The sequence below is a fragment of the Capra hircus genome, chromosome 3, assembly GCF_001704415.2.
Source record: "Capra hircus breed San Clemente chromosome 3, ASM170441v1, whole genome shotgun sequence".
Classification (NCBI taxonomy): Eukaryota; Metazoa; Chordata; class Mammalia; order Artiodactyla; family Bovidae; genus Capra; species Capra hircus.
Window position 1 is genome coordinate 42,684,455 of NC_030810.1, and position 55,664 is coordinate 42,740,118.

The following is a 55,664-nucleotide window of genomic DNA, read 5'->3' on the forward strand; positions in this document are numbered from 1 at the left end:
CCTCTGCGCTCCAAAGAATTAGCCTGAGAGAGAGAGACAGAGAAAGAAAGAAAGACGCAAGGACCCAAGCTCTGATGAAGTGAAGGTGTTTTATTCAACATAGTGTGGGTATATATACTGTCTTACAAGGTAGCTATTTTCAGCAGAGATAAAAATCAAAAGTCCAGACTTACAAATTATCATAAGGCAATCCATATCAAAGAGAGAGGGTTGTAAATAATGACTTTTACCATATGGTTCATAAAAAGGAAGAGGGTCATAAATAGTTACTTATCACTGTATGGAAAAACTAACGAAGGTAATGCATGTGTTCCTAAGCCCATGGGAGTAGCTTGCTGCTCCACTTAATTCCTGAATATTCAGGAATAAGGGACAGAGGATTCATGACAGATCCAAAACAGCATATAGGAAGCCTCCCGTTAAATGCTTCCTGACATAAGATCACGCCATCCAGTCCCATCACTTTATGCAAATAGATGGTGAAACGTGAAAACAGTGTCAGACTTCATTTTCTTGGGCTCCAAAATCACTGCAGATGGTGACTGCAGCCATGAAGGTAAAAGATGCTTGCTCCTTGGAAGAAATCTATGACCAACCTAGACAGCATATTAAAAAACGGAGACTTTATTTTGCCAGCAAAGGTCCATCTAGTCAAAACTTTGGTTTTTCCAGTAGTCATGTATGGATATGAGAGTTGGACCATAAGGAAAGCTGAGTGCCAAAGAATTAACGCTTTTGAACTGTGGTGTTGGAGAAGACTCTTGAGAATTCCTTGGACTGCAAGGAGATCCAACCAGTCCATCTTAAAGGAGATCAGTCCTGGGTGTTCACTGGAAGGACTGATGTTAAAGCTGAAACTCCAATACTTAGGCCACCTGATGTGAAGAACTGACTCATTTGAAAAGACCCTGATGCTGGGAAAGATTGAAGGCAGGAGGAGAAGGGGACTACAGAGGATGAGGTAGCTGGATGGCATCACCAACTTGTTGGACATGAGTTTGAGCAAGCTCCAGGAGTTCATAATGAACAGGGAGGCCTGGTGTGCTGCATTCCATAGGGTCACAAAGAGTCGGACATGACTGAGTGACGGAACTAAATCTCTATGGTTGTTTCTTTTCTCCTTCATAATTATATTCCTTTTTTTGCTCCTTTCTCTTAAATCAGGTTTGAGAATAGCTTATCCATTTTAGTGCATTTTATTTTTTAAAACAGTAGAAATTATTTATTTATTTATATATCTTTCATTTATGGCTGTGCTGGCTTTTAGTTGCTGTGTGGGCTTTCCCCAGTTGTGGTGAGTGGGGGATACTCTCTAGTTGTGGTGCAGAGGCATTTCATTGCAGTGGCTTCTCTTGTGAAGTACAGGCTCTAGGGCACTCAGGCTCAGTAGTTGCCACTCCCAGGCTCTAGAGCATAGCCTCAGTAGTTGTGGTACATGGGCTCAGCTTCTCTATGGCAGGCATGATCCTCCTGGATCAAGGATGGAACCCATGTCTCCTGTATTGGCAGGCAGATTCTTCACCACGGAGTCACCAGAAAAGTCTCATTTTAGTGTATTTTAAAAACAAACACACAAAACAATAACTTTTACTCTTATTTACCCTTTTATATTTTATTTTTTAATGTGTTTTCTATTTTCCAAAATAAGAACCTTGGGATCCTTTTCATTGAAATCTTTTCATTAAGAAAAAGGATGTAAAAAGGAAGAAAGAAGAAAAATAATAAAAGGAAGAAGAAGAAAGGAGGAGATGAGAGAGGAAAGAAAAACAAGAAATGTAACTTTTATTTTAAGCTATTGTGCTATAAAGTTTGAAATGAAGTGGCTTCTTTTTCATTACTTTTTACTTTATAGTTTGAGTTTTGTTTTCTTCTTTATCCTTTATTTTTAAGCAGTTAATATATTTGGATTCTGTTTCATTTTGATTGTTTTTTATTGAGTTATTTTTTTAAAAGTTCTCTACATTTGTTAAAAAGAAAAAAAAAGTGTTTCTATGTAGCCCTGCACATAATTCATTTTCTATGGACAAGCTCAAAAATTTATTTTCTCTGTTTCAGAAAAACAAAGAAACCAGAATCTATATTCATTACATTAATTTTATTAATTGCATTATATAATTACTCTGTATCTATACTTTTTTTTGTTTTACCTGTTTAACTCTTAAAGAAGGGAATTTATGTCTTCCACAATAATTTTATTTTTATTACATTCTCCTGAGATTTCTAATAGCTTTTGTTTTCTATAACTAGCTGTTTTGTTGTTTGGTACATATATAGTGCACCAAAGATGCTGTTATATCTTTACAGATAGTGTGTTTCTATTATTACAGAAGGTATAAGGCCCTTCTTTGTCACATTTATTGTTTCTAATCTTAAATTTTAACATGTGGTATTAATAATTCCACTGCAGCTCCTCTTTATTTCATTATTCTGGTATCTCTGTCTCCATTCCTTTATTTTCAAGCTTCTTTTTATCGCTTTAACTATATTTCTTACAAACAGAATATATTCATCCCTTTGTATCAAGGGGATTGGTTTCAGGACCTCCCACGGATACCAAAACCTATGGATGCTCGACTTCCTTATATAAAACGGGGTAGTATTTGTGTAAAACCTATGTACATCCTCCCATACACATTAAATCATCTCTAGATTACTTACAATACTTAATACAATGTAAATGCTATGTAAATAGCTGCTGATGCTAGGCAAATTCAAGTTTTGATTTTTGGAACTTTTCAGAATTTTTTTTAAATAAGACTTTCTATTTGTGGTTGGTTGAATTCACAGATGTAAAACCTATGTATACATAGAGCTGATTGTAAAATTAAGTGTTTTTTTTTAAAACTCAGTCTGAGAGTCTCTGTTTTTTAAAGGGAAAATTCAGGCATTTCCCTGGTGGCACAGTGGATAAGAATCTCTCCGGCAGTGCAGGGGACATGGGTTCGATCCCTGGTCTGGGAAGATTCCACATGCTTCAGAGCAACTAAGCCCATGTGCCACAACTGCTGAGCCCACACAGCAACTACAGAAACCTGAGTGCCTAGAGTCAGGGCTCCGCAACAAGAGAAGCCCACTGCAATGAAGCCTTCACACCTCGACGAAGAGTAGCCCCTGCGTGCTCCAACTAGTGTGGCCAAAAATAAATGAGTAAATTTTAAAAGAATAAAGGGAAAATTCAAGCAATTCAAATGTAGTATGACAGATATTTGATACCAATATTTTATGATTTTATATCATGTTCTTTTTCATTTTTCATATATTTTATAAATTGCATTTCCCCTTATTTTGGAAGTTTTCTTATATTTTCTACTCAGTTAATAGTTACCTATTCTATCAATTCAGATTGTGATTGAGAGTCATACATACAACCAGTATTTTGTGTGTGTGTGATATACTTGAATCTACTTTAGTGCTTTTTATTATTATTTTTTAAATCAAATTAACCCTGTCTCCTCCAGAATCTTAATCTGTTCTACTTATTTTATAACTGATTGCTAAATGAGCTGGACTTGGCAGGATGAGCAAACAGGAAAAAAACTGCTTTTTTTCAAATTTTTTCTCACTGCTAATCCTACAAAATTACTATGTTTGTTTATTCCTCCCCATCCCTAGGTGAAACCTCTGTCAGTTCTCAGGCCCTTTTCCCTGTTATGTCCTGTCTGGATGGCCACCATCTGCTTGCTGTGACCCTTTAGATGGGTTGCTATTTTTCTTACATGGCTCAGAGAAGCTTAGGTCTGTTTATGGCAGTATTTAGTGATCACAGCTGTGTAAATGGTAGAAGGTAAAGTCCTTCTCATTATGGGCTGGTACTATAAAAGCAAGCAGAATATAACCCTCTGCTGAGGCATCTGAAGGAAAAATTCTCTGAATTCTAGGTTTTTTCATAGGTTTAGTGTTTTCTTCTTAGTCTCCTGGGCACCAACGAGACCAGGAACACTTACAGAGAACCAGAGACAATCTTTCCCTGGGGTAATCTACAGATTCCAACTGCCATCCAGTCCCTAGACACAGCACAATTTCCATTATTGCCTTCTAACTCGGAGACTGGTCTCCAGAGCCATATTCAGATCTCAGCATTAGAACAGAAACCTTGTCTAAACTTGCACCCCACTTCTTGCAGATCCCAGCATCTGTTTGGCTAAGGAGATAATAGATTAAAGCTGAGAGTGGAAGAGAAAGGTGGTGAGCTTATGTCACCATCTTCCCACAACCCACTGCTCCCAGCTGTCCACCTATTTCAATGGCCAATCCTCAGTGAGATGGAATTTTTAAATTAAGTTAGTGCCCTTCTTAAGAATAAAACTCACATGCTGCAGCAGACACTTCCAGAAATAACATACAAAATCCTCAGTTCTAATTTAAGTCTGCTGCTGCCGCTGCTGCTAAGTCGCTTCAGTCGTGTCCGACTCTATGCAACCCCACAGATGGCAGCCCACCAGGCACCCCGTCCCTGGGATTCTCCAGGCAAGAACTCTGGAGTGGGTTGCCATTTCCTTCTCCAATGCATGAAAGTGAAAAGTGAAAGTGAAGTCGCTCAGTCGTGTCCGACTCTTCGCAACCCCATGGACATAGCCTACCAGGCTTCTCCATCCATGGGATTTTCCAGGCAAGAGTACTGGAGTGGGGTGCCATCGCCTTCTCCTAATTTAAGTCTATTTTGGGCTAAAGTCTGAAGACTGACTGTAGTTAGGTTTAGACTCTAATTTAGAAAAGGTTGTAGTAAGAGACCTTTGGGAACATCTTTTAAGAAGTTATACTTACAATAAGAGCAGAGGAAAGGATGGGCTTTTCTGGTGGCTCAGATGGTAAAGAATCTGCCTGCAATGCAGGAGACCAGGGTTCGATCCTTGGGTTGGGAAGATCCGCTGGAGAAGGGAATGGCAATGCACTCCAGTATTCTTGCCTGGAAAATTCTAAGGACAGAGGAGCCTGGCGGGCTATGGTCCACCGGGTCACAAAGATTCGGGCACAACTGAGCAACTAACACACTTACATTAAAAACAGGAGAAAGGATGGGAGTAAAAGGGGAATTTTAAATAAATGCTTACCATACTCAAGAGATTCCATACTGTTTATTTAATCTTTAAAGTGAAAGTAAAAGTCGTTTTTTCGTATCCGACTTTTTGTGATCCTGTGGACTATACAGTTCATGGAATTGTCCAGGCCAAAATGCTGGAGTGGATAGCCTTTCTCTTCTCCAGGGATCTTCCCAACCCAGTGATCAAACCCAGGTCTCCTGCGTTGTAGGCAGATTCTTTACCAGCTGAGCCACATAGGAAGCCCAATCTTTAAAATAATCATACTGTAAAACAAGGTATTGTTGTCCTCATCTTAAGGCAGGAATATAGAAAAGTGAGACTCAGATAGTTGACATTATTTGCCCAAGTTGACTCATAACTGCCCAGATTCAGGGTCTATACCTGTTTGTCTTGTACTGAATATCAGGAAACCCTACCATCATTACTTGTGCTATTACTAGGTATATTTTCTATTTCTTGTCATTTTTACTGTTAGTGGCTAAGAGTCTGTATTTTCTCTTCTGAGACTGCAAGGTAATTAGGGAAACTATTCTGCTTTGCAGTAAGCCGTCGGGATTACTGCAGTGAATATGGTGGTGGGGTGGAGATACAGGGAGAATGGATAAAGCAAGCAAAGAGAGCAAGGTCAATCCCTGTTTTCTGAAAAGAAAGATGACTTCATGACTTTGAGCTGCAGCTGTTCCTGCTTCTCCTCTCCACCAGTAACCAAAAGAAAGGTAATTAGCCAGGAAAATTTTGTGTGTTCCTGCTCCATTACTTCCTACATAACTGAACCCACCACCTTATCTTGAATCCTGATACTCTTGTTCTTCTCTCATTTACAGAGCCTCCAGTTCACATTCTCTTTCCTCCATCTTCATTTTCTCTCCTGTCATCCTATTTGAGAGCCAAAATTTGCTTCTACTCGTGAAGAGATGCCCAAGATTACCAATGATGACACACAAGAAGGAAAACCTCCAGTCAGTGGAAACAGAGACACCGAACAAGTTCACTTCCTCACTCTTGAAAGTTTCCGAAAGACCTCCAAAGCCTTCCTTTAACTGAAATGCTTCTAATTAACCTACTTCTCAAGTGCTAACAGTTAAGACTTTAAAAAAGAAAAGTCCTTTAAACAAGCAGATAACCAGTGAACTCCTGAAATGCGACTTCTTTCTGAGTTCTGCTTTTTGACTGTTTGAGTTAATGAGAAGTTAGTGAATGAATAGAATAGCAACTGATTTAAAAGTTTCAATCTTTTATAGGATTTACTACCAAAATTATTTACTTACTAAGGATCAGTTGTGCTTTTAAATTGTTTAACAATTCAGAAAAAAGTCAAAGTCACACTTGATAAAGGCATTATATAGTAAAGAAGTTTCAACCTTTACTAACAAAAAGATTTTTGAAATTTTGCAAAGCCTTTTAATTTCATGAATTGCTAATGTAATATTGTAATAGTGTCCATCAATTATCCAAAATGCTTTTATACAATTAATTCCACATCTATCAAGTTAATGGTATATTGTTTTATTTGATATCCAGTTATGGAACAAAGTTTTTGATGTTATTTGGCTTCCAATAGCAAATATCCAGAGTCAGTCTATACCATCCTTGGTCCTGAATCATACTTAACTGTAGGAATGCTGATGACTGAGGAATCTAATTGAGATAAGAGAAATTCCTGTACTAGTTCCTCTTGGTGATCATTATTTCCTAATTTTATCCTCTTATTTACTAAAAATATTATACCACTGTTGGTTTGTAATTTCAGCTTCTATGTTTTGTTCTCTTCTACCATCCACTAGAATATTACCATTTTTCAAGAATTTCTTCTATGATCTTCTAACTTCGGTATTTGCTTCTTGTTACCCTCAGAATGCTGAATAAACAATACTTTATGAGGTGCTTATTTTTTGCCTGACAAGTTTAACAAATCATCCAATGGTGTTACATTATTTATTTTATGGACTTTGAGTATATTTCGTGAAGGCTTTGAGTAATATTTGACAGGTGAGGCACTGAATTCACTCATTGGTTTTACTGTAGAAAACATTTTTTCAAATTTTCCAGTTTTAGCACTCATTTCTTGAATAACAGTTTTATCAAGGAAACCCACAAATTTTTTTGTTAAGCTGGAAAATGTCTGTGAAAAATTACAGAGTTTATCCCAAGGTATGTTTTCGAATGTCTGCTTCCTAGTTTTCTTCCTTAGTTTATCATCTACAACCCTATGGCTGACTTCTAAAGATATTGCTGGTATATCTTTCTTCTGTGTTGTAGGCAGAGTTCTTTGGGTTTTGGAAGGAGTGATAGATTGATCTTTAGCTACAGATTTAAGCATTTCACAATTTCTTTCTAAAACAACATTTGATCTTTCATATGGGGAACCATTTCCATTTTCCATAGAATGGGGAGGAAGCCTATTTTTTGTCAAAAGTAACATTTGTACATATCCAGCCTCATGGAAAATTATGGGATTTGTATCATTTTTCCCCTGTGGATTAAAGAAAAGAGTCTTTGTTATCTGTCTATTGAGGCAAGAAGGCTAAGTAGTTTTTAAAACATAAAATGGCAAAATATTGTAAAAGTAACTACATAGAAGTTTTTAATATAAGCAGTAACAATATTTAAACATAACAAAAAGATGTTCTTGTACGTTATATACTTCCTTCTCTTAGTACTCTGTTGCAATGTTAGGGGTAAAACCTGACCTTCTGGCCTCCTAAAATTCTTTTTGAAATAGCGTGAGATGTAAAGAAATGTTTGGTGCTGTCACTGGGAAATATGATATTTGGTAGCATGGAACGTTGTCTTGGCATTTCTTAGGTTTCCATGTCCAGAAATAAGCAGCATACCAAACAATAGATTGAGTCAAAGATCAAAAGAAACTGATTACATAACTGATTACAAGCCAAAATTACAAAGTCTGAATATCCCAATAAATTCAGAAAGTGTAAAATTTTCTTTAAAAGACTTACATTTGTTATTGTATCCCAACATATAGCACAATTTAGCACAATAAAAAGTGCTCAATATATTATATCTGTGAAATAAAAGAGCCAAAGTAGTAGATTGACTTAAAAATAGACTATTTTTATCACAGTAGTAGCAAAATCTGTATGTATGATCTACTCACTGAACTGTCTTACACATTTCCATTATAAGGTAAAAAAGATTAAATCTACAGATTACTCATCAAATATAAATATTACCAGTATTTTGTTTGTAAACTTTAAGTCAATGATTGCTATTTTTCTTTTAGAAATATAATTAACAAAGTAAGAAATTGATGATCATCTAATTGTATATTAATGACCTTAGTGTGAAAGGCATATTAATGCTTATGATTACTGAAAAAAATGACAAAAGATCTAGTTTTTTAATCCACCAGTGATGCCAATGTTACCTATTTAGCCATAGTAGTAGAGGTTTGTCAAATTTTTGGTCTGTCCAGTACCTTAGGAAATGTACCTTTGCATGCAGGTTCAGTCCCTAAGTCTGTCTGACTCTTTGTGACCCCAAGGACTGCAATCCACCAGGTTCTTCTGTCCATGGGATTTCCGAGGGAAGAATATTGGAGTGGGTTGCCATTTCCTTCTCCAGGGGATCTTCCCGACCCAGGGATCAAACTCTCATCTCCTGTATTGAAGGCAGATTCTTTACCACTGAGCCACCAGGGAATCCCAATGTATTCTTGCTGCTGCTGCTGCTGCTGCTGAGTCGCTTCAGTCATGTCCGACTCTGTGCGACCCCATAGATGGCAGCCTACTAGGCTCCTCAGTCCCTGGGATTCTCCCAGCAAGAACACTGGAGTGGGCTGCCATTTCCTTCTCCAATGCATGAAAGTGAAAAGTGAAAGTGAAGTCGCTCAGCCGTGTCTGACTCTGCATGACACCATGGACTATAGCCTACCAGGCTCCTCCGTCCATGGGATTTTCCAGGCAAGAGTACTGGAGTGGGTTGCTATTGCCTTTAGGTAGAGGCAAAAACTCGCTTTATCAGCTTCCCTTAGGGTTAGGGCATAGTCATGTGCCCTAGGCTCTGCCACTTGGATACACTAAAGACAGTCTTCAGTTCAGAAAGAGCAAGCACTGTGAAAAGCAGGCATTGCAAAAACTATTCTAGTGAGGCTGGTGGTAGATATAGCTGGCAGCAGTGGGCAAAGATCTTGGAAGCAGTGTCTACTGCCCAGCATCAGAACTGTAAACTTCTTTTGTCTGTGACGAGAGCATGGGCCCCAGTAGAGCAAGCTGCGGCTGTAACAGGGTGAGTCCTGATTGGATAGCTTTCCAGCCATATTGTCTGTCCAGCATTTCTAGAGACTCTGAGCTACCAAATCAGCTTTAATAAATTGCTTCTTCTGGTTGAAATAGAATAGATTGATAGAAAAGTGAAATATAATCAAGTCATTTAAAAAAACACCATCTTTGTTTTATATTTCTTTTATAATCAAGAAAATTTGATAAATCCTTCATAAAAGAAAAACACAAAATTTTCAGCTGGTGCCAAGGAATCCCCTGGTTTGGAACGGGGGTTCTAAAAAGAATATTAAGAATCCATGTTGTTGTCACTTCAGAATATGAAGCCAAGAGGTAAGAAGAATTTATCAAAGATTCTGGTCACTAGGATACGATATGTCTACAAGAAGTAATGATACATAATTTTACTGAACAGTAGTATAAATAGATGTTTTTATTACCGTGTGAGAAGTTACTGTCTTTACCAGACTAACGTTGATTATCTTGGCATCTGGCTTTATCAGTTCATCCTCAAAGCACAATGGCAGCAGGCTTTTGTGTCTTACTGAGTACTCATTTAGTTGATCGTTTCTGATGGATTCATTTTCTTTTGTACTAAAATCATTGAAGTCAGAAGAAGATTTTATTCTGAAAATGAGTAAAAGTTCAGCATAAATGTTTATAGGACTGGTTTCAGCTGATCACTTCTTGTCTACCTATCCCATTCCTCAAAATAACTGCTGCTGACATCTCCCTCAGATCCCCCTGCCATGCTCTCAACCTGATAAGACCATCATTTGCTGCTTGTTTTGCATTGGAAAAAAGCAAAAGCAGGGGTGGAAGCAAGACAATAATACGTGTGCCTCTTTGGTTTCTGAGTGGGGAGGAAGTACATTATGTAGGTTGAGGAGACCAGCAAAGGAAGACAGGTATATTTGCTACATCTTTTGTTGAGATTCTGGGACAACAGTTCTTTTCCAGCAGCTTCCTGCCAACACAGGGTCACCTTAGCTTTATTATCAGGATAAAATGATGTGGTCAGGTAGAGAGAAGATATAGCTTTCATTCCAGATCTCCATGGGTCCACAAGTGACATGAACACTCAGATTAGGCTTGCCAACAAGCTTACTATCACAGTGGTAAGCCACAGCAAAGGCCTCCCTGGGGTGAGGTATAAATAGACAGTCTAAGAACAGATGAAGACACAACAGAAACTCACTGAGTTCTACTGTTCTAATGAGATCTGAGAGTGGACCCTAAGTTCAGAGAGAATAGGCTGTAAGTTCATGAACCGCAAGTGTCAGTAGCCACAGAACCTCTAGAAATGAGGCCAGCAGTCCAAAGGCCCTGACCAAGATCGACGGCCAAATATCTTTATCTCAGTGTCACAAAGTCCAGTGAGTCCCTCACTCAGATACCATCATAGAAAGAAACAGAGGAGCTGTTTTAAACCTAAAGTGGCTGTTGGCTGTGAATTTTTGCTCCAATAATTCTGAGTGACCAACCAGTTCAAGTGATTCCCTAGGTTTGTTTGTTTTTTTTTTTTTCCAGTTTTAGCTGAAATTTTAAAAGATTTTCATAAAAGGTAGATATGTATATGGTATTTACAAAACATTTTGTATAAAATATTTTACATTGAAAAATAACATGCAAAGTACTTGGTTTCATGCTTGATCTATAGTAGCTATTTAGTAAAAACAAATAAATAAAATAGAACTGGCTAAGACAGATCCAACATAAAACAGAGCTTGGAGATTTTTGTTGAAGAAAGGCATTCCTGAATTTGCAAATCTCTCTAATATGTAAACACATCATTAGTCAGTGACAGTGAAAGCTGCTCAGTCGTGTCCAACTCTTTGTGACCCCATGAACTATATAGTCCATGGAATTCTCCAGGCCAGAATACTGGAGTGGGTAGCCGTTCCTTTCCTCAGGGGATCTTCCCAATGCAGGGATTGAACCCAGGTCTCCCACTTTACAGGCTGATTCTTTACCAGCTGAGCCACCAGGGAAGCCCAGGAGGAAGCCTCAGATGGTTAAATACTTGGTACAGAGAGAGGTCATTTAGTGTAGCAGTCAGATCTTGCCACCTGGCATGAATAAAGTGTCCAAGATTGAACTCTTCCAAATATGACTGCTGGCCACTCTAGCATTTCTCTACTTTCTTAAATATGTTCCCAGACACACATGCTGTAAGCAGTAAATTCAGCTTTTTCTCTTGCTCTCACGTAGGTTGTATTCTATGCAATGTTTCCCTATCTTTTCCACATAGTGACGTTTTAGTTAATACTCTTTGTTCAGTACACCGGGATAAACACTTGAGGACACTCATAGCTTGGCTACCATAGAGCTACCTGAGCAATCTTTAAGTGCCTTAAGTATTTCAGCACACCTATAACTCTGAGCACAACAAATTGCCACGGTATATTAAAGTCAGTTCATTCAGTCTGTTCTGTTTTCTTCTTTGCACCAATTATCTCCATGTTGGATATCTTTTTTTCTTCTGTTAATATACTATCTTGTCTAATCCAATCATATTTTTATTCTTTCATATTGCATTGCATGCGATTTTCCTAAACTTGCTCTTTAGATCCATAGGTTGGCCTCCTCCATGTTTATTCTACTCCACTACTTTTAATATATCTGTCAGTTCTGCATCATCACTACCTATTTCCTTAAAAATATCGTTAACTGTGATAGCACCATTTCAAACTCAGCAATTATCTTTTGTATTTTCAAATCTTATTTCATAGGATCTTTATTTCTTTGATTTCTTGAGCACATGAAGCAATTATTGTCTAACTCTTCTCCCATTTCATGGGTTACAATTCTGTCAAAATGTAGCCATTAGCCATATTTTAAATGATTTCCTTTGTTTGTTGCAGAATTGTTGATAGGGGCCATGTTTTGTTTTTATTTTTTTTCATCTACTTTAATCTGGCCTTGTTATTATCCCCTGAATAATAGGGGTACATTTTCTTGGGATGTTCTCCCTGTTCACCTGAGTATTATTAAATTCTCTCCTTAAAAATTACCAGGTAAATCCAGATAGTTTTACTTCACATTATCAGTTTGGGCATTCAGCTGTCTGAATAAACTGGTGGAGGAGGCGGAGCCCTGAAAATTCATGAGGAAATTTTCCTGTGCACTGTATGTTTTGTGAAACCTCTTCAGTGACTCTGATATGGTAGTAGTGGTGGGTTCTCTGTCCATGCACAGGTGAGGTGCCACTGAGTTCCAGGTTTTTACCTCTCTCTTGGGGTACGCAACTCAGTCTGGTGAGGAATTCAATCAAAGGTTGGCTGCATGGCTCTTGGACTGTTGGATGGGGACTTTTTTTTTTTTTTTTTAGACAGTAGCTAAGTGGCTATTACTCACGCTTGCAAAGATGATTCCTAAAAAATTGTATCTGGTCTCTTCTGTTACCAATCCTCCTTTCAAGACCTTGTTCCTCCAAGTTAGGAGGTTTTCTCCCTAACTGAGAACATCTAAAGGTATCTTAAAAATACTGCTAACACAGACTTGGAGTGCTGTGATTAGCAGTGAGGAAAGGGATCCCAAAGGGGAAGATTTCCCATATTCATATGATTCATCATTGTTTATAAACCTTTTTCTTTGAGTGTGTGTGTGTGTGTGTGTGTGCGGTAGGAGTGGGAGCTGAGTAGGGGAATGGTGCTTAACAGAAGTATTTTCAGAGTATTTTCTACTGGCTCCTTCAATATTCCCCCCCTCCTTTTTTATAGAACAGGAATTGTGCATTGACTTCTGTAGTCTTTTCAGACTTTTATATATAATACATAGCAGATTTTCTATTTTTTTATTTTGAGATTTTTGATTTTTTTATTTTGAGACAAACTGTCCTAGTTTCAAGTAAATGAATTTTTCTTCTCTATTTTTCTACTTTTTGTTACTTACTTTAGCCAGGATAAACCTGTATGTAGGTTGCCAACTTTCCCAGAAGTCTTAATTTGGAACTTTGATAAAAGAATACAACACTTCTTCTGTGGAGAGACGCAAGAAATTTCATAAAGGGAAATTTGATTTGCTGAAAGAGTAGAACAGTCTGCCACTGCTGTTAGGAACACTTCAGAGAGAATGTGATATCTCAGTAGGATCTTAGAGGATAAGTGGTAAACAGAGGATTGCCTACTTAAGACTTCCCCCCTCACCACTTTTTTTTGTTTGTTTTGCTAACAGAACTCTGATACTATTCATTTTCTCCAAGCAACCCTACACTTCAAGGGAAGTTGGGCTCCTTCCTAAATCAATAGAATGAATCTTGAATACTCTAAGGCTGTGCTTTTCAAAATGTAACCTACAACCCATCAATTTAGATACTAAATCAATTTAGCATCTCCTGATCAACATATTAAAAAGTAGAAGAGAGTGTGTCACATAGATCCTTAGTAGTAACTATTCAAAGCACTAAAATACTGTAATCAATTTCAACTAGTAGAAAGACAAATAATTAGGGAATCTATGAATCTGAATCTTCTGCTCCATAGATAAAGACATCAATCTTTGTAATATAAAAAGTATTAATATTTCATACTGTGGATCATACTAAAAGCAGATAATGATTTATTGGGTTTTAATTTTTATTTTTAAAAACTTTTTATTTTGTATTGGGGGTATAGCCAATTAACTATGTTGTGATAGCTTCAGGTTAACAGTGAAGGGACTCAGCCACACGTATACATGTATCCATTCTCCCCAAACTCCCTGATTTATTGGTTTTTAGGTATGGGTGCATGAAGATTTTCTAGCCAAGGAGACACCAGAGGAGGTCTTCTGGAGGGCGTTGGAGAGCATTTTCCTCATACTTACAAAAGGGTCAAAGAGCTTATGTCTTTTTCATTGGGTGTTGTTTCCAGTTTTGTTGAATAAGTAGTCACCATCTTATACGGCAAGGCTGTAGGACATTTTATATTTATAAGTTATAGACATCTTATCTAGCAAGGCTAGAAGGACAAACTACTTGGTGAGACAATTGAGGGAGGATTGAGAAGCTGCATATGAGATGACATCACTAAATACCTGAGTTAACCTGGAGCTGCCTTACTGATGGACTTCTTGCTATCTGAGACAATTCAAGATAAACAGGACTCTATCAGGTGGAGAAGTATGTTCTAAGCATAGAGAATAGAATGGGTCAAATCACAGGGTTGGAACAGACTATTTCTTCACTGTGATTAGAATCAGTAAAGGACAGAATACATGGCTGGAAAGATATTATATGCCATACTCAGGAATCTAGACTTTACCATTTTTGTAATAGAGAGTCTTCAGATGTTATTAAGCAGAAAAATAATGTGTTATATGATTAGACAGTGCTATTTCTTGGTTAAAGGTTTCTTAATGTTTATATCTTAAAGTTAGATGCAGTCAAGTTTCAGTTATTTCAATATAAACACACAGTATCTATACCTGTAATTAGAGTCTTCTTCCTTCTTATATGCATTAGACTGATTGCTGGGTACAGAAGAAAAGACTGTAGAACACAATATTCTTCTACGCTGGTGTCTATGCTGTGAATATAATTCCTGGAAGGGCTTAGCATATTCTGTCTACACATGAAGAAAAGGAGAAACTATTTTAGAAATTATTTTTCCATGTCTATATTGATAAATAATTTTTACTTGATTATTCACATTTGATATATTTAACTATGATAACAAATAGCTGTATGTACTAAGTTGCTTCAGTCTGTCCAACTCTTTGTAACCCCATGGACTGTAGCCAGCCATGCTCCTCTGTCTATGGAGTTTTTCAGGCAAGAATACTGGAAAGGGTTGCCATTTCCTATTCCAGGGGATCTTCCTGACCCAGAGATCGAACTTGTGTCTCCTAAGTCTTCTGCATTAGCAGGCGGATTCTTTACCACTTAGCCAGCTGGGATATATATACATATTTGAATAGTGCTGGGCACTCTCAAGTACTATATAGATTTTTACTATTATTATTATTTGCCACAAGAAAAAAGAAAGGCAACTAGGAATTCCAGAAAAAGTACACAAGACAGTCAAGGTCTAAACATAAGGGAAACTAATGGCATTATTTTCAGTGACTGATGGAGAATAAGACAAGAGAGCCTATTGTGTTTACATTGTACTCAATGAGAAGAAACACAATCCTAGCACATTACTTTATTCTACAATAAACAATTTTAAAATTATAATAATAAGTGCTGATTATAGTATTTTCAGTTTTAGAATTAACCTACAGGCAAAATATAAAGGCTTAATCAGAGTTGAAAAATGAATATAATCATTAACCTCAAAATATAAGAATAAATATGCACTTGACCTAGGGAAGATGATGTGGAGGAAAGGCTAAAACTGCTAAGATCTTTCATGTGATGTGCAAGAGGAATCAGGAGTTATTGATTATAGTTAATAGGAAAGAAGAACATACTATTTCAAGGTACAAAAGTTAAAATAGAAGAAGCAGAAAAGTAACTATCATAGATCCAAAAGAGAAAAGAGGGAGAGAGGTGAGATGTAGAGCAGTATAAATAGGCTAATTCAAATTTCTGTCTTTAATTATGTAGTAAACACTGCTTAAAGTGAAGTTGCTCAGTCGTGTCTGACTCTTTGCGACCCCATGGACTATAGCCTACTAGGCTTCTCCATCCATGGGATTTTCCAGGCAAGGCTACTAGAGTGGATTGCCATTTCCTTCTCCAGGGGATCTTCCTGACCCAGGAATCGAACCCGGGTCTCCTGCATTGCAGGCAGACGCTTTACCCTCTGAGCCACCAGGGAAGCCCCAATACTGCTTAAAATTGGTAAATTAAAAAATAGCAGTAGAAGCTCATTCTTTAGAATTATAGTTAATCATAAGAGGAATTGAAAATGCCAAAGATTAAACTTGATTGCTTCTGCAAAGAGGAAATTAGAACAGGAAGAATGGGTGGAAGGACTTAGTGCTCTTGTTAGCCACATGTCAATAAGGATAAAACTAATAATGCAGACACTGTATTTTATCAATATTTTTTAAAATTATAAAAAGCACTAACTATCCAACAAAATGATAATTTGCTATTAATTATGGTGCAAAGTATGTATTTCTTCATGTTTCATTCTCCATATTTGCAATAAATTGTGTTAATAATAATTAACACCTAAGAGAATCTTAGGTGTTAATTGATGACTCTTTGATGATTCTCTGTATTAATTTCTCTTTCTAATAAAACCTGAATGATTTCCAGGCATGCTCAATGGCCACTTTACAGGATGCCTGTGTACCTCTGCTCAAGCAATCAGCGAGAGTCAATAGTGTTGTTACTACAGACCTAGAGGACACACTTGGGGCTGCCAAGAGGGAGAGGTGTGGGGGAGGGATGAATTGGGAGTTTGGGCTTAGCAGATGCAAACTATTATATGTAGAATAAGGGCTTCCTAGGTGGTTCAGTGGGTAAAGAATCTGTCTACAATACAGGAGAGGTGGGTTCCATCCCTGGGTCAGGAAGATCCCCTTGAAGAGGGAATGGCAACCCACTCCAGTATTCTTGCCTGGAGAATCCCAAGGACAGAGGAGCCTGGCAGGCTACAGTGCATAGGTTCACAAAGTGTCAGTCACAACTGAAGCAAATAAGCATGCAAGCACCCACATATGTAGACTGGATAACACCAAAGTCCTACTGTGTGGCACAGAGAACCATATTCAATATCTTGTGATAAACCATAATGCAAAAGAATATGAAAAAGAATGTATATATATGTATAACTGAATCACTTGGTTATACAGCAGCAATTAACACAACATTGAAAACAAACTATACTTCAGCAAAACAAGTTAAAAAAAAATTTCCCAATAGAATTGTTTCTAAACCTAACATAATTATCATTATTATAATTATATGAGCTAAATAACTATAACAAAAATGGTCTTGGCTACATATCAAAAGGTTAACAAATGGATATATATTTTCATATTCTAAATTAAAATAGTTAAGTTATATATGTATAGTTTTCTATGAGGCCCTGTCTTAACAGACTTTATGATAAATGCTAGTACTTCACACATTCAATAAATACTTTTTACTGTATTGCCTGTACAACAAATATATTATTTTCTTTATTATTTCCATATTTAAAGTTTTACATAATGTAAGAGGTGAAATCATTTAAAATTTTGTCCTTCTGAATCTTAAAATTCATTTGAATTTCAGATTTGTAGAAAAATGCATAAAACTATTAGAGATAATCTGTATTTCTATTAAATAACTATAAGTATACAAATTAAACCTACCTCAGGTATATCCTTAAGATAATGAAAAGATCTAATAGATCTTGATTTTAGATATTCTTCTGCTGGCTCTAAAGAAACAAATCCAAACATAAATGATATTTCTATATTATTAGATTACTTCTAATTTAACTCAACAAACCATTTTCTCTACTTGTAAATTTTTTTGGAAATGGAGTTTGTTAGAGCTAAATATATTCTAGAATAATTTGCGTTTAAAACAAATTTCTATTAGCAGAATATAACTTTAAGTTACTGTTACATAATAAAGCTCTATTTTCTTAGAAAAAACTGATTTCTAAATAAATGATCTCTTGGAAATGAACAGGGATCATTCTGTTGTTTTTGAGATTGCGTCCAAGTACTGCATTTCGGACTCTTTTGTTGACCATGATGGCTACTCCATTTCTTCTAAGGGATTCCTGCCCACAGTAGTAGATATGAGAGTCATCTGAGTTAAATTCACCATTCCAGTCCATTTTAGTTCACTGATTCCTAAAATGTCGACATTCACTCTTGCCGTCTCCTGTTTGACCACTTCCAATTTGCCTTGATCATGGACCTAACATTCTAGGTTCCTATGCAATATTGCTCTTTACAGCATCTGACCTTACTTCTATCACCAGTCGCATCCACAACTGGGTATTCTTTTTGCTTTTGCTCCATCCCTTCATTCTTTCTGGAGTTATTCCTCCACTGATCTCCTGTAGCGTATTGGGCACCTACTGACCTGGGGAGTTCCTCTTTCAGTATCCTATCATTTTGCCTTTTCATACTGTTCATGGGATTCTCAAGGCAAGAATACTGAAGTGGTTTGCCATTCCCTTCTCCAGTGGACCACATTCTGTCAGACCTCCACCATGATTCGTCCAACTTGGGTGGCCCCACATGGCATGGTTTTTAACTTTTATGCAGAGTACATCATGAGAAATGCTGGGCTGGAAGAAGCACAAGCTGGAATCAAGATTTCTGGGAGAAATATCAATAACCTCAAATATGCAGATGACATCACCCTTATGGCAGAAAGTGAAGAGGAACTAAAAAGCCTCTTGATGAAAGTGAAAGAGGAGAGTGAAAAAGTTGGCTTAAAGCTCAACATTCAGAAAACGAAAATCATGGCATCTGGTCCCATCAGTTCATGGGAAATAGATGGGGAAACAGTGTCAGACTTTATTTTGGGGGGCTCCAAAATCACTGCAGATGGTGACTGTAGCCATGAAATTAAAAGACGCTTATTCCTTGGAAGGAAAGTTATGACCATCCTAGATAGCATATTCAAAAGCAGAGACATTACTTTGCCAACAAAGGTCCGTCTAGTTAAGGCTATGGTTTTTCCAGTGGTCATAAATGGATATGAGAGTTGGACTGTGAAGAAAGCTGAGCATCGAAGAATTGATCCTTTTGAACTGTGGTACTGGAGAAGACTCTTGAGAGTCCCTTGGACTGCAAGGAGATCCAACCAGTCCATCCTAATGGAGATCAGTCCTGGGTGTTCATTGGAAGGACTGATGCTAAAGCTGAAACTCCAATACTTTGGCCACCTCATGCGAAGAGTTGACTCATTGGAAAAGACTTTGATGCTGGGAGGGATTGGGGGCAGGAGGAGAGGGGGATGACAGAGGATGACATGGCTGGATGGCATCACTGACTCGATGCACATGAATTTGGGTGAACTCTGGGAGTTGGTGATGGACAGGGAGGCCTGGCGTGCTGCGATTCATGGGGTTGCAAAGAGTCAGACACAACTGAGCGACTGAACTGAACTGAAGAGATAAGGGTAGAATACCCGTGATGAGATTAATGTTCTCTCTCCACCATGTGAGAATAAAGCAAGAAGGTGACTATCTGAAAACCAAAAAGGTTCTCACCAGACCGGACTCTACTGGCACCCTGATCTGAAACTTCCATCCTCCAGAACTGTGAGAAATAAACGTTTGTTGTTTTAAGTTTCTCAGTTTACAGTAGTCTGCTATAGTAGCCTGAATAAAGAGAGAATTGGGGACTGAGAGATACTGTAACAAATACCGAAAAATATAAAAGCACCTTTGGAACTGGCTAGCGGGGTAGAGGTTGAAACAGTTCTGAGGTGCATCCTTCCAGTTCAGTCGCTCAGTCGTGTCTGACTCTTTGTGACCCCATGAATTGCAGCACACCAGGCCTCCCTGTCCATCACCAACTCCCAGAGTTTACTCAGACTTACATCCATCAAGTCAGTGATGCCATCCAGCCATCTCATCCTTGGTCGTCCCCGTCTCCTCCTGCCCCCAATCCCTCCCAGCATCAGAGTCTTTTCCAATGAGTCAACTCTTCGCATGAGGTGGCCAAAGTATCGGAGTTTCAGCTTCAGCATCATTCCTTCCAAAGAAATCCCAGGGCTGATCTCCTTCAGAATGGACTGGTTGGATCTCCTTGCAGTCCAAGGGACTCTCAAGAGTCTTCTCCAACACCACAGCTCAAAAGCTTCAATTCTTCGGTGCTCAGCCTTCTTCACAGTCCAACTCTCACATCCATACTAGAAGAAGCCAATACATCCATGAAGAGATTTTAAAGGCAATTCTGGTAAGAAATCAGAAAGAGAGAAGAGAGCTGTAGAGAAGGCTTCCATTTTTAATAGAAAATACATGAATTACCAACCGCAGAAATGTTGGTAGAAATATGGATGGTAAAGGCCATTCTGATGGGGTCTTAGACAGAAATGAGGAACACTGGAGAAAACGTAATCTTTGTTAAAAAGTGGCAAAGAACTTGGCTGAATTATGTTTCTATTGTAGTTTTTTGTGGAAAGTAGAGCTTGTGAGTGATGAAATTGGATAGCTGAGATTTCTAAGCAAAGTGTTAAATAGGAGTCTTGGTTTCTCCTGGCTGCCTGAAGTAAAATGGAAGACAAGAGAAATGAACTGAAGGCAAAATTGTTAAGCAAAAGGAACCAGAACTCACAAATTTAGAAAATTCTCATATTACAAAAGTGAGAAAGCATGCTCAAAAGAGAACATTAAGGATGTGGTGCACATCTGATAGTTAAGGAGATTAGCATGGGGTGAAACATGGACCTGATCAGATATCCCAGCAAAGACACTGCCAGTTTGAAATGAAAGGGATAAAGACAGGATAAAATGAAGGAAGGCTGTCAGACTTCTTGGCTTTTACAGGATAGGACCCCAGAGCAATCCACTGCAAATATATGTTGTTCCTTAAGACAAGGGAAGAAAGATTATGAAGGTGACTCAGAGATCACCAGGCCAGCCTCAGTTTCTGCCTGCCAAACCCTTGGGAGGAGGCCAACACTCCCACTAGATAAAGTCCTGGGGATAGAATTCTGGCCTACCAGAGTCCCAGTGGGGTAGTGGGAGAGATGCGACCCCCCTCTACCCAGCAGAGTTTTGAGAGCAGGACCTCCGCCCTGGTTGCTCAGGAAAGCAGAGCATGAAGCCAAAGAGGATTATTCTTGAGCCTTAGTATCTCAAAGTTTGTCTCAGTGGGTTTCAAACTTTTTTTGGATCCAACACCCCTTTCTTCTTTCCTATTTCTCCCTTTTGGTTTGAGAATGTCTATCCCATTCCTGTCCCATCTTGTATTTTGGAAGCACATAATTTGTTTGATTCCACAGGTTCAAGCTGGAGAGGATTTTCCCTTAGGAGCAATCATACTGAGTCTCCCCACAGCTGATTTAGAAGATATTTGGGTGAGACTTTGGACTTCAGTAATAACACAAAACTCAGTAAGGCAGTAAAATAATCAACATGTTCAAAGATTCTTTTCTTGTTCAGAAGGAGGGTAACACTCTAGCTTGAAAGGATGAACATTGTAATTGCTAGGATAATCATTTACAGAATAGAAAAAGAGTACATAATTTCCAAATTAGTAAAGGAGAAAAGTTGAAATTTAAAAAACTCAGTCCTAAATAAGATATAAGAGGACCAAAAAAGAATCAACAAGAGAGACAGAAAGAACAAAATAAGATGGCAGATTTAAATCCAAAGATATGAGTAGTTACATTAAGTGCAAATGGACTAAGTGCTCCATTTCAAAACCAAAGATTACAGAGTAGATTTAAAAATCTAACAGTTTGATGTTTACAAGAGATGTCTCTTATATAAGAGATAGATCATAATGTTACAGAAATCATGGTAACAAGATGATGGAAAAGGTATATCATGTAAATTTTAGCCAAAAGAAAGCAGGGGTAACTATAGTGATTTTTGATAAGAAGATAATCTCTTCATAATTTTAAAAGATTCAATTCACTAGAAATATGTAATAATTCTAAAATTTTATACAATTAATAAGACAGCCAAAATAATATTACAGATCTTTAAAGCAAAATTTGATAACACTACAAGGAAAAGTCAATAAGTCTGAAACTTCTTGGCAACTGACAGAACAAGCAAGCAGAAAAATCATTAAGGATATGGAAGAGTTGAAAAACACAATGAAGAAATTTGACCTAAAAGACATATATAGAAAACTGCACCCAATAGCTGCAGAATATATATTATTTTCAAGCACATACTGAACATTTCCAATAATTGACCATGTACTGGGTGAAAATGCAAGTGTTAACTAATTACACAGGACTGAAATTCTGTGGAGTATATCCTCAAACTGCAGTGTAATTGTGCTGAAAACTTATAACCAAAAGATAATTAGAAAAGCCTCATATATTTTGAATTAAGATATAATTTCTAAATAACTAATGGGTCAGAAGAAGAAATCATAATGGAAAACAAAAAAATCACGATACTATTGAAGAACAAGGTGGGAAGACTTGCTTTACCTGATATTAAGGGTTATTTTAAGCTATAGAAATTAATGTTGTATGGTATTGATATTGAAATGGATAAAAAATTTAATGAAACAGAATAAGAGCTCCAGAACAGAGTCCAGAGCATTAGGGAAAGAATAACCTGTATAATATCATGCTGGGATAGCTGGGTATTCACAAGAACAAAAACTAAATTTGACCCTTGGGATGTGCGTGCATGCTCAGTTGTATTTGACTCTTTGCAACCCCCTGGATTGTGGCCTGCTAGGCTCTTTTGTCCATAGGATTTCCCAGGCAAGAATACTGGAATGGGTTGCCATTTCCTCTTCCAGGGTATCTTCTTGACCCAGTGACTGGACCTGGTGATTAAACCTGTGTCTCTTGCATCTCCTGCATTGGTAGGCATATTCTTTACTACTGTACCACCTGGGATTCCAGGTTTGACCTTTACTTCACTCAAAATGTAATTCCAGGTAGACTTTAGACTTACAGGTAAAAGTGGCAAAAGATATTCAGGACCACAAAGTAGGAAAAGATTTCTTTGATATGGAACAAAAAGTACTTATCAAACAGAGAAAGATTTTGTATTTTTGACCTTATTAAAGTAGAAGAATTTCCATTCATGAAAAAGATAACATAAAGAGAAAGAAAAGAAAACTCACAGAAAAGATGAATATATTCACAATACACAAAACCAATATATTTTCTATATTCTCAAATCTTCTATAAAGAAATTTTATTATGTTCCAAAAAAAAAAAAAACAAACAACAAAGAATGAGTAAAAAGAATATATTTAAAATTCAAGGAGAAAAGAGCAAAAGGCTAAATTTAAATAAGCTAAAACTTGGGTGATTTCCAAAAGCATAAATCCAATTTGTCAATAGTTTATGAAAAAATTTTCAAACTTATTAGTAGTCACAGAAATGCAAATAAACCATGATGGTATACTATTAAATGCCTAGTAGATTGCTAAAATGAAAAACTGGCAATTTCAAGTGTTAGAAAGCAGGACAAAAAGAACCCTCACAAACCTGATGAAAACATAAGTTGGTAAAAACACTTATCATCATCCAATATATGATGGAAAGTAGTCATCATCTATTGTTGAAGATAAGCATCACTGGTAATGTAAACTCTGGATATACACTCTCAAGAAACTTTTACACAAATGCAGCAAGGATGCATAAAAAAATATTCATTTCAGCATTGCAATGACAAAGTAAATCCCCAAATTTCAAGAGTGACATGGATAAACAGTGATGTAGTTGTGCAATGGAATACTTAACAACAATGAAAATGAAAGAACCATACCTCCACACAACAAGGTGAATGAATGTTACAAACAATGCTAAGAAAGAAAAAGAAAATACAAATGAACGCATATGGCATGATTACAGTTATTAGGTAGTTAGAATAGGAAACAGGAGTCCAAAATGGCCGTGGCTAAAAGACAAGGAGGGGAAAAGCCTGCAAAAACAGAACAAAGGAAGGTCCGAGGACCGAGGACTGGAGTGAGGACTTCAGATAGAACAAACAGCACTCCTGGCTGGCCCAATTTGCATAGGGCAGGGCCAGGAGGAGGAAAAAACTTAAAAGGAGGCGCTCTCCGCAAGCACTCTCTCTCTCCCTCTCCCTCTCTCTACCTCTCCGTCTCCCTCCCTCTCCCTCCTTCTCTCTCTCTTTCCCTTTCCCGCGTGCTGGTGCGCTCCTCCACTCTCTTCTCTTCCGCGTCTTTGGGTTGGCATGCCCTCATGCTTTGAGGATGGATTCTCCTGCTATCTTCTACATAAAATAGAGCTGTAACACTGATTTGTCTAAGAGCTATAACATAGTTTGTCCAAGACCCGAGAGCTGTGATGCGCCGAGGGCTTTAATGTCTGTCACTCCAAGTCTTTGTTGTGGCAAGACAGAACCACAGAACCGAGAAGAATACACTTGCCTGGCAAACTATATTTTGTAGAGATTCAAAAAAATAGATGGTAAAAATGTAAAGAAAAGGAAGTGATGACCACAGAAATCAAGACAGTAGTAAACCCCCAGGGACAAGGAAGGCAAAAGGGATTTGGAAAAGGTCAAATGTTTTATGGAATGTTGGCAATGGTCTATTTCTTGACTTGCAATATGGTTATATAGGTGTTTGTTTTTATAATTGTTATACTGAATATTTTATGCTATATTCACTTTTTATAATGTAAGCTATTTTATAACTTAAAATGGTTTAACAAAAATAGAAGGAAATTGATTAGAAAGAAGGGAAGAATGAAAGAAGAAATACCTGTCAGCAATCTGCTATAGCTGACCCACAAAAATGATGATTTGGATTACAGCGGTGATAGAAGAAACAGTGAAAATAGATTAATTCAAGATGAGTTAGAATGAAAAGAACCTGTTGATGTATTGAACTTTGGAGAGGAAGGAAAGGGGAGATGAAGGATGGCTCTAGGCTTTATTATTTTGGTTTATTTTTAAAAGATGTTTTATGTGGATCATTTTTTAAAAGCATTTATTGAATTTGTTACAATATTGTTTCTGTTCTGTGTTTTGGTTTTTTGGCTGTGAGGCATGTGTCTCAGCACCCCAACCAGGTATCAAACTTTCACTCCCTGCACTGGAAGGCGGAGTCTTAACCACTGAACCACCAGGGAGGGCCTGGCTTCTAGGTTTAGACTGGAGTCACTTGGTGCGCTTTGATCAAAGTACTGAGAATGGAATGCTGTTGAGGCGCAGGGGGAATGGGAGAAAGTTTTCAAGGACAGTTAGGATAAGGAATCATGAGACCAGTTGTGGATATTAGGTTTAAGATGTAGTGAGAAGTTTAAGTGGAGATATCAAATATGCAATTCAGTATAGTCATCTGTTCTTCAGGGGATTAGTCTGGACTGAGATACAAATGAAGGATTTAATGGTATTTCTATGGTATTTTAAACTATAAGACTAGATTAGATTACCTAAGAGGAGACAGTGTAGAAACAGGCTCAAGATTGAGCTCTCAGCAAATACAGTACCTTAAGGATGGAGAAGAGAAATTTAGAAGAGAGACTGAGAAGAGGTGAGACAGCAGAAAAACAGAGTTTTAAGACGGAGGGAGTGACGGACTAACTACGCTGGTATTGAGGAGTGGAAGAGAAGGAAAGCAAAAGTGCTTTGGATTTAGCAACACGGAGATCACCTGTACCCTTATTCAGGGTCGCTCCAGTAGGATGGTAAGCAACACGGAGATCACCTGCGCCCTTATTCAGGGTTGCTCCAGGAGGATGGTAAGCAACACGGAGATCACCTGCACCCTTATTCAGGGTCACTTCAGTAGGATGGTAGAGGCAAAAAACCAAATTGAACAAAAATGGAAGGCATAGAGACAGTACATAGAAACAAATCTTCTGAGGAATCAGATTAAAAAGAGTAACAGAAATGAGGCAAATGGGACAACGTGGAAGCAAGGCATCTCAGTCAAGGTTGTTGATGAAAACAACACAATTAGACGTTTTTCTGACAATGTCAGAGAAAGAACATCAAAGATGACATGAAACACCCAAATTCTCTGAGGAACTAAAATGCTGGTTCCTAGCTTACAGATTCCTTAAGTTTTTAGGAAAGTGAATTCTTTTACAGTACCTATAAAGTAAGTTTCTACTAAGCAAGATGTCCAGACTTGAGTGATTTTTAAAAAAACAATAAGAAAATTCAGGATTGAGTTGAAAGGAAATCCAAAGATTTTCTTTCGAGCAAAATAAGCATAAAAATACGAATTTTTTGTGAATTGTACAAATTACCTATTCTGATATCTATCATCTCTTCTAGGAAATCCTTCTTGGTAGCTCACTGAAATCTTTCAGAAGCATTTTCAAGCAAATGCTTTCAACAAAAGCATCAAATTGTAAGAACTTATAAGACAAATTATAAGAACTATAAGACAAACTAATAAATAATAAAGTAGTAAATAAAAGCATTCAATACATCAAAAGAGAGGCAAATATGTTACACAAAACATTACCTATTGACTTGATTTCCTGAGTTTTTATATTTGTTGGCAAAAAGGATGGTCTTAAACTTGAATTTTGAAAGTCACTTTTTTTAGGTTCAGGCATATTTTTGAAGGAGATATACCTAAAAGAAAGAAAATTAATCTAAATTAAAATAATCAGAAAACTTATAAAATAACTTTAAAAATACATCTGAAGAAATGTGGTCAAGTCACGTACAGTGTAAAAGATTGGGACTGATTAAGCAGAAACTAAAAATATTAGTAAGAAAGAAATAGAGAAAACTGCTGGTGTTACAGGATTGAGGGCACTCAACTACTGTTCAAAAGCTATATTGACCCTTTTAGAAAAATACCTTAGAAATGTGTTAAATATTAGGAACACTGCCAATTCTAGTCAAGTAGTGGGATACGGATTTAGGGTCAGTTCAGTTTCCAGAACAGTATACCAGATAGGATCATGACATCTATTTACTGTGAACAAAAACTTTTCTCCTCTAAATTCTTTGACTATTGATAGCATGTAAGGAAGTTAATACTACCATATAATTCGTGGTAATTCTGACCTTTAAATACTAAGACTTAAACCTCGGACACTCATTTTTAATTTATATCATCTAGACCTCCACCTTTAAGTATTATCTATAGATTGTTATTCTCCAGATTTTAGTACAAACCCCAAACTCTTCCCTGAATTCCAGATTGATGAATCCAGCTGCTTCATGACTTCTTCAGTTAGATGTCTTATGGGAATTTCAAACTTATATTCAAAACCAAATGTTTGCTTTCACTTCCTTTCCAATCTGTTTCTCACCCAGGTTGTCTTAATTCCATTCACCCAGAGGGTTAGGCCAAAATTCTGCACTCAAGTTTGTTTCTGTTTGTTTTAAAAATTTTATTGGAGTATAGTTGCTTCACAATTTTGGGTTAGTGTCTATTGCGCAGCAAAGTGAATCAGCCAAACACGTACTTGTGTGTGCGTGCTCACTTTCTTCGGTCATGTCTGACTCTTTGTGACCCCATGGACCATAGCCCGCCAGGCTCCGCTGTCCGTGGGATTTTTCCTGACAAGAATACTGGAGTGAGTTGCCATGCCCTCCTCCAGGGGATCTTCCTGACTGAGTGACTGAGCCCTCCTCTCCTGTGTCTCCTGCATTTCAGGAGGATTCTTTACCACTGAGCCACTGGGGAAGGCTGCCTATACGTATATCCGTTCTTTTCTTGGATTTACTTCCCACTTAGGTCACCAAAGACCACTGAGTAGAGTTCCATAGGCTATACAGTATGTTCTCACTAGTTTTCCATGTTATGCACAGGGTCATAGTGTATATATGTCAACCTCAATCTCTCAGTTCTTCCCACCACCCCCCTTCCCCCTTGGTATCCGTATATTTGATTTCTACATCTGCGACTCTATTTCTGCTTCATAAATAAGATACCAGTTCTTTCAGATTTCAAGTGTATTCTGCAGTCATCTTTGACTTCTGTTTCTCTCATTCCCCGTTCCTGATATCTCAACAAATCTAACTGGATCTTTCTTTGAAATACATTCCAAATCGAACAGCTTCTTTCCTCATCACTTCTGTACTAGTTCCAAGGCCCCTCTTCATGTCTCATCTGAACTACTGCTCCATGTCTCGAGCCTTCTTCTGTCTGCTCTCTCTGCTATCTCTCTTGCGCCCAGTGGTCCCAATACAACCCATGGTGACATCCATAAAACGTAAATGAGATTGTCATTTCCCTCCTACCATTTCCTCTCACACTGAAATAAAATTCAAAATTCTCACTGCAAGACAGAAACTTTCCTCAATTCTTATATGTCTAAGTGCAACAGCTTCCACTGAATGCCCCTCCAGGCCTCTCTGTGCATCCCTTCACCCCTCCCCTCAACATGGAACCACAGTGAGTATTTTGGCTGTCTGGTTTAAGAAAAGGAACTTGAGCTCCTACTTCAGGACCTTGGCCCTTGCTCTGTCCTCTGCTTATAGTATTCTTCCCCTAAATATTGAGAGGCTTACTCACCCAAATCATAAGTGATATATTTCATAAGTCTCTACTCAAATTTCCACCTTTCCAGAAAGGTCTTTTTTCATTCTCTCCCATCTAAAGTAATCCCTATCAATCCTAATTCCCTTAATTTACTGTATTTTTCTTCATCGCATTTGTCACCAGTAAATTTACATTATATGTTGATTTATTTATTTAGTTTGTTATCTATCTTCCCACCTTATCCTAGAATGTAAACTAAGGGTAGGGTCTTTGTTTAGGTCACTGTTGTATTCCTAGCACCCAGGAGAGTGACTGGCACATAGTACCTGTGTAGTAAGTATTTGTTGAATGTATAAATTGTTTTGGTAAATTTTCATTGAAACTTTCTTAAAATCTTATAACTTCCAGTGAGTTTTCAGTTTATTCTCCTTAGGATTTTCAGTAAACAATCATTTAATCTTTATAAAATAATTCATCTCTTCCTTTCAAAACATTTAAATTTGCATCTTGTGTTCTTATGTAAAAATATCATTGATAAATAATTCCACAATAGTTAGGTATACTAGTAAGAATGGGCTAGTAAGAATCCTAATTAGAATTAGAAATCCTATTTCTAATTTAAATGGGAATGTATCAAGTATTGCACCCTAATGGTGTTAACTGTGTTGTTAAGGAGATGATTTTTTTTATCCTACCTAACAAAGGTATTTTTTCAAATACATTTGCAGAATATATTGTTTAGTTGCTAAATCATGTCCAGTTCTTTGTGACCCATGAACTGTAGTACAACAGACCTCCCTGTCAGGAAGGGAAGAAGAGAGGAAAGAGAAGGCGATGAATTCCAGACTCCCTCATTCACTCCCACATGGTAGTTCTGGGAAGACCCATCTGTGATAGTGGATGTGGCTATTTTTTCCCTTTTCCTGCCCCCTCCCAGCTCTAATTCCCAATGTCTGATCCCTTGCACAAATAGAACTTTCTGTTAGATGAAATAAAAGCAAACTAAGGGGCTTCAAAAAAATAGATAATAAAATGTAGAAAATAATGAGGAAATGATGGGTTTTCAGTATTTGTTTTAATGTGTCATTGAATTCTTAGTTTACATATTTAATTAAAATAATGACTGTATTTAACAATGATCTCACAAAATCCCTGCAAATTCAACACTCAGCTCTAAGGAATTGGTAGGAGCTGGCTCTATCACAACAGTGTTCCCTAACAGAGGGGAAAAAAAAAAAAGATTAAAAGAGGGAAGAGGAGGAGATGTGCTGGAGGAAGACCACACCCACCCCCACTTACAGGTTAGGACAGAAAGAATCAAATTGCTGGCCATCCCCTTTTCATTTCAGGTCCTCTAATGTCACTAGACTTACATATGTGTGAAGGGAAAGCCTTGACTAATATGCAAGATCAAAATACTAAACTGCACAAACATTTAATAACCAAAAATGGTCAGAATGAAATGGAGAAATATAAAACTGCTTTATATGGTCCTGAGTTGAGAACAATGAAACAGTTAATATTTTATTTTAGATTTTTTAAAAGTCTATATTTATAAGTGAAATACTGTAATCGCTTTATATTCTCATGGTCAGACTTGAGGATCAAAGTTATCTTCATGAGAAGAATTGGAAGTATTTCATCTTTGTCTATGCTCAGAAACCATTTAAATAGTTCTTTGAAGAAACTCACCCTTGACACAACTTCAAGGTGGTGCTTTGGTAAAAGACAGTTTTCTGACAGCTTTCTCAAATTTTTCTAGCTATTGATTTATTTATGTTTTCTTCTTGTTGTTAATTTTATTTTCACCATTTATAGTTTCGCAGATCATCCATTACCAGATTCATCTTTCAAAGCAGCATAGTTAATATATGTGCTCAGTTGCTTCAGTCATGTCCAACTCTTTGCATCCAACATGGACTGTAGCCTGCCAGGCTCCTCTGTCCATGGGATTCTCCAGGCAAGAATACTGGAGTGGGTTGCCATGCCGTCCTCAGAGGATCTTCTGGACCCAGCAATCAAACCTGTGTCTCCTGCATCTCCTGCATTGCAGGCAGATTTTTTACCCACTGAGCCACTGGGAAGCAATGTACTCATAATTATCTTAATTTCTTCTACATCCGTGTTTATAGCTCTTCCTTTCCCATTACTAGTACTGTGCCTTTTTATTGTCTTTTTTTTCCTTTCAATTTCTCAAATTATGGTCATTTTAACATTCTTTGGGGAGGTCTTAAACATGCTAATTTTGCAAAATACTCTTAAAGATTCAAAGTGCTTATGAGAGGAAAGCAAGTTTGTGGAATTCCTGGGAGATGACAGCTTTATTTACTTATTTATTTATTGGTCCTTTAGTAAATGCACAGTTAATTAATAAAAAAAAACTGAACTAAGTGCTAGATACTTGTAAGATAAACTTTATATAAACTCTGTCCTCAATTAATCATGTCATTTTTAGCTTACACAGTCCCTTATCATGTTGTTCTCTTTCTTACTTAAAATTTTATTATATGGATTAATTTTGTGGACTTAGTTTATGCATAACTAAATTATAAATCCTGCTACCTAGAAGCAGGTAGACTTATAGGATAGATAAAATAGCTATGAAATAGGTTCCTTCTAAGCTTAGAGGCACCTGGATAAGAATACTCTATTAGTCACTGAGGAATGAGCCACAATTTTGTTTACTACTGAGTTTAAGAGAAGCAACAAGGTTTGTGTTATTCTACCCCTAGCTCCTTTCCTCCAAGTGGGTGTGAAGAGCTGTGAAAAATCAGATTTGACCCTACTTACAAAGTAACAAGTGGGCCTGATACAATTTCATCTCTTTTGGAAGACATGAGACTCCTGGTTCAGAGACGACCGACCATTTATCACACACAGCAGTAGGAGTGGTATCTTCTGCATTAATTCTCTGAGCCCCAGTTCCACAGGGCAATAAGCAGAACGCCAGATGATATCAGCACACACACTGGGTTATGTTACAGGAATGGAACCTTGAATTTAGGGAACCCAGATCTTTTTAATGGGCAGTAATGTTCCTGCTCTTGCTCAGAAGAGGGCACTTTCTTTGTCTTCCAAAGCTGTCTGCTATACAAACGTCCTAGAAAAGATAGGAACAAAGGCAGCCAGTGCTTTTGCTCACAAATGTACAGAAATACAAGACACCTGTGGAGAGTTTTCCCAACAGTAGAAAGAAGGAATGGAGGGGATAAGAGTCTAGGAGTACAACTTGTGTTCCTAGTACTGTGTTCTCAAAAAAAAATATGAGGAATTGGACTTGGAGTTATAAATGTGGTAGGTGACTTCACTAGCATAAAATTATAAATCTGTTTTTTGTAAGTTGTATTGGTTTGGGGCTATGTGCGTTTTTAAAAGATTCAACCCTTTCCCTCCCCCTTTTTGTCTTACAGTTAGAAAAATCCCCTGCGAAATTATATCCTGTTGCAGTTGAGCCACAGGGAACACAGGTGAAGGCCTTGATTTGTGCTGCGTGGGCTGGGAATTAAAGGAAGGCTGTTGCACGGGCCTGGAATGGAGCGTGGAGTGGCACTGGAACACCAAAGAAAACCAGAGAAAGGCACAGTTCCGACGAAAGCCTGGCAGCTGAGCTAAGGCTGCCTCTTCTCAACTGGAAATCTCTTAGGGAACACTTGCCTGGCAATTCTTTGGAATGCCTTGTGTTTTTATAGAGTAGCCATTTTGAGATGGAAATCCAGAGTTTCATTCAGGCACCATAGAAAAATTTCAAATACATTTTTGTGTAATAAAGATACTGTTTGGATCTTTATATTATTCATACTTAATTTAAATTTGGATAAAAATATTTCTCCAAGTAGGTTCCTCAGGGAGAAGAAATAAGCAGATTACATTCTAAAGTCTTTCAAGTCCAAAAACTTGTCTCTGTTTTGTTCTCAAATATAAATGATGATTCACCCAAATAGCAGATTCCTGGATTGCCATTTGGTTTAAAAGTTGGAAAGGTTTTACTGTTTTCTAGCCTCAGAGATACAGATGAGACATGAATCTTATTTGCTGTCTTTTCCTTTATAATTAACTGCTATTTTCTCCCCTGTCTGAAACTGAGTAATTTTACCAGAAGTCTAGTACTTGCTAAAGCTTTAGATGTGAAAATTCCAGTCTGTCTTAAATGACACTTTTTTCTTATAATTCTTTTATTTCCTCACCATCTGTTTCTTGCTCTCCTGATTTAGGTATGTATATTTTCATGTTGAGTATCCTAAGACTGTACCTACACGGCTCTTTTTAACCTGATTTTCATTTTGTGGCAGGGGCCTTGAGGGCGGTATTTTTATAAGATTGTGTCTTTATTTGATCATCTAGATTATCGATGCAGTCTTCATCTGTATTCTATTTTTAATTTCTGTACTCAGTTTTTCATTTAAAAAGTCTTTTTTTCTAAATCCCCTTTCCCCCTGTTTCAGAGAGATTTTCTAAAGGCTCCTCTGTTTCCTCCCTTAAATGTGTTTCATTAGGAGTCACCTGTTAATGAGAATTTAGTTTTATCTCCCTCCTTCATATGAGTCCCCTTAAATGGCCTGCGGTTCTTTACTCATTTCAGTGAGTGTGGGTTCCTGCAGCAACTATGAAGGTCAAGCTATTTGGGACTCAGGTAGCATCAGTCAGTGAGAGAGAAGATTCTTTTGCAGTGGATCAGTGGCGAACAATCCCCATCTTCTTAATCTCCAGGCTAATGTCACACAGAGTATAAGACATGTGTATTGAATTAAGGAAGACAGAATTTGACTGATTAAATTTCGTTATAGGCTATAATCGTATTCTCTGTTCATATTTCATTATCTTTCCTGTATAGCAAGTTTATCCTTCTATCATAAAAATACTTTAAAAAGGAATATTCTTTTGGATTTATCTTTAGGAAAGTAATTCTTCTAATGAGAAGCCCTTATTAATCTAAAGAAAAAGTATTCTTAATATGTCTACTTGCCCCTAACTTGTTTCCTAGTTCTTAGCACTTAATAAGTGGTAAATTTACCATTTTCACTTGAGAATCCAGTATGGAAGAGATCACTTTTTTTCTCTTTTAAAACTTATGTTCCAGGTAATTTTTTAAAAAGACTTTTGTTAAAATGAGTATGGCTCTTTTATAAGAGGTCCAGTTTTGAAAAGTTGCAAAGAAGAGTAGCTTTGGTGTTTGCTGACAAGTCTTAAAGACCATAGACAAATGAAAGGCAAAAGACAGAGATTTTCAAATTATTATAAAACTCTCTGCCTATCAGTAAAATCATCCCAGGAATGTCTTTCCAGCAAATCTTGGGTGTTTGTGGCTATCACCTTTATCAGTTCCCATTTATACAAGAAAAATGCAGAAATCTTGAGCTAATAGTAACATGGAAAAGATCTCTCTGGGAGTAAGAGTAACTGAGAAAGCAGCCCCATGAATTTTAATGATTCTCAATCCTAGCTTTTCTCAGAATCATCTGAGAAACCTTAAAAATAGTAATGCCTGGGCCCTACTCCAAACTAATTAAAAGTTGAATCCAATTATTTTAAAGCTCCTTGGCTAATATGCAGATGGGTTAAAAACCACTGCTCTGAAAACAAAACTCAACTACAGTTCAACCCTGTTTCATCTAGGTGGTCATAACACCAGGTTGAGTGTTGCTATGATATCCATCAATTCAAGAAGAAGCATGGAGTTTCTTGACCAGCATGATTACACTGGGGGCACAGCTAGAGCAGGGTGGTCCCTGTGCCAACAGCATCAGTGTCACCTGGAGACTTAACCAGACATGCAAATTATCAGGCCCCGGCCCAGAACTACAGAATCAAAAACTCTGCCAGTGGGGCCCCACAATCTGTATTTAACGATTCCTCCATGTTTGAAAGGCCAGAGTAGTACTTCTTGTTAGTGTCCACAGAGGTTACCTGGGGAATCTTGTTAACTGCAGCTTTGGTTTGGGATGAGGTCAGAAAATTCGGTATTTCAAACAAGTTGCCAGGTGATACCAATGCTGCTGGATGGAAGATAGTACTTTGAGTAGCAGTAGACTAGAGGTCAAAAATGAAAAAGGCATGCAGTTGGTAGGAATTACTCTGGTACTGGTGGGTCATGATTATGATGTAAGGTTTAGGCTGAGCTGAAATCTGTGTGAATCAGATCTGACATGTTGGCTCATGTAGGAGTGAGGTTTGTGAGCCCTGGTAGAGGTCGGTATCCCGCTATAATTAATGTAACTTATAAGACCAGGGGGCTTCCTAGATGGCTCAGTGGCAAAGAATCTGCCTGCCAATGTTGGAGCCGCAAGAGACACAGGTTCGATCCCTGAGTTGGAAAGATCCCCTGGAGGAGGAAATGGCAACCCACTCCAGTATTCTTGCCTGGAGAATCCCATGGACAGAGGAGACTGGTGAGCCACAGTGCGTGGTGTCCCTAACAGTCAGACACAACTGAGCATAGTGAAAGCCGCTCAGTTGTGTCCAACTCTTGGCGACTCCATGGATTATACAGTCCATGGATTTCTCTAGGCCAGAATACTGGAGTGGGTAGCCTTTCCCTTCTCCAGGGGATCGTCCCAATCCAGGGATCAAACTCAGGTCTCCCATATTGCAGGTGGATTCTTTACCAGCTGAGCCAAAAGGGAAGCCCACAACTGAGCATACATACACATATAAGACCAGGAGCTGCATCTACAGATTTTAAATCTGTGCAATATAGTCAAGGTAATCAGCGTATCATTGTTGATATGAGGGGAAAAACTTGCCCCCTTATACTATGTTATTTAAGTAATCATTCTGCAATGGCTGAAAAAGGACTTGTTGCAAGATGACTGGTTTCCTGGAAGAGGCAGTTTTTGGAGATACTGTGAATTCTAAAAGGTAAGGTTCTCTGAGGAGCTCTCATAGTTTTTAATAACCTCTTTTACTACCTATTGATATTTCTAGAATCCAAGTATGCACTTTCCAGTTTAAGCCTTTCAATGGTTCTTCACTGAAGGAGATTTTCCAGAGTTCTTCACCTGGCTCATAAAGCCCTTGGTAATCTGGCCTTTATTTACCCTTTTAGCCCAATTTCTTACCAGTCTGTCTCTAGTCTCCGCCTCATATCCCTTTCAAGTCTAGTAACACTAAACTACTTCTGGTTCCTCAAATGAGCTGCACTTTTCTTCACCGCTGGCTGACCCTTTGTCCATGTTATTGCCTTGGCCTGGAATCTCTTTCTTTTAAATCTTGATGCCTCTTAACTAACTCTCTGGGTCTCACCTGAGGGGCCCCTTCCTCTATAAACTTTCGCTGATTCTCACATTAGGAATCTCTGTAGCAACTGGTGCTTGCCTGTTCACTTATCTGAATCCCCACTAATGAGGTATATTTCACAGTTACTGTCAGATGCCCAGAGCATAGCAGTCACTCAATCAACACTTGTAGAATAAAGTTAATAAATTAAATTACTGTAGTATGTGATAGCAGCACTACTATTAAAAATGAAGTTATCTGTAAGAAATTTTTATTTGAACTTGTTTTAGGGCCAATTCAAGCAAGAGTGACCGCACACAATCACTACATGAGAAAAATTATTTGAAAAGAGGAAAATGTTAGAAGTAGTCTTAGAAGGAAATCTCGGAGCCTAGATATACTGCCAGTTGGGCTTATCTAGAGGTACTAGATCCTCTTAATTTCTTCAACCAAATTTTCTTTCTTTTGACCTGGGTTATATCCTAATTCTGATGTAAATTGTTTTGATTTTCCCATACTTTTTTTTTTTTTTCGCTTGTGTGCTAGTTTTGATCCTCTGAGCACTGATCAAACAAAATGTACTTGGTCTTTGAATCTTGAAACCATGTGCCGGTTTGTTTTTATAATTTAGACACTGATTTCAAACTTCAAGTTAGCCAGACTTAAACAATTCAAAGGAACGTTACTCAGCTATTGATATTATCACTAAAGAAAGGATCAATGATGCCTTTACAAACTATAATCTACAGACAGGAAGGGGAAAGCAATGGTATCATCCTGGAAAATGCTGCCGTAAGACACATTGACATTATCTTTAAATGTATCTAATGGGTCATCGGCCATATATTATGCTATCACATAATGGCTTACATATATACAATAAAAATAAAAATATATACATATATAAAATATTTATAATTATATAATACATAATATATAATAAGATATATTATTCTTCCCTTCTCTACATGCCCAACTTCTATTTTATGCAACTTTTTCTATATATTATTAAAATATTCTATTTTAACATGGATAGATCTATAAATGATTTTGAAGTAAAATTTTTGGCCATATCTACATAAAAACAAAGTAGTAGTGAAAGAAGTTTGTGATAAAGCTAAAGGATATAAATCATTAATATTTATTTGTGCTAGAAACAAACTCCTTTTCTGCACAACAGAAACATGTTCTGACACCCTGGTAAATCATAAATAACAAAAATACAGTTGAGTAAGCTGTATTTTGAGTCTGAATGGTCTTGTTTTACTTTATATTCAGACATGTTTATTCAACTGTCTTTTAGATACCACCACCTGGATGCCCCAAAGCTCAGCATTTCTTGTTCTAATCTCTTACCCACCCCAATCTGCTTTTCAACCTATGATCTCTACCTAAGTACAAAACACCAAAATACATCTAGTCACCAAGACCAAAAGCTGGAAATCAGTCTGTAGAATGTGGTAATGATAAGACCATAGGCTCTGAAATTTAAATGTAGCTAGTATTTAAATCTAGCTTCTGCCACTTGCTAGCTGTGTGACTCTGGGCAAATCATTTTAGCTCACCAAGACTTGTGTTTGAAATCTGTGAAACTGCCCTTAATACATTGAGTTGTTTTTGCTGTTTACTTGCTAAGTCATGTCTGACTATTTTGTGACCACATGGACACATGGGGTAGCCCGCCAGGCTACTCTTTCAGTGGGATTTCCCAGGCAAGAATTCTAGAGTGGGTTGCCATTTCCGTCACCAGGGGATCTTCCCGACCCATGGATCACACCCATGTCTCCTGCATGGCAGGTGGATTCTTTACCACTGAGCTACTGGGGAAGCCCACCAGAAAGCTGAGTTACTACAGAATAAAAATAAATGAGGTAATAGCAGTATTGACACTACCACAAATGCCCAATTGATTTGAAGTCTTATTGATTCTATATCTTACTATTTCTTTTGTCTTGGGTCTCCTCCACATTTCTAGTGCATAGAAAAATTATACCTCATTACATACATGCATAGTGCCAGTGAAAGACCAATTATTACATATTCAGGCTACCCCTTGTAAGTACACAGAGAAACTGCCTTACTTAGTTTTCTAGGAATATCTTTTTTTTTTTTTTTGCAGTATTTTGGTTGAAGCTTGAAATAAATCCTGATATTAACTTGGAGTGATATAATAAAGCTCAAGAAGTCTTTCTTTAAACATTTAGAATTATAATTACCATGTACAATTATCATCTACTATGGTGAAATATTATAATAAATATTTTATAAACTAGTATTCAGAATACTAATCTAGCATACTATAATTCATAACCATTATGAAATATACCTATGTTGACAAAGCTTACATTTAATATAGACAGCACAATCTAAGTCAATAAAAATAATGCTTTAAAACTTCAGACTGAAAGTTTCAGGTAGTTATAATGGTAACCTTTTTGGTTTTTTAGTGCCATATGATCTGTCTTTTGTGATCTTTGAGTTTGTCTTAGATATGGAGGTAGCAATATCCTTTTCAAGTTCCAACTGGAAATCAAACGTCAGGGGTATCACTGAAATCTTTCTCTTTACTTGACTCTGAAGGCAGTCTTTCTGCAACAAATCCAAAATATAACACAGTGAAAAAAATGAGTACATTTCATGTGAGGAAAATCCTGTATGGAAAGGACAAAATTAATCTCACTTTATACATGCACCCTCATGCACAGAATTCATGTGGCAGGCAACAATGGAAAAATGATGCAGACTGAAAATTGGAGGCCTTGTGTACAAACTCTTTTCTAATTTATTAAGTGAGGGTGTTGGGCTAGATGCTCATGAAGGTTCCCTCTGAAGTTTAGAATTCTAAAGTTCCAAATTTAAGAATGACCTATATATTCAGCAAAGACAATTATTAATCCGTAGAGTTATTGGAGCCATATCAAGCAGGTCCCTCCAACCTACTTCTCTCCCTGGAGCCACATACATGGTGGAGCCAGAGCCAGAAACTGAGTTAAGAAAGCAATCAAAAGAGAATTCCATTCAAGTATTGACACAGATGGACTGAGGAGCAAAAAGGGTGAAGCTGAAGAGTGAGTTAAGGAGCTGAAAATCTTCTCTAAAAAACTCTCTCAGAGAACTGCACAGAGGAATAAAGAAATAATAACTTGAAAAGGAAATCATAGGATATGAGCACTTCGGTTTCTGCCAGTGAGGGACTAAGTGCTACAGGAATCACCCTTCTGCTATAAACAACTAGAAAACCAGATAAAGTATATGAAAACAACTACAATCAGGTATTAGGAAACAGGCAGAGCAGGACCATGATCCCTGAGGAAAGAGAAACAAATGAGGTCAACCCTACAATAGCCTAGCTTTTTCTTGAAGGCCATTTCCAGACTGAGGCACAGGGAGGGGGAACTCAAACCTAACCTTGTGGCTCTAACCTGGTTGATCCTGAGAGACAGACACTGCCCTGGCAGACACACGCTTGGGCATTCACCCCAAAGTAATAAAACTTACATTCATACAAAATCCTGTACACAAATATTCATAGCAGCTTACTTCAGCTTATTTTTTTAGCAACCTTATTTTTAAAAGCAAAATACTGAAAACAATGAAATATCCTTCAGTGGGTAAGTAATTGAAACTCTGTACGTTCATATAACGGAATACTACTCAGCAATAAATTTTACATATGATTTACCATTAAAAAAAAACACTATTACTTCATGCAAAAACTTAATGGACCTCAAGAGCATAGTGAAATAGTCAACCTCAAAATTTTACACACTGAATAATTTCATTTATACAACATTCTCAAGATTATAAAACTATAGATATGAAGAATAGATTGGTCATTGCTGGGGATTGAGACAGAATTGGGATGGGGGAATGGCCTTTCCTGGTGGCTCAGTGGTAAAGAATCTGCCTGCAATGCAGGAGATGCAAAAGACGTGGGTTCAGTCCCTGGGTTGGGAAGATCCCCTAGAGGAGGAAATCGCAACCCGTTCCAGTACTCTTGCCTGGAAGATTCCGTGGACAGAGGAGCCTGGCAGGCTACAGTCCACAGGGTCACAAAGAGTTGGACACAACTTAGTGACTAAACAATAACAACAAGTGGATCCAAATACAAAGAAGTAACATGAGGGAGTACTTTTATAGGATGGAGGTATAATATGCTTTGATTATGGTAGTTTTTACAATCTGTAATGTGATAAAATTGCATAAAACTATAGATACAAATGAACAAAGGTTAAAAAATGGAGATGATGGGTAAAGTCTGTAGTCTGGTTAACAGTAATACACCAGTATCAATGTTGGATGTGACTCATACTGGGTTTGGCTAGTGAACTACAACCATGTAAGATGTGACTTTCGGGGGTCAACTGAGGAAAGGGACATGGGACTATTTGTACTATTTCTGTAACTCTGTGTGTGTGTGTGTTAGTTGCTTAGTTGTGTTCGACTCTTTGCAACCCCATAGACTGCAGCCCACCAGGCCTCTCCGTCCATGGGATTCTCCAGGCAGGAACATTGGAGTGGGTTGCCATTTCCTTCTCCAAAAGGAACTATAGAAAGAAAGAAAGTGAAGTCGCTCAGTTGTGTCCGACTCTTTGCGACCCCACGGACTGCAGCCCACCAGGCTCCTCCATCCATGGACTTGAGTCTATGATTATTTCAAAATAAAAGATTTTAAAAAATAAAGAAGCAATTACCAAACTGATTTATACATTGTATTTCATTTTTTTGTCAATAAAGAGAGATAATCTATCTTCACAAATATATGTGTATATAAATATGTACCTGTGTATTTATATTATAGATATTTGTAAGTAAAGATAAATGTATGTATACAGTCATACATTCATATTTGTAGATCTTTGTAAGACTACAAAAGATGTAGATGGATAAACCTCAACTGCTAAAAGGAGTCTGCCTCAGAGGAAAGGATTAGAGGAAAGAGGCCAAAAACTATTAATATTTCTTTATATCATTTTCCTTATGTACAATTTTCTTTATACATATCTATATATATTGCTTGTTTCCAAAAATATAATTTGAAAACTAAGAAAATATTTTTTTAATGACTTTATATACTTTTAAAAGAACTTCAAGAGAATTTTCTGTCAGTCACATGAATTAAGCATAGTTACACAAAATGAGAAAATACATGGAAATGATTTGTGCAAAGGAGGCTCCTGGAAAAGTAAGACTATTATTACTAATTATAACTTAACCTTTTAGGTATAAAGAAATTTTGTGACAAATTTAATAGATTTATCTCTGATTATACTTTTAAAGTAAATTACAATTCATTTAAAATAAAAAATTAAAAAGCAATAAACTTTGGGGTGTCAAAGTCTAACAGGTTTGCCTCAGTTAAGTTACACTTGGTTTGGTTATTCAAAATTTTGATAGCTATCACAGAACAAATGTATTCCATTTTTCCATATTCCTCTACTTTATTTTCTGAATGAAAGGACATAATTATGAAATATTAAAAAAAAAACAAATTATTATTCAAACATTAACGCTTTCATTTTCAGGTTTGCAAATATGTTTATTCACGTAAGAGTTTCTCTCTGTGGTGTCCTCCTTGATTTCGCAAACTCCATTGTTCTTTATATATACTTCATTTATCCACATTGTTATATTATCTTACAAGTCTTTTTGTAATCAAATTAAATTGCTCACATGTAAAAACTCTGGTGTTTCAGAACTGTATTATTTATTAATATCTTACATTTAATTTTATAAGAGTCTCACTCTTTGGGGTCTTCCCTGTTGGCTCAGTGGTAAAGAATCCCCCTGCAGTGCAGGAGACATTGAATCCCTGGATAGGGAAGATCCCCTGGAGAAGGAAATGGCCACCTACTCCAGTATTCTTGCCTGGGAAATCCCATAGACAGAGGAGCCTGGCAGGCTACAGTCCATAGGGTTCCAAAAGAGTCGGACATGACTTAGCAGTTAAACAACAAACACTTTTCAGTTTATTTTTTAAGAACTTTATTTCTAACTTGGTAGCTGTATCAAACATTTTCTTCCTTTTAATGAACCAACTAAACAAGTTTTTACGTCTAACATATAAGTAAAAACTACAGTAGTCACATTAAAAAATTTTTATTTATTTATCTGCACTGGGTCTTAGTCGTGGTATGTGGGGTCTTTAGTTGTGGCATGTGAAAACTTAGCTGTAGCATGTGGGATCTAGTTCCCTAATCAGGGATTGAACCCATGGTGCCTACATTGGGAGCATAGAGTCTTAGTCACTAAACCACCTGGGAAGTCCCAGGAGTAGTCACATTTACTATTTAACTGCTTAGGATTAAAGAAAAAAAAAAACAAAAAACAGGTTAGATGCATCATAACCAAACATTACAGCTGGCTGGAAGTTATCTCGTATATTTAATCAATTCTTTATAGTATTACATAAATGACTCTTTTAACTAATACACTTATTACCTTTTAAAAAATTAGTCTGTAGCCCATTCACATTTGAAATGATAACCTTTTAATGATTAAAATTTCGTGAATTTTAGCTCTTATTTTACAAACCTTTGCTCTTGTGGCCAAGAGGGTCTTTGCTTGCTCATCAAGAATATCCAACTTCTCTAAGACTCTTTCTGCCATTGTCAGTCAGTAAATTCCTATTTAAAAGGAAAGGGGGGGAGGAATAAATCTCCAAAACAAAATTAAACATATAATTAATTATTTAGGCACAAATTAAGAGACACACGTTTCCGAAACTGTTTTAGGTAAAGAAAAGAATACAGTTCTTTTCTAGATCATGGAACAAATCACACAATTGTAGAAGCACTCAAATGGTTTAGACAGAAACTCGTATGATGAGAATTCCCAGAAGCATGTGGGCCCCAGGGATTTTTAAAAGCATGATTAAAGCTGAGTTGAAGAAAGTTCAAGATTACTGTATGAGAACCAGATGTGACTCATACCTGAAGCAAGGGCATGCAGTTTGATATATATCTTCTTGTTGTCATGATTTAATTTTAGTGACAGTAAATAAGGAGAGCTCACATTTATAGAATTAATTACATTCAAATTAAATTGGTCAATGATCCAAGACTGTTAATACAGCACTTAGCAGGCAATCAGTCACACAGAAGGAGCAGCAGCCAAGCTGGGAAGGATCTGCTGCCATAATAGTTCATATTTCCAGTTAATTAATTTGCTACAAATCTCATCTGGGCTCAGATGGTCCACATTAATTTTAGGGACTTGAATATTAGCCACTAGAACCTGGTCTAATTTATTTCCATTTTCAGATGAGAAAATTAAAAGCCACAAAGTACCTTACAATGCAATACAAATATCTAGGGGCAGAGTGGAGGCAAGCATCAGGAATATCAACCCCAAACTCCCTCTACTTTATTTATTTATTTAAAAAATTTGAGTAGACATTCATGCATTCAACATATTTTTGTTCACTGAATTGAATGGGCTCCAGTGACATTTATTTAAATGTCTGTAAAACTTCACAGAAAGTATTGAATTCATCAATATTTCTAGTGAACATCAATGTCTACACTAAGATTCTTTTTAGCTCAAAAACTTCATATGCATTGCCTTCTATATTGTATATTATTCAGTCAACATCACACAGAGGCAATAAAACATGAAAAGACAAGAATTAAGAACCCTGTGCCAAATGCTCAAATTATTTTGTACTTGGTTTCTTTTAGCTGTCGTTTCTATTTTCTTTCCTTTACCATCTATTGTGCTGAATTCCTGATGCTCTGCTGGTGTCTTACCATCCCACCAAGCCCTCTGACATTGTGCTATATCTAAATACTCCACCTCCATCCCATGATGTATGTAATCCTGTGTGACAAAGGACTTTTGTGAGCTATGCAGATAGCCTGCCTTGGTATGAACCACATAACCTTGTGTTGCAGCTTGGGAAAGAGAGATGTAGGGTAAAGGTTTTCACACACTGTGAATGCCTCAGATTCTCTGGGTCTTCTACAGGAGAGTAGGGGAGAAATTAGAGATTATCTGGACACTGGACACTGTCTTCTCAGATTTAGAAACCACCCCGCTTATATATCCTAAAAGCAACTACAGGAATTTTAGCTTCTGTGTTTCTCTTAAACATAGAGTGAAATGAAAGTTGCTCAGTCGTGTCCGACTCTTTGCAACCCTGTAGACTATACAGTCCATGGAATTCTCCAGGCCAGAATACTGGAGTGGGTAGCCTTTCCCTTCTCCAGGCGATCTTCCCAATCCAGGGATCGAACCCAGGTCTCCCGCATTGCAGGCGGATTCTTTACCAGCTGAGTTATCAGGAAAGCCCCTCTTAAACATAATATGACTTCAAATATGGGGAAGGATACTATAATTCTCACCAAAATTTATTTTAGTGGGGACAAAGATTTCTGTTTCTAAATAAAATACACAGAGGTAAATAACTAGAAGAACCAAAGGAATTCATTTCTCAGTTTGAGGAAGATGTAAATTCTATGAGGGAATGGAGACTTGTTGCTTACAGTGGGAGGGACAGAAAGCAGGGCTTTTAAAGGGTAAAATGTTTTATGCCTTTTGCTTTTACAGTCCTTCATCTTCAACATCACATCAGACATTTCAAGCTATGCCACATGGTTCTATTTTTTAATAAACACACACATAGAAAGCTGTAATTTGAAGGAAATTTTTATGTTTTTGATTTAAAATTATTTTGCTATGAGCAAATTATTCAGCTATGATATGATTTCTGGCAAATCACTGTGCTTATGAGTTTTTTTGAAGTGAAGAATATGAAGTTTGACAATGAAGCTGACAGAATGTTATTAGTTTCAGTTTTGCAGTCTTATTTTCATATTTTGGAGGCAAAATTCCCTTTTTTAGCTTGCAAATGTTTTCACAGCCCTTTGGCAACATGCCAGTGGTTACCAGTGGATGAAGGGCGCTGGGGGAGAGTGCACGGGGAGGTAATACCACAGACTAGCTTGCTTGCTTTCATCATCATTCTGGGGGCATCAAGAACCTAGTTGTGTCTCTTCAAGTATATGCTGAGAGCAAAGGACCACCAGGTGTAATATGATGATGCATCCCAGCTGCTTTTACATGAAGTAAAAACTAACCTTTTAATCAAGAGCATCCAGATTATATTAAATGTCCCTCAGTATGACCATCTGTCCTTTCTTGATTTAACCTTTAATTTTAATGTCTATTTTAAACGAGCATCCTGGCTTCATACTTCGGTTTCATATTTATACTTCTATGGGCATAAATTCTGCTTCATTATTCTATTTCTATCAGCATACAATTTCATTTAATGATAAACATTTCATTTGGCTTCCAGCTGCTAATTCCATTATATGAAACCTCACATGTGTGAGGTATTCTATCACAGTAAGTTATCTAAGTGAGCTGTCTCTTGCCAGACATTTTTCTTGTGACGCCCATCTTCCTAGGCAAGGCAAACAGTCTCTCATATTTCACCAAAAAGAATAGAGACCACCAGGTAAGAACTTCTTTAACTTCCACTTCTCATACCAAAGTCTCATTGGCATCCATCCATTGCCATCTCATTTGTATTTTAATTTTAATAAAGTGTTGCCTCTCCCATCCAAAGCTAATTCCTCCCATATACCCTACACTCTACTATCTCTAGCCTCCTAAAAGAATTATTTCCATTTTTTATTTCCTCGTCCCTTTATCTTTTATTGTTTTTCTTCACCAATTCCTTTTCCTTAGCATGCTCAGGGCTCTTCTATTTTAAAAAAAGGAAAAAAATTCTCTATTCTCCGTACTAGCCATCACTTTCTCTCTCATCTTCCCTTGATTGCAAATTCTTAAGATAATTGTTTATACTGAGGTTTTCTAATTTTTTACATCCCTTTTCCTTCTCAGTCGGTCATCATTTGACTTCTTCTTAACCTATTCCTCTAAATCTGCTCCCATAAGTTACCAGGGTTACCGTCTTATAAATAGGTGGATACTTTTTTGCTCGTATTTATCTTATTTGAGTTTTTAAAACTTTTGCTAATGTTAGCCACTGCTTTCTACAGGTCTCCCTTCTCTTGGTTTCTATAACAACAGTCCTATCATCTTACCTTCTCTAAACATTCCTTGCCAATATCTTCAACTTGCTGTTCTTTCTCACACTACTTCCTAAATACTAGTGTTCTTAAATGTTCAGCCATTGTCCCACTACTCCATATATTCTTTCAGGATGACCTCCCAAACTCAGGGCTTCATCTACCACCATCTATTTCCAAACAAAATCTCTCCTCTCAGTTCCAACCTATATACCTCACTCAGTCCAGATTTCCCATAGGTGGCCCAAATGTAGGACTAAAAGTAAATCCGTCCTTCTGCTCCCTTAGCCAAAAATCTCTTCCAATTTTTATTATCACATAGATTATATCTTAGGCATCCAGCCCATAAATTTAGGAGTTGTAATGGTTTTCAATCCTTAGCAGAATGAACTCAAAAGTTTTCAAGAAGTACAAATTCCCAGTTACCTCCTCAGACCCACTAAGTTAGGATTTGCAGAGGTAAAGACCAGGAATATATTTTTTAAAGCCCTTCTAATGCAGCTGTTTGCCAAACCAGAATTTGGTCACCACTCTTTAGGAATAGCCATAGTAAAACAGCTGCACCCAGCTAAAAAGGCAGCTGGGACTTGCAGTCCCTTTATCTCTGTGATACAGTCAGGTGAAAATCAGGCTTTTCTTGCTAAGAGACAAATGGAAAATAAATAATCAGAAGCTCTGTCATATTCATTTTGTCTTCTCTCCTGATTGCTTCTCAAATTCTCTGCTAGGTAAATGGCTCCCATTACTCTAAAATGTTTTCCTATTTTGAGTACAACAGAGTAGAAGATAGGTATCTCTCACTAGAAATTAAAATTTTAAAAAAGGATAATGGCAAATTTTCTGTGTTGGTTTATAGATAAAGTAAAAGCTTACATCACTGGAATTTTGGCTAAGAGATGGGAACCAAACTAGGGAATAATTTGAGCTTAAGAATAGAGGTATTTACAATTAATTAGGGCTTCCCTGTGCCTCAGACAGTAGAGAATCTGCCTGCATTTCTGCCAGTGCAGAAAACTTGGGTTCAATCCCTGGGATGGGACGATCCCCTGAAGAAGGGAATGTCAACCCACTCCAGTATTCTTGCCTAGAGAATTTCATGGACAGAGAAGCCTGGTAGGATCACAGTCCATGGGATCACAAAGAGTCAGACACAACTGAGTGACTAACACTAACACACTCCGGGAAAACTCCTTCCTACCCTTTCTCTAAATATATAATAATCACTTTCTCTTGTATATTCTACATCCTACATATCTTTTCAGTTTTTTTCCTCTTATCCATTCACGTTGCTATTTGTCTCAGTGTAAGATTCCATAATTGTCCGGGTTAATGCAACAGTTTCAAAATATCTTTGAATATTTGCTCCATCCCATATGTTTTATTCTTATTTTTGCCTGAATTATTTTTCAAGAAAAATACAATCACATGCCTGCCTGATTACACTCCAACCCTTCCCTATAGATTTCAGAATAAAGGTCACACTCCTTGATTTATCCTAAGAGGCTCAAGGTTTGGCCTCTGACTAAGTCTTGAACCTCACCGGCCTTCTCTTCATGTATCTTTGATATCCCAGTCCTGATGAACAACTTGCAGCCCTTGAATGAGTTCTATTTTCCTTCACTAGTTGCTTATCTTTGCTATTTCCTCTGCCTACGATGCTGTTATCCATTCTCTGTATTTCTAAGTCCAATGCATCCCTCAAGATCCAATAGAAATAACACCTCTGCTGGGAGGAATTCGTGATAAACTGTGATTTAGATGCCCAATGTCTACATTCACACGATAGTCTCTGTATACGGCTGTCCTAGTTCTTCAATCACACTCTCTTAGAGCATTTGATATACTTTATCCCCACTCTATACTGTTTACTGAAGGCCAGAGGCAGATCTAACTCATCCTGGCATCCCGAATACCTAACAACCTGAATAAATGAATAACCACCAGCCGTTGAGGAAATGGAGAATGGTTAATGAAAGGCAGAACAACCAGAGATCAAATTGTCACCATCCAATGGATCATCGAAAAAGCAAGAAAGTTCCAGAAAAACATCTATTTCTGCTTTATTGATTATGCCAACACCTTTGACTGTGTGGATCACAATAAACTGTGGAAAATTCTGAAAGAAATGGGAATACCAGACCACCTGAACTGCCTCTTGAGAAACCTGTATGCAGGTCAGGAGGCAACAGTTAGAACTGGACATGGAACAACAGACTGGTTCCAAATAGGAAAAGGAGTACGTCAAGGCTGTATATTGTCACCCTGCTTATTTAACTTCTATGCAGAGTACATCATGAGAAATGCTGGACTGGAGGAAGCACAGGCTGGAATCAAGATTGCTGGGAGAAATATCAATAACCTCAGATAAGCAGATGACACCATTCTTAAAGCAGAAAGTGAAGAAGAACTACAGAGCCTCTTGATGAAAGTGAAAGAGGAGAGTGAAAAAGTTGGTTTCAAGCTCAACATTCAGAAAACGAAGATCATGGCATCCAGTCCTATCACTTCATGGTAAATAGATGGGGAAACAGTGGAAACAGTGGCAGACTTTATTTTTGGTGGCTCCAGAATCACTGCTGATGGTGATTGTTGCCATGAAATTAAAAGATGCTTACTCCTTGGAAGAAAAGTTATGACCAACCTAGATAGTATATTAAAAAGCAGAGACATTACTTTGTCAACAAAGGTCCATCTAGTCAAGGCTATGGTTTTTCCAGTAATCATAAATGGACATGAGAGTTGGACTATAAAGAAATCTGAGCACCAAAGAATTGATGCTTTTGAACTGTGATGCTGGAGAAGACTCTTGAGAGTCCCTTGGACTGCAAGGACATCCAACCAGTCCATCCTAAAGGAGATCAGTCCTGGGTGTTCATTGGAGGGACTGATGTTGAAACTGAAACTCCAATACTTTGGCCACCTGATGCAAAGAGCTGACTTATTTGAAAAGACCCTGATGCTGGGAAAGATTGAAGGCAGGAGAAGAAGGGGACGGCAGAGGATGAGATGGTTGGATGGCATCACTGACTCAATGGACCTGAGTTTGGGTGGACTCTGGGAGTTGGTGCTGGACAGGGAGGCCTGATGTACTGTGGTCCATGGGGTCTCAAAGAGTCGGACATGACTGAGTAACTGAACTGAACTGATGCTTGCTTTTAGTCTGCATTTACATTTATGAGTATGTATAAATCTTTCACAGAGTCCTGTTGAGGTTCTCCTAGATAAAGCCATAACATTAGAAAACACTGCTTTTTCTCCCATCTTCAAACTTGGAAAGGCAACATAGTATACTGGTTAAGAACATGAAATCTAAAATTGGGCTGCTGGGGTTTGAAACCTTGGCTCTGCTACTTACCAGCTGTGTGACTATGGGCTAGTTGCCTACCCTCTCTGTATTGTCCCATTCATAAAAAGGGAATAATAGAAAAACCGACTTCATTTGGGCTGTTATGAGGTTTAACTGAGTGAATGCAAGTGACACATAAAGTGTTTGATAAATGAAAGAAGTAAATATAAGTAATGATACACTTACTGGTTAGGGATAAAATGTATGAGATTACTTGTAAATTCTGGAAAATGCATGTTCCACGTATGCATATCATTTTGTTTTTTTCTGCATACCTGTCACCACGCAATCACCAATGGTGTCCATATGTCTGATGGCCTACTTCACAAGATATTTCTTCAGTTATACCCAAACTAAATGCTTGGAACTTGGGAAACAAAGAGAATTTATTCAGCAAGTCAGTATCTTCTATTTAATCCAGTAATTCAGTATATTCTAGTTTAACTCAGAAATTTAATATCTTCTGTACCATGTCATCTATTATCTTTTTTCCTTTTCTTCTCTAATTTTCTCATAGTTTTACTTCTCAATTTTTTATTCAATTCTTTTTCTGAGTTCAGTCAACAAAAACTAAAACTCATTGTCTCATAAGGTGTTAATGTCGGTCTTGAATATATAGCAAGTGTTTAGGGAGACAGTTTAATGCTACTTTAATAAGCATTATGATGTTGCCACACTAGAAAGTGAAAGTGAAGTCGCTCAGCCATGTCTCACTCTTTGCAACCCCAAGGACTGTAGCCTACCAGGCTAATCTGTCCATGGGATTTTCCAGGCAAGAGTACTGGAGTGGGTTGTCATTTGGAGACTCATCAAAAGACAAAATTAGTTCGTATTCAAGTAAATAGATCTAATCATCTGCCTTTCAATGATATATTAACTAGGGGTGAAAGAGATTATCTTATTTCTTAAATATGCATAGATACACCTGAAGCAATCTTATATACACTTACAGTTGCTGGGAAATGCTCCTTTCTGGAATGGAGAGTTCTTATGTGGTCACAGAAATCTAACCCATAGAATCTTGGGGTTAAAATGGACAATAGTCTTTCACATAATTCCATGTACAGTGAGGCTACATTGACCCCAACTGACAAGCCCTTTCTGTTCAGTTCATTTCAGTCACTCAGTCATGTCCAACTCTTTGTGACTCCATGAACCGCAGCACACAAGGCCTCCCTGTCCATCACCAACTCCCAGAGTCCATCCAAACCCATGTCCATTGAGCTGGTGATGCCATCAAACCATCTCATCCACTGTTGTCCCCTTTTCCTCCTGTCCCCAATCTTTCCCAACATCAAGGTCTTTTCAAATGAGTCAGCTCTCTGCATCAGGTGGCCAAAGTATTCAAGTTTCAGCTTCAACATCAGTCCTACCAATGAACACCCAGGACTGATCTCCTTTAGGATGGACTGGTTGGATCTCCTTGCAGTCCAAGGGGCTCTCAAGAGTTTTCTCCAACACCGCAGTTCAAAAGCATCAATTCTTCAGCGCTCAGCTTTCTTTATAGTCCAACTCTCACATCCATACATGACTACTGGAAAAACCATAGCCTTGACTAGACGGACATTTGTTGACAAAGTAATGTCTCTGCTTTTTAATATGCTATCTAGGTTGGTCATAACTTTCCTTCTAAGGAGTAAGTGTCTTTTAATTTCATGGTGGCAATCATCATCTGCAGTGATTTTGGAGCCCCCCAAAATAAAGTCTGACACTGTTTCCCCACCTATTTGCCATGAAGTGATGGGACCAGATGCCATGATCTTAGTTTTCTGAATGTTGAACTTTAAGCCAGCTTTTTCACTCTGCTTTTTCACTTTCATCAAGAGGCTCTGTAGTTCCTCTTCACTTTCTGCCATAAGGGTGGTGTCATCTGCTTATCTGAGGTTATTGATATTTCTCCCAGCAATCTTGATTCCAGCTTGTACTTCTTCCAGCCCAGAGTTTCTCATGATGTACTCTGCATAGAAGTTAAATAAGCAGGGTGACAATATACAGCCTTGACGTACTCCTTTTCCTATTTGGAACCAGTCTGTTGTTCCATGTCCAGTTCTAACTCTTGCTTCCTGACCTGCATACAGATTTCTCAAGAGGCAGTTCAGGTGGTCTGCTATTCCCATCTCTTTCAGAATTTTCCACAGTTTATTGTGATCCACATAGTCAAAGGCTTTGGCATAGGCAATTAAGCAGAAATAGATGTTTTTCTGGAACTCTCTTGCTTTTTCCATGATCCAGCAGATGGTGGCAATTTGATCTCTGATTCCTCTGCCTTTTCTAAAACCAGCTTGAACATCTGGAAGTTCACGGTTCACGTATTGCTGAAGCCTGGCTTGGAGAATTTTGAGCATTACTTTACTAGCGTGTGAGATGAGTGCAATTGTGCGGTAGTTTGAGCATTCTTTGGCATTGCCTTTCTTTGGGTTTGGAATGAAAACTGACCTTTTCCAGTCCTGTGGCCACTGCTGAGTTTTCCAAATTTGCTGGCATATTGAGTGCAGCACTTTCACAGCATCATCTTTCAGGATTTGAAATAGCTCAACTGGAATTCCATCACCTGCACTAGCTTTGTTCATAGTGATGCTTTCTAAGGCCCACTTGACTTCACATTCCAGGATGTCTGGCTCTAGGTGAGTAATGATCCTGGCTTTTACTTTCAATGCTATTGTCTTCCTTAAGACCTTAAGATGTTCATTTTCCCTTCTCTCAGTTACTGCACCCTAATCTCCCTAATTTGCCAGACCCTAACTTTCCTCCTCATCCCTCAACAATTGGTACTTCAAAATGCCATCAGAGCTGGCTTAATTAAACAGGACACTGACACTGATCGGGTCTAGCTCCAGCCCTCAAACCTTAGTTTGCTCCCCAATATCTGCAGAGTAACACACAAGCTCTGCAGATGACATACAGGACAGCTCAAGAAAACAGTCCAGGATCTGGCTCACTCCACTTTCCAGTTAACCTCCCCCATAACCCATCTTCTCCTGCCATGCTTTACCATTTCTTTTCTGGGACACATCCTGCACCTTTCCAAGCATATCCTTCACTCCTGCTTTTTTTTTCTTTCTTTTTAAAATATTTATTTGTTTGCATGTGCCGGGTCTTAGTGGTAGCATACAGGATCTTCAGTCTTCATTGCAACATGAAAACTAGACATGTGGGATCATTGTTCCCTGACTAGGGATTGAACCCAGGCCCCTTGCACTGGGAGCTCAAAGTCTTAGCCTCTGAACCACTAGAGAAGTCTCATTCCTGCTTTTCATTTCATTGAGATGTTCTTTCCTAATGTCTTCTAGTCAAAAACCTATCCTTTCTCAACTCCTAATATAAAGGTGGGCTTGCCAGGTGGCACAGTGGTAAAGAATCCACTTGCCAATGTAGAAGACACAAGAGACATGGATTCAACCCCTGGGTTGGGAATATCCCTTGGAGTAGGAAATGGCAACCTGCTCCAGTATTCTTGCCTGGAGAATTCCATGGGCAGAGGAGCCTGGCAGGTATAGTCCATGAAGTCACAAAGAATCAGACACAAATGAGCACACAGCACAGCAATGTAAAGGCAAGCTCTTTTCCAAGACTCTCCTTGACATTCTCTCATTCTTTGTCCCACTGACAGTTACATTTTATTATGTGTTATTGTATTTTGTCCTTCATGATAGAACTTGGCACATTGTAGTACAGAGACTTACCATTTGACAAATCTCTTCCTCACTGTGTTAAATCTCATTTAAAGCAAGAATTGATTTACCTGCTTTGAATCTCAGCACCAGAAAAGGATTTTACACCTAACTGGGATCTGAAAATTATCATTTAGTTTGGAGATGTCTCTGAATAAAGCATTTTATGGGGAGCAATCCCAGTTTATCTGTGATGGATGATATTAATTCAAGATGATTTACTGGGGATGAAATATGAAGTTGAGTGAATTATAAGATTTTGTTCTTGCCAAATCTAGACTTGGTAAAATTATTTTCAAAGGAAACTGAGATTTATGTTCTTGATTACTGGCTCAGTAATGACAGGTTTTTGAAAAAGAACCTAATGAAATAGAGAACTTGCCAACTAGGGCAGAATAAAATTCCCAGTCACTCTCAAAGTAAATCATCCACTGGCTTCACTGCAAAGACTTGGCTACATCAACAAACAATTTCAAGGTTGTAAGGCCAACATTATAAGCAATCAGAGACTGAGTCATTACTAAAAATAACAATATCAAACTAAAAAGTTACTTTTTAAAAAGCATTAATTCATTTTAACAGTACTTTTGAACTGGAAAAAAAGTCAAAAATCAAACAAACAAAAAGCCCAATGCTGCCAATATTATAGGCTCTGCTAAGGAGCCTTCTTCAGCAAGTTGCAAACATCTCCTATTAAAGGAAAAACTAAAGAAAACTGAAAGTGCCTTTAAACTCATAAACTAAAGAGCTGGACTGAGCAACTATCCAGAAAATGGAGGCTCAAATTAACATTTACTCTTTTATCTGGCTTCATCAGGTAATATGTTCACTCCTTGCAGGAAAGACCTCTTATACCTGAACCTGACACAGACCACTAAACACTGTGCATACATGCTAAGTTGCTTCAGTTGTGTCTAGCTCTTTGTGACCCCATGGTTTGTAGCCTGCCAGGCTCCTCTGTCCATGGGACGCTCCAGGCAATAATACTGGAATGGGTTGCCATGCCCTCCTCCAGGGGCTATTCCTGACCTGAGGATTGAACCCACGCCTCTTAAGTTTTTTGCATTGGCAGACAGGTTCTTTACCACTAGCGATACCTGGGAAGCCCCACTAAACACTGTACTGAGCACCTAGAAAGCACTTGTTGTTAAGTGATCATGTTTTGCTCCATTTGAGATAACTGGCTAAATTTCTTTACCTCACATTCCAAGTACAGACACAAGAGAATTTTTTTTTTTTTTAGTCTAAAATGTTGACTCATATTACAGGCTGAATTATGTCTCCTTCAGATCTGCCTGTTGAAATCCTAATCCCAAGTATCTCAGAGTGTGGCTGTTTTTGGAGGGAGGGCCTTTATTTTTTAAAAAGTAATTGAGTTAAAATAGTTTAAATGAGGTCATTAGAGCGGGCCTTGATTCACTGTGCCTGGTGGCATACAGGAAGAGGAGATTAGGACACAGACAATATGCACAAAGGGCAGATCAGGTGAGACACAGGGAAAAGGGGTCCATCCGCAAGCCAAGGACAGGGGCTTCAGAAGAAACCAATCCTGCAGACACCTTGATCTTGAACTTCTAGTCTCCAGAACTGTGAGGAATAAATTACTGTTGTTCAAGTCATACTGTCTGTGGTGTGGTGACCCAAGGACAAAGGAGCAGATAACCAAGGAGGGTCTTGGAATGCAGGAATGGAAAAACCAGACCCTTATCGTCCTTCCCTCCCCCATGTTGTAACTATTAATGGAACAGTATAACCTGTCTCCCCACCTACCCCATAGGGAGGAGGTATTTGCTTATTCTTCCCCCCACCCAGTATAATTTCCTCATCCAATAAGCAAATGACCTGCAAGATCCCTATCCCACTCCTTGTACCCTGGGTAGAAAGTAGACTAAGGACCCCTATTCAACGCTGGTTCTCCCTTGAGCTGCCCCACTGTTCTAACAGCATCTCCCACTGTAATAAACTTTTCCCTTTCATTCTGCCTCATGTCTGGAAATTCTTTTCCAACCCGCGCATGGACCATGACATGTGGTATTGCAGTTGTGGCAGCTTTAGCAAACCAACACACCCCACAAATAATGAGAACTAACTTTAAAAATCATTATTAGAAGATTTAAAGATTAATCCTGGCCTCTGTGCATAGATCCATACTATTTAATTTCTTGTCCCCTTTGTGTTATGAGAGCAGGGGAGAAAATTGACTCTTGGTTTTCAAACATTACTAAAATTTGCCTGTCACCAATTTGAGGTTGGATGGTAAGCTTCTGACGAAAAATATCAAAGATGTTTTAAAAGTATGTGTATAAACTCTGGGGAGTGCCATTGTGAGCAACCAATGAGATTACGATAGGAGGACTTATTGGCAAATTTGAAATCTCATCACAATTATTGCTGGAGTGATCAACTCCAACCAGCCCCATCCACAGCCGTTCTGTTTCGGAAGTTTGAAATGCACCGATTATGATGCCTGGAGCCCGCCCGCACTTCATGCGGGTCCTCCAGTTCACCTTCCCCGGGAGCCTGCATCTCAGGAGGGCCGCGCGAAGAGGCTCAGGGGTACCTGGAAATCAGGGAGCCCTTCGCAAATACCCTCTGCCTGTGGTCCTTTAATAGCAAACCAAAATATCAAAGATGTTGTGATTGAGGAAACTCGTTAAAATTAAGTATAGAAGAGGCAAAAGTCCTTTCAAGGAAGCTGGGAGAAGCCCCTGAGGCCTGCCTCCCACCTGTGTCCCAGACTCACCTGGGAAGCTGTGCTGGGAGCAACTCCGCCGCCATGCGTGATAGGGACGCCTCGCGCCCAGTCCCTCCCCAGCCAGATCCTGGGGGAGGGGCGGGGCGGAGAAAGTTCTGTTATCGGCTGGGGAGGAAAAGGGCCTAAGACTTAAAAGCATGCGTTTCTTATTTCGCTTTCCATCTCCATACAAATTTTAGCTTTCAAACTTGCAACGCCTCCGCCTCCCCAAACCGCACCTATTTGCTTTTCTCTTCTGGCTCCGGTAACTGTTTTCTGCCTGATTCAGGCCCTTGGCTATGCGTCCTGTGTCCATAGAAACAGTTTCCTGAGCTTTCCTAGCCTTGAAAAGGTCTCTGCCTCCAGGGGATTTTGCCCACATACTTTTGTAACTAAGATCCAAAGTGACTCACCAAATCCTTAA

At 38.0% G+C, this 55,664-nt stretch overlaps 1 protein-coding gene across 2 annotated transcripts; it reads right to left on the reverse strand.

The window, feature by feature from the left end:
- On the reverse strand, positions 5,504–55,444 carry C3H1orf141 (chromosome 3 C1orf141 homolog). 2 transcript variants are annotated; one of them, XM_018045346.1, is made up of 8 exons: positions 55,250–55,444; positions 41,987–42,078; positions 37,884–38,041; positions 26,264–26,376; positions 17,513–17,580; positions 14,687–14,826; positions 9,721–9,907; positions 5,504–7,515 (listed from the first exon to the last, which is right to left on the reverse strand). In XM_018045346.1, the coding sequence occupies exons 2-8, from the start codon at positions 42,059–42,061 to the stop codon at positions 6,928–6,930; spliced, it is 1,329 nt and encodes a 442-aa protein (XP_017900835.1). In that variant the 5' UTR covers positions 42,062–42,078; positions 55,250–55,444; the 3' UTR covers positions 5,504–6,927. The 2 variants fall into 2 exon arrangements, with proteins under 2 accessions (XP_017900835.1, XP_017900839.1); XM_018045350.1 differs by lacking the exon at positions 37,884–38,041.

Excerpts from the sequence above, each read along its gene's own strand:
- C3H1orf141 (XM_018045346.1), bottom strand. The coding sequence starts at position 42,061 with ATGGCAGAAAGAGTCTTAGAGAAGTTGGATATTCTTGATGAGCAAGCA. Across the intron at positions 14,827-17,512 it reads ATCTTAAGGATATACCTGAG|ACAGAATATGCTAAGCCCTT; the intron begins GTAGGTTTAATT and ends CTTCATGTGTAG. Across the intron at positions 9,908-14,686 it reads GAAGAAGACTCTAATTACAG|AATAAAATCTTCTTCTGACT; the intron begins GTATAGATACTG and ends ACTCATTTTCAG.